Raw genomic sequence first — 72,089 nt, 5'->3', positions numbered from 1 at the left:
TATGTTAAAAACTTGATCTATCGGATGCTTATATTTTGTCGCTTTCTTATATTATATTTTGCAAACTTGAACCAAGCTTAATTAACGAAAGTGGTTTTGTTTTTTTTTTGGGTAACTTGGACTCATGAAATTTGTACCAGAATCGGACTTTAAGTTTATCTATAAAGCCCGATTCTTGAGGTAGTTTGTTGCAGCTTTTTCAGAATCGGTTTATATGGATGACAATGTAATCCTATTATTGAAGAAAAGGGTTCAGAGATTTTTAACTAAACAATCGGATTACATATGATCCAAAATAATCCGAACATGAATCCAGAATCGGTTGATGTGTATTAATTATGGTTGATGTTCATCACATCAACCCAGAATCGGAGTATGTAGGTTCACAGTAAAAGACGATTTTGATCACAATCGGGTTACTATGGTTTACATATAAACCGATTCTGGGTGGATTTTCAGATACCTTGATGAGTGAATTTCAAAGTTTTAAAGGTAAATCATTGTAGAGTATCTCTTAGAAGGAAGGGTTTAAAGGGATTTAACTCAATCACTTGAATTGTCTGTTGTTGGGTTTTTTTTTTATATAAACCAAAAGGAAATTAGATTATAATTGTTGTTTGTGATTGATTAGGATTTAGTTTTAATTTTGATGGAAATTGAAAAATAAATTGAGTTTGATTAACGATTTTTGTATTTGTTAATTAAGTTATGATTTTGTATTTGTATTTGTGTTAGAATGATTAAGATTTTTTTACGGTTAATTTAGTAATTTTACAATCTTTAGACACCCCTCATCATTCTCTATTGGGTGGATGAAGAAATCCATAGACCCCAATTAAGTGGCATAAGTCCCAATTTAACAAGGCTAAAGAGCTATTATGTTTTAATTGCTTTCATTATTATTATGTTTGTTCCCGACTTCCAGTTGTAAAACATCTTCGAAGTGATTACAAAAGTCTGACTAGCAAATTTCTTAAATAAAAAAGTCCCAACTCCCCAACCAATCGTTTTTAATTATTTTTGTTTATATACGTGGCTCAACACATGGATATTCAATGCAGCAAAAAAGTTAAGGTCCCTAGAGGATATGCCTCTCACCACATGATAATATGAGATTACGAAGCTGCCACGCTGATATGGCTTCTCTTAGATTCTTCCTTTAGACGGTGTGTGTGGACTGGGCGCACAATCTTTCTTGGCCAGTAATTTTTGTTTTTGTGATTTGAATTATGAACACAGATGGGCTCTCTGTTTAGTGACTTAATCACAATATGAACATAATCAAAGATCTCTAATTTTTTCCTTACACCTTGCAAACCTTAAATGACAAATACTCGAAATGACTAAACCAACAGTTCTGGATACATGGCAACCCCAACTACATCATGTTTCACGAGTTGCCAAAAACATTGCCACTAGTGGTATTTTCCTGGTTGACCGACGGTCACCGACCTATCATTTCCCAACGCGGTAAACAGCTAACAGTCATCATAAAGATTGCTTAGCTTGATGTTGATCTCAGCCAAGCGGCCCAAGCCGTTACATATAGGACAGTGTAACGTCTATAAAGAGAGCACATGCAGGAGCGTGAAAAAAAGGTTTCATTTGAGAAGCTAAGTCCCTATTTGTATTATCACAACCACAACCGAAAAAATATCATCAACACTAATTATTCCGAGATGATTGAGTATATTTTAGGAGGAGTCCTTGCATTTTTGGTGGGTTTCTTCGTATTTTACAGTTCTAGTTCTCAAAAGAATGATATCAAGAAGAACAAAGTAGTAACGGTGGAGGAAAATGAATCCGTTGATGATTCTGTTGGTGAGAACAATGGAGAATTCAAGTCTAAGAGCAAAGAAGAAACTGATGTTATAATTGTGGGTGCTGGTGTTGCTGGTGCTGCTCTTGCTTATACTCTTGGAAAGGTGAGGTTTTGATTTTTGATTTTCGTAAAAAATGGAATTTTGAGTTCTTGGGTTGTTGTTGTTTCCTATTCTGCAACAAGATTCCACTTTGCATGAATTTCCAATTGCTTGGAATTTGCTATTTTTTGCAGCAGATTCTTGTGGAAATGGTTTGAGGAAAGTATTTCATGGTGCTTGTTTGATTCAATCACTGATTTCCTCTTCTTTTTTTTTTTTATACTTTTGACGATGAAAATCACATTTGTTTACCTCATAATCCAGAGCATTTTCAGTTGCCAACTTGTGTGGTGTGTTTTGTTGCAGGATGGACGCCGGGTACATGTGATAGAGCGAGATCTAACGGAACCCGATAGGATTGTTGGGGAACTACTACAACCTGGAGGATTCTTGAAATTAGTTGAGCTGGGTCTTGGAGGTAATGCAACAAGATTGTTGTTTGTTAACCATTCTTTTGTTAATTTTGAGTTTATGATTAAATGGGCATGTATTGCAGATTGTGTGGAAGAGATTGATGCTCAAAGAGTCTTTGGATATGCTCTTTTTAAAGATGGAAAGAATACAAAAGTCTCGTATCCTTTAGAAGAGTTTCAAGCGGATGTGGCTGGAAGAAGCTTTCACAATGGACGTTTCATTCAACGGATGCGAGAAAAAGCTGCAACACTTCCAAAGTACTACACTCAAACTTTTCCATTTTTCTCTATGGCTGATTGAATTAGCTTTGAAGCGTCTGCGCGTGATTATTAGGCGAATTAATAGTATCTGCATCTTCTCTGGAATGGGCTAATCTTGAATGTGATACTTTTACTCAACTCCATCTAGGCACTGCAAGTTTACTAGTCCAATTTATTCTCACCTAACTTTTGATATTATAGTGGCATCAATTCCTGTCACATAGAAGATATCTTTTTGGTAACTTAAAATTTAGAACGTCCATTCATTGATATTTAGATGTATATCGCGGATGTAGTTCACCATTGTGCAAGGAATTTCCCCATTTATAACTAGGATTTTGCATATGATTTAAGTACCGTTCTCTAGTTAGACTTTGTTGTCATCCATTACTTATTCTTTCAAACTTTCAATTGTTCTATTCAGCGTTCGGTTGGAACAAGGAACTGTTACTTCCTTGCTTGAAGAAAATGGTACCGTTAAAGGAATAACATACAAGACCAAAAACGGGGAAGAGCTGAAAGCTTATGCTCCTCTTACGGTTGTCTGTGATGGGTGCTTTTCAAACTTGCGCCGTTCTCTCTGCACCCCAAAGGTTAAGATCATACTCAATCTGGGTGCCTCGTTCATTGGATTCTTACTTGCATAAGAATATTATACTTGATTTGAATTGTTATTGGAACATAAACTCTCATTTATTGTAACGTTCACTGTTCTATTGTATGATGCATCACATATGAGCACAAACTTAAATGTAACTTGATTAATTTTGTTCAGGTGGATGTGCCGTCTTGTTTCGTTGGATTGATCTTGGAGAACTGTGAGCTTCCATACCCAAACCATGGACATGTTGTTTTGGCTGATCCTTCACCAATCTTGTTTTATCAAATCAGTAGTTATGAAGTGCGTTGCTTGGTTGACGTACCCGGACAAAAAGTACCATCTCTTTCTAACGGTGATATGGCCAATTATTTGAAAACGGTGGTGGCACCCCAGGTATGTATTTTATCTTTTTTAGGTATCAATTTGCAAGACTTCAACATGCATATGATTTCTTTAGAGTACGTATCTTCTGAACTCATTATTGTGGAAACATGTTTTGTTTCAGATCCCATCACAACTGCATGTTTCGTTCATATCAGCAATAGATAAGGGGAACATAAGAACAATGCCTAACAGAAGCATGCCGGCTCTTCCCCATCCAACTCCTGGTGCTATATTAATGGGGGATGCATTCAATATGCGCCATCCTTTAACTGGAGGCGGGATGACCGTGGCTTTATCTGATATTGTTCTTCTGCGCAATCTACTCAAACCTCTACAGGACCTCAATGATGCCTCTTCTCTATGTAGATATCTTGAATCCTTTTACACTCTGCGCAAGGTAAGTTTGTTTGCATTTTTATTGCACATCCATTCTTGAATGCGTACTTAACTTTCAAAAGCATTGTCCATAAGCACAAAATAATTCTAAGTTTTCCTATGCAGCCTGTGGCATCAACTATAAATACGTTGGCAGGTGCATTATACAAGGTCTTTTGTATGTCACCCGATGAAGCAAGAACAGAAATGCGTGAAGCCTGTTTTGACTATTTAAGTCTCGGAGGAGTCTTCTCATCAGGACCAGTGGCATTACTCTCCGGACTCAATCCACGTCCATTGAGTTTGGTTTGTCATTTCTTTGCAGTAGCAATTTATGGTGTTGGCCGTCTGTTACTCCCATTCCCTTCTCCCAAACGTTTGTGGATTGGAGCTAGATTAATATCCGTGAGTATTTAGCTTTCAGCGTGATTTACTAGACTAGCTGATTCTTAGTATTCTTTGATTCTGATTTACAAATTGCACTATTCGTGTTTACAATTGGCAGAGTGCATCGGGTATTATTTTTCCAATAATAAAGGCAGAAGGAGTCAGACAAATGTTCTTTCCAGCAACTTTGTCAGCGTATTATAGAGCTCCCCCAGTTAACTGAAAGAGTGGAAAATATGGGGTAGTTCAAGTCCTTCAAAAGAAAAATTAGTCTAAAATTCAATTGTTCAGGTTCTCGTACCACTTTATTGAAATGAAAACCAAAAATAAACATGGTGTAAGTCTGCAATATTATCAAAATAGTATGTTAGGACATTATCATCGTTCAAATATCCTCTCCAGTGTAACTATTCTATAATATGTATAGAAAAGAAATTCAATAGATTAAAATCTATGTAACATGGTACAAATAGACAAAAGGAAATCACCATATTTATTCAAGAATATATAGCAATCAAAACTCAGTTGTCATATTCTCACAAATTTTTTAAATCCACACACAAAATGAAGTTTGCTAGTCAATATTCAATAGCACCAGAATACTGAATACAGCCAGGCACACAATGAAAATATAAGAAAAAACTCGTTCCGAGAATTGCATGCTGGTGAGTAACGAACCATTTAGCCACTCTAGTTGTAGGTACACATTTCATCTTCCGCCACGTGTCCACAAAGACACACGTGGAGGACATGCGGCTGAGAACATCAAGATATAATATCACACGTGGACAGCCAAGAGACGCGCCTTACCAAGATAGCGTCGCCACCCACCAGATTCAACGGTAGGGGATCGAGGAAGACGGAAACACTAGAACACTGCGAAGCACTGAAGGATAACCCGAGATTCACTTTATCCTATCCCCAGAAAGATCTAAGATCTACGGCTGGGGATAGTCAGACTGACGCAGACAAGACAGGGGCAGAGGACAACTGCCTACCGCGGACAGACATCTCAACTACCCGCATTAAATACCCTCAAACAGCATACGTGTCAGTCAGCCTGTGGAGGAAGCGCAGATAGCACTGAATATTCAAACGGAACACGCAGAGAAGACCAAGAACACGAAGACCTCTGCGTAAGCGGCACAAGACACAAGAGGATAAGGTTATAACGGGCTTCAGAAGTGAACCCCATGTAACCACCCTATAAATACCCCTCTCTCCCAAGTGAAAAGGGAGGGGGAAAACATTGAGAAGAGAAGAGGAGAGAGACAGAGAAATAGAGAAAGTGTAAGTGAGGTTCCTCCTGCTACGTAGGTTTATATTAGTCTCAAAGTCATTCGACTATTTCGGTAATCCCCACCATATAATGAAAAACCCAATCTCGGAGACAGGGATCTGAGTGAGAATCATATAAGTTAATCGTTTCGTCTATGTTCATACATCCATACTTTATATATTCAATTCGTTACTTATAGCATATCATGTTCGTACATTTTATACTTCGTCCATTATTTATCTTATTGTATGAGCTAAGGACAATGATTGTAATTGATGAGACGAGGAAGAGTATTAGAACTCTGAGTCAAGGATTCGACATAACCAATCCGTTCCCTTCAGACGTAGCCTATTTATTGTATTGTCATGAGTCTGCGCACATTGTTTGTGAATACTCAGATGACTTTGATCTGCGTGTTCACAGTCTGGCGCTAGAAACAGGGAGGGACGAGAAATCAGACAATCTGCGTGTTCACAATCTTTGCGCATTGTTCTTTGGAATCTGTTTCTATCGGAAGCTTTTCTCATAGGCTGAACCTTAGATGCATCATTCTTCGAAATCACTTCTTTCGAAGACCTCCCATTGGGTTGAGACACTGGAGGGGGAGGTAGAGGATGTTGGTGAGACGCGGAAGGAGGCGCCACTGACCGAAGAGGTAGGACATCCCGCGTTCTCTTAGGATCATCACGCGGATTAGCTGAGGGACAAGAAACAGCATACCGGGAGCCAGGAGTCTCTTTTGGCCAGTCCCCCTTCTGCGTATTCCCTCTATGCGACTCACTCCTCTTAGAAGTTAAGCGCCTCTGACCAGAAACAGACGAAACCCTATGAACGCGGGCATCACCTTGGGAAGATTTAGACGAACCTCCACCAGGCGGAGAAACATCAGGATCCCTACGCGGAGGAGATCTACGCGGACTAGGCGGTGGAGTTTGATAAGAAACCCGCGGATGATCAGCCATGTCTGCGTAGTACACAAACAAGTTTCTGATTTCGGCGGATACAAAACGAAAATAAAAAAACCCAATGTCACCCAGTTCTTCATAATCATAAACCAGATGGAAAATAAGAACAAAACCTAAATAAAAACAGGAAATAACAAATATGGGCAACCATACACGAAGGACGATATCATTACCGTTTATAATGACGAACAGGGGCAATCATACACACATCTATATATATGTTCTTCATCAGAACACGTATAGCAGCAACAGAAAATGAATATATTTTTCGAAAGATAATCATACACAGTAGAACCACTTACCTATAAAAGAAAAATCAAGGTCGTAAAGAAAGCTTCGAGGAACAACAACAACAACAGCAGAAAAGCTCCGAGGAACGAGAACAGCAGCAGCAACAAAGACAAAAACAACAGCAGCAGCAGCAACAATTAATAACAAGGAAACAAAAGCAGAGAACAAAAGTTCTGAGGAAAGAGAAGGAATGAAATTTATGACTAAAGATTTTTCATATTCCTTCTCATATATATATACAAAGAGAAATAAAACCGCCCCACTACCCAAGAAGAAGTTATTGCAAATAGTGGGGAACGTGCCCTAAAATCTAGGAAAATAATAAAGAGAAGATGAAGAGAGTAACACGTTTTTTCTTCCCACTTCGACTAACCTCCCAGTAGGATGAAAAGGGGCAAATTGTAGGTACACATTTCATCTTCCGCCACGTGTCCACAAAGACACACGTGGAGGACATGCGGCTGAGAACATCAAGATATGATATCACACGTTGACAGCCAAGAGACGCGCCTTATCAAGATAGCGTCGCCACCCACCAGATCCAACGGTAGGGGATCGAGGAAGACAGAAAAACTAGAACACTGCGAAGCACTGAAGGATAAACCGAGATTCACTTTATCCTATCCCCAGAAAGATCTAAGATCTACGGCTGGGGATAGTCAGACTGACGCAGACAAGACAGGGGAAGAGGACAACTGTCTACCGCGGACATACATCTCAACTACCCGCATTAAATACCCTCAAACAGCATACGTGTCATTCAGCCTGTGGAGGAAACGCAGATAGCACTGAATATTCAAACGGAACACGCAGAGAAGACCAAGAACACGAAGCCCTCTGCGTAAGCGGCACAAGACACAAGAGGATAAGGTTATAACGGGTTTCAGAAGTGAACCCCATGTAACCACCCTATAAATACCCTCTCTCCCAAGTGAAGAGGGGGGAAAAAGAGAGGGGGAAAAACATTGAGAAGAGAAGAGGAGAGAGACAGAGAAATAGAGAAAGTGTAAGTGAGGTTCCTCCTGCTACGCAGGCTTATATTAGTCTCAAAGTCTTCGACTATTTCGGTAATCCCCTCCATATAATGAAAAACCCAATATCGGAGACAGAGATCTGAGTGAGAATCATATAAGTTAATCGTTTCGTCTATGTTCATACATCCATACTTTATATATTCAGTTCGTTACTTATAGCATATCATGTTCGTACATTTTATACTTCATCAATTATTTATCTTATTGTATGAGCTAAGGACAATGATTGTAATTGATGAGAAGAGGAAGAGTATTAGAACTCTGAGTCAAGGATTCGACATAACCAATCTGTTCCCTTCAGGCGCAGCCTATTTATTGTATTGTCATGAGTCTGCGCGCATTGTTTGTGAATACTCAGATGACTTTGATCTGCATGTTCACAATATGAGTATTCACAAGGGGAGGTCTTCGAAACAAAAGCAGAGAACAAACACTTCACTTACACTTATGGAAGCGGGTCGACGGAACGAACGTACATTCCAAACAACTCATATCCTAGAACGCTTCCCCGACCCCCGCCGTCTGGGAATCCTCTGCCCAGGATTAGCCAGCGGGGTGACAGGTCTCAAGACGTTCACGAAGTGACACATATCTTCGGGTTCGCACTCACACACTTCACTTACACTTATGGCAGCGGGTCGACGGAATGAACGTACATTCCAAACAACTCATATCCTAGAATGTTGCCCCGACCCCCACCGTCTAGGAATCCTCTGCCCAAGATTAGCCAGCGGGGTGACAGGTCTCAAGACGTTCACGAAGATACACATATCTTCGGGTTCGCACTCAAACACTTCACTTACACTTATGGCAGCGGGTCGACGGAATGAACGTACATTCCAAACAACTCATATCCTAGAACGCTGCCCCGACCCCCACCGTCTGGGAATCCTCTGCCCATGATTAGCCAGCGGGGTGACAGGTCTCAAGACGTTCACGAAGAGACACACATTTTCGGGTTCGCACCCAAATACTTCACTATCCCTGGTTACAGTCGGTTATATTCCAAATTAACCATAACAATTATCAATTCATTAAAAGTTGATTACAGGCTTGGCAATGGTACGCGGAAACAAGAAAATACAAAAGGAATCTCACGAAGCTTCATAATCAACAAAGATCAACTCTCTACAAAAATCTACTCGGATGATTCAACCCCACCAGCAGGTTTAGCAATCTTCCCCTTCTGCTTTGAAGGTACGCTCCCACCCGAGAAAGGGCCTGAAGAACCAGATGTAGGGGGAGGGGGTTTCTCACGGCGCGGATAGCTCCTGATAAGGCCATGCTCGGTCTTCAGATCATACTCAATGCTATCCAGAATTTTGTTGGTCTCTTCCACTAGTTGACACCGAGCCTTGTACGCAATAACAGTATTCATCATCTCAGCCTTTGACAACAACGAGGAAAGGCGACTCACTTGCTTCGAAGCGGCTTGGGCAGCCTCGTCCCTTGCTGCAGCTAAACCTTTATGATAATTAATCTGACTTTCCTGATGTACTAATTGAGATTGAGCCTCCATAAGCTCTTCATTTGCAGTACGAAGCTGTCCCTAGAGCTCTGCAAGGAAAAGAAAAACGCAGATGGTTAGGTCCAGGAAATTGCAGAATCACACTCGATAATATAAGAATATACCTTCGACTCTCGTCGAATCTATTTCATATTCGTTAAACAGCAGCATCACGGGCTTCACCAAGAATATCATACTCATCTGACAACTTCTTATAATCCTCTTGAAGGGTTGAAATAGCGTACTGACTCGCATCTAATTCTACCTGTTTCATTGAATCCAAGTGACGAAGATGATTGACCTCATTGTTTAAACCATCCAGACCCTTGATGAGCCGGTACATATTTACTTCAAGATTCCTCTCAGCCTCAGCTTGGCGTACCACATCAGCCCTAGACGCAACTAAAGCTTTGCTGAGAGCACCAGCCTCAGCCCTAGCGTCATCTCTCTCCCTAGCAAGACGCTGAAGGTAATATTTAACATCAGAGGTCTGAGAAGAACGAGCTTGACGCAATTCTTCTTCCAAGAGATTGATTTTAGCTTCCAATGATGAGACCTGTTCTCGGGATTCACGAAGATTATCACACATCCACAACAACGTTCCATCAAATAAACGACGATCATTGTTATATTAGTTCTGCAAATCATCATTTGGACTCGCCTGACCCGCCACTTCTCTGCCAGAGCATTATGTTCATCGGCACGAGCATTCCACTTATCAGCCTCGCTCTTTATCTTCTCTACCAACTCTGCGATGCGAGATTTCTGACGCTGCCGCTCTTTCCGAATCCATACTAACTCAGGAACTCCACCCACTGAAGATAGGGTGGGGGAGGGAGACTCAGACAGAACACTAATTACGGTAAAGGACAACAGCAAGGAAGAGAACAGATAATCAAACCTGTAACAGCCGAAGAATTCTTCTTGGCCTCCTCCAATTCACTACGAACCATAACAAGATCCATACGAAGCTTCCCCTACTCCTTGCCTATTTTCTCCTTAGACTTGAGGAGACTCTTCAACTCACATATCTCCCTATCCCTATCAGCGATGACAGTCTCAGCCGCAGTAAGCTCCTCTTCCCGAAGACGAAGCTTAGCCTCCAACTTAAGGGATTTGGCCTTAAGAAACTGGTACAACATGTGATTGCAATGCTCACTCCTCATCATCTGCGAATCAGAAGATTAGAACACCCTGACTCTAAATATTGCTAAAAACTGATACCAGGCAAAATGATAAGAGAACTCACCTCTAACATCCGCTGTTGGGGAAATCCATACTGATACCCATCAGCCAATGCCATCATATCAGCAACAGTCGAGGGAGCATCGACTACTAGAGCAGCCTCCGAGGCCCGAAGATTCTTATCCCACGCTACTGCAACCTGGTCCTCGGGAGACAATTGCATCATCTTACGGGTATAGGCATCAGAGTTCTTCTCACCCTCCACCACAAGGGCTGGATTGGGTACGAACATCAAGTTCTTCTTCTTAAACCAAGCTAAGATGACATCATCACCCTCCAGGATCAGTGACTGAGGAAAATCATCTCCAGGAGACCCAACCGAGGCCTTACCCATGTCCGTGAATTTAGCACCCGAAGAGTTCGAGGCTACTCTTGCGTCCAAATCTGGAAGGTCTCTAGCACCGCTCCCCTCTGGAACATCACTAGCATCCACGACTCCCTTACCCTTCCCGTCCACCTTGTTAGAATTACCAAGCACATCTCAATCATCGTTGTGGGAAAGCAGGTTGAACTCAGAAGCCAGGCCCAGGGCAGCGTTTATGTCAAAACCATCCTCCGCAGAATAAATCCGACCAAAGGAAAACTCTTGAGACATAGCAGGAATTTCACCACCAACACCCTCATCACCAATACCGCTGCCAGTGCTATCATCACCAGCATCACTGCAACCCGCAGGATTAGCTTCGGCACCAGCATCATAACACCCTGCGGGATTAATCTCACCACCAATACCGCTGCCACCGACGGTAGTATTCCCTTCTACAAATTCATCAACATCATGACCGGGAGGGGATGTATCAGTACGCTCTTCTATGTCAGACACATATTCATCCTCGCCAAGCTCAGTCACAGGACTGTTAACTTCTTCATAAACCTCCGCCTCCTCGATTGTTGCGGTGGTGGACTGCTTGGGATTTATCCTCCTCTTCTTCATCGCCTAAAAAGACAAGGCACAAGAATAAAAATCCCTAACTTTGAAAAGAATTAAAACTGCCTCAACTAAAGTACAAGGAATATAAAAATCTTACCTTGACAACCACAGCATTCTTCGCCTGAAGATCAGCATCGGAACTCTCTTCGTCATCTCCATCAACAACATCGAGGGCATATTGGAAATTCATGCCCTCAAAATTCAAATGCCAAGGACGGAAATTCCCATAACGAGCAGGAGGAGCCGTACGTATCTGGCTGTCTGCGGTAGGACGCCATCCTTGCGGACCTGGAACCCACCCCCAAGCCCAGGGACCAACAACCTCAATAACAGTTGCGTGCCATTCATAGTCATGATCACGCTTGATCCGCTCACGAGTAGGAAACACCAGTTTGTTAGTAGAATTCTCTGTACCCGGGACGTACTTCACCTTAGCACCACTTACTTCACTCAGAAGGCGTATCTCACCACGAGGAGCGGCAATATTACGAAGATCACACTCCACGGTTTACGATTCCTACTGTTAACATAGTCACCGAAATACTTGTTAAAATTCTCAGGCGTATACCACTCCCTTTCCTCAGGGTTGGGAACATAAAGAGTCATCATTGTCTCTCCTTTGCTCCGAAGATAACACTCCCCCAGTGCACGAAGATAATTCCCATGAAGTTGGGAAATAGAGCGACAGTGTGTGTTCTTCGAAGAACCCTCTCGACCAGCCAGCACATCATAATAAAAAGAATCCCCAGACTTGCACAAAGGCAACATAAGACCCGCTTCAAAGGCCCCCATCGTGGTCAGCAGATGAAATTCATCAAACTTATACGTCGATATCATCTCATAAGTAATATCATCATCAGCAGCGTGAAAACGAACATCGAATAGTTGAAGACCATGTTTTTCCTTGAAAACCTCCAGATCAATATATTTGAAGGTCACTTTATTCTCCCCAACAACGACGCTGCGTAGCTCCTGAGAAATATCCTCCTCCTCCACGGGATCAGGCGCAGAATCCTTCGAAGGGTTTCCATCGGAAGCTTTTCTCTTAGGCTGAACCTTAGATGCATCAGTCTTCGAAATCACTTCTTTCGAAGACCTCCCCTTGGGTTGAGACACTGGAGGGGGAGGTAGAGGATGTTGGTGAGACGCGGAAGGAGGCGCCACTGACCGAAGAGGTAGGACATCCTGCGTTCTCTTAGGATCATCACGCGGATTAGCTGAGGGACGAGAAACAGCATACCGGGAGCCAGGAGTCTCTTTTGGCCGGTCCCCCTTCTGCGTATTCCCTCTATGCGACTCACTCCTCTTAGAAGTTAAGCGCCTCTGACCAGAAACAGACGAAACCCTATGAACGCGGGCATCACCTTGGGAAGATTTAGACGAACCTCCACCAGGCGGAGAAACATCAGGATCCCTACGCGGACTAGGCGGTGGAGTTTGATAAGAAACCCGCGGATGATCAGCCATGTCTGCGTAGTACACAAACAAGTTTCAGATTTCCGCGGATACAAAACGAAAATCAAAAAACCCAATGTCACCCAGTTCTTCATAATCATGAACCAGATGGAAAATAAGAACAAAACCTAAATAAAAAGAAGAAATATCAAATAGGGGCAACCATACACGAAGGACGATATCATTACTGTTTATAATGACGAACAGGGGCAATCATACACACATCTATATATATGTTCTTCATCAAAAACACATATAGCAGCAATAGAAAATGAATATATTTTTCAAAAGATAATCATACACAGTAGAACCACTTACCTATAAAGGAAAAATCAGGGTCGGAAAGAAAGCTTCGAGGAACAACTACAACAACAACAGCAGAAAAGCTCCGAGGGACGACAACAACAGCATCAACAAAGACAAAAACAACAACAGCAGCAGCAGCAACAATTAATAACAAGGAAACAAAAGCAGAGAACAAAAGTTCCGAGGAAAGAGAAGGAATGAAATTTATGACTAGAGAATTTTCATATTCCTTTTCATATATATATACAAAGAGAAATAAAACCGCCCCACTACCCAAGAAGAAGTTATTGCAAATAGTGGGGAACGTTCCCTAAAATCTAGGAAAATAATAAAGAGAAGATGAAGAGAGTAACACGTTTTCTCTTCCCACTTCGACTAACCGCCTAGTAGGATGAAAAAGGGAAAATTGTAGGTACACATTTCATTTTCCGCCACGTGTCCACAAAGACACACGTGGAGGACATGCGGCTGAGAACATCAAGATATGATATCACACGTGGACAACCAAGAGACGCGCCTTATCAAGATAGCGTCGCCACCCACCAGATCCAACGGTAGGGGATCGAGGAAGACGGAAACACTAGAAAACTGCGAAGCACTGAAGGATAACCCGAGATTCACTTTATCCTATCCCCAGAAAGATCTAAGATCTACGGCTGGGGATAGTCAGACTGACGCAGACAAGACAGGGGCAGAGGACAACTGCCTACCGCGGACAGACATCTCAACTACCCGCATTAAATACCCTCAAACATCATACGTGTCAGTCATCCTGTGGAGGAAGCGTATATAGCACTGAATATTCAAACGGAACACGCAGAGAAGACTAAGAACACGAAGACCTCTGCGTAAGCGACACAAGACACAAGAGGATAAGGTTATAACGGGCTTCAGAAGTGAATCCCATGTAACCACCCTATAAATACCCCTCTCTTCCAAGTGAAAAGGGAGGGGGAAAAACATTGAGAAGAGAAGAGGAGAGAGACAGAGAAATAGAGAAAGTGTAAGTGAGGTTCCTCCTGTTACGCAGGTTTATATTAGTCTCAAAGGCATTCGACTCTTTCGGTAATCCCCACCATATAATGAAAAACCCAATCTCGGAGACAGGGATCTGAGTGAGAATCATATAAGTTAATCGTTTCGTCTATGTTCATACATCCATACTTTATATATTCAATTCGTTACTTATAGCATATCATGTTCGTACATTTTATACTTCGTCCATTATTTATCTTATTGTATGAGCTAAGGACAATGATTGTAATTGATGAGACGAGGAAGAGTATTAGAACTCTGAGTCAAGGATTCGACATAACCAATCTGTTCCCTTCAGGCGCATCCTATTTATTGTATTGTCATGAGTCTGCGCGCATTGTTTGTGAATACTCAGATGACTTTGATCTGCGTGTTCACACTAGTCATAGCTTTTAATTTCCAACAATTCAACACTCTCAGATTCTTTTGCTGCAGTCGCAGATGATTGAACTTTGTACTCACCGGAATAGACGGGCTTGGGTAAAACACCCTTCTTACTGCGACCGCGAAATATACCACGACCATATGTAGATAATACAATGTCAAAGAATACCGAAAACTGTGACCAGCCGAACAAGAGAACCGGAATGGCAGCTAAGATAGAGACAGGAATGTACACCCAAGAAGCTTGTTTGCGAAGAATAATTACGAGGGTTGCTGCAAAAGTTTCCATCATGGTTGCTATAGAGATAAAGAGGGTGAAGAGACCAAGTATCAACTTCCTGGGTAAAGATATCAAGAAATCACGTTCCGCATAACGTGCTGTTAATAAGGAGAAGAACATCAAGATAGATATGCATGCAGCAAATAGCGAGATTGCGTCTGAAATTATGAAAACCTTGAAAGCCGTTGTGCTTGAAGATAATGGAACGCCTGTATTTTGGTCACTTCCCCCGGTAGTGTAAATGCTGCTGCGAACATCACTGTCGCGATAAGAGTCGTAACAAGCATACACGCTTGTGCTGTGTCTTTCATCCATTTTTCTCCTCTCTCGGCTAAATCCTTATGATGGAGCGAGAATAATGCTCCAGGTTTCAGTTTATCATTGTTTTTCATCTCTTTGAATCTTGGTGGAACGACTCTTTCAACCTCCTAAACATGAAGCATCGATAGAAATAAGATTAGCTTAATATGGGTTTTGCTTTTGTAATATCTTCCAATTTCATTACTTTCTTATTGATGTATTGGTTTTCTTAATAAAATTAGCCTTTTGAGTCAAAAATAAATAAATAATTATTTTTCTGATAGGTATATTCCTAGAAAATGAACTTTATTGTAATCGTTATATTTGGTTTACCTGCAGCATTGTAATTCCCTTTGCATTTGCAGAGCTGGACCATGGACTTTATCTAGCTGTAAGGTTGGACCCAAAAATCCAGCACAATGTAAAACGTTGTTTTGAAAGCTGTCTCTAACATCCATATTGTTTCTTTGACCCAGTTCACACAAGTATAGAAAGATGTTCTCTTGGCGAGACATTATAGCAATTTGAAATAAACCTCTTCCATTCTCATCTGTGTGACGTTCCAGATATGGGTTCTTATCAATTAGATTTTCAAATATCTCAATAATCCCATTAGTAGTCGATTGAAGAATTGCATTATATATGAGTTTTTCTTTGAGCAGAAGAGGGTTCAAGTTTAAAAGCCGGGAAGAAAGATTCTTGATAATTGCCATGCTTTGATGATGTTTCACCTTACTATCAAGCGGTTGTTTCACACCTGGCACACGACTTATATACATTAACATCCAATGCTTTGATATCTTTCCACATCGATTTAGTTGATAATAAAGATAGCAAAGCAGATGAAAGTTGATGGTAAGCTCCTGAAATACCTATTTCTTTGAGAGCTTTCAATTTTGTTCCATGAGGGTTAATTCCAGCTGTAATGAAAACCAAAAAATATAAATAAGATTTAGAGATGAGACACACCGCAAACCTGACAGGAGTGTTATTTTTGAGCGATTCTAGCTAGACTTGCCGCGATAATAACCAACTCATTAGGGAGACAGAGATCACTAACCCAATTGATACACGCATCTTCTGAAAACCCCGAAGTTGTTTCCACTTGGAAAGGCAGAAGGTTTTCCGGCCATTACAGTCAAAAGAGTCATTTCGTAAGCATCTTTATTAAGGGCACAGGATGACGGTTTATCGAGAAAATCCAAAACAATATCTGGAGATATAAAGATAAAATTGCCATTAAGTTAATCAATCTAATTTAGACAGTGAATAATTAATTGACCAAACTATGCAATGTAGATCTGAACTCTTACCAAATGCATCGATCCTTGCTGTAGATGTAATAAGAGTAGTAAAACATTTATCCCATTCAATACCTCCTTCCGGGTCGATTTCTCTATCCCATTCATAGCCTTTGTCTATTATGAGTGTCTTTGCGTACAGATAACGGAACGTCGTCTCGTTTCCGTTGATTGCAGCTATAGTAAGTGCATTGTAGCCTTCATCGTTGAGAGTTTCTAACAATTTTGGATTTATCTTTGCCATCATCTCGATGATTTCGATGTTATTACCTCCAACGGCAATTCCCATGGCAGTATTACCCTTATCCGTCCTTGCTGTTAACTGCTCGGGAGTCATTGATCCTAACAGCTCTTTAACAAAATCAACTTTACCTAACCGCACAGCGACATGAAGAGCTGTGAAACCATCATCTGTTATTGCCGCCGTCAGTGCTTCGGGAAAATGTCGAAAGAAGTTATGTGCCCCTGTCCACCATTCATTCGGGTCATGCACATGTTCCCTGAAATCATTGTTCTGGACGGCATGGAGTAGTCGCGAGTACATCATGTATCTATCTGTGGTCAGACAAATTTATACTAATTATTGTTGGAAAACGATTAATAAAAAAATAATTTTTTAAAGTTTTAATAAAAAATTATAATTTATTGTTTTATTTTGTGAATGAAACTTTTTAGTCCCACATCGTGGAGTTTCCAATTTTTAGTAGTTTTAATAAACTATATAAAGCTTTTAGTCCCACATCGGGGAGTTTTTCTTCTTAAGTTGTATTTGTCAATTATATAAAGAAATTCACTACTTTTGTAAAATCTATGGGAAAGGGGTTGCTCTATATTTTAGAGGGACCCCTAAGAGAAAATATTTTATAGCGGTTTTTAAGCATTCGCGATTTTCCTTAACGGTTTTTTCGGAGTTGCCAAGCTCAAGTTGAGCATCTACTACATATGCTAGTAGTAGGTGTATTAGGGTGTTTTATCCTGGAGATATCCGTCCTGTGAGGGCTATAGCATCACTCTTGAGTGTAGCCGGGCGCTAATGTCTTAAGGAAAGCGTGTTGAACACGTGACTCACTCTATTTTCCAAAGTTTTGCCTTGTTGCTGTTGCGGAGATACGGGGAGCTTGTTCGTTTCGTCAAAGCAATCACTTCCATTGTAAAGGAGCTAAGTATCAATAACTTTTGCTTATTTGATTTTTCTTTGTTTTTGATTATTGCACCCAACAATCTTAAGACATTAGTATTTGTAATAATCGAAAACGATTGATTGGTTTGTGAATCATGGATGTTAATTGTGGAGTGAAAAACAAAAACGAATTTCTGGTCAGCTGTAGAGTTTCAATTTTATCTTTTAATATAGAAGGAATTTAGATGAACCCTTTTGACACAACGTAGTAGACATCCTGATAGTTACCCGCGTAAAATTTCAGAATTTTTGGAGTTGTACAAGTATTTGTTTGATATTTTACAAAACAGAAAAACGTTTCTGAAAAATTCTGACGAGCAGAAAATTGTTGTTAACTAAATTAATTTTTGTGGGGGTAACCATGAGTTTTTTGAAACGCTGATTCAAACGAAGTTTGTATATATAGATGTTATCTTCAAAACTCATATTTTACTTTCTGATTTGGAAATGTGATTTGTTAATAAAGGTGTCATCTCCGAGGGACATGGCTAATAGCCGCATGTGGTTGGAAACAAATCTTCCAAAGATGGCAAAGGTGAGAACATCGAACGCAACTATAAGCATGGTCTTCATGATAAAGGTATATTTCGTAAACCTGAATCCAGAATTACTTTAGTTAAGGGTGAGTGTTATGTTTGTAAAATTCCTGGCCACGCGGCAGTAAATTGTAGACAACATAAAAACCTTAATAAGTAGAAAGTTAATGCTAATTTAGTTGAAATAAACTAGAACGAGTTTGGTGGCGTGATGTCGGAAGTTATTTTAATAACCAATGTGAGAGACCAGTAGGTGGACTCTGGAGCCACCAATAATGTTTGTTGAAACAGAGACCTGTTCACCTCCTATCATAGGATAGGGGATGTCGAGAAACTCTTATTGAGTAACTCATATGCAATAGAGGTTGCATAAAAGGAAAAGGTCGAGCAGAAGCTCATATCTGTAATATTCTCACATTGAATGAAGTTTTCATGTTCCGAGCATATGCGAAAATCTTGTATCTTGTTCTGTTGTAGATGGAAAAATATTTAAGATCTTAATTGAATCTGGAAAACTTGTTGTAACTAGGCAGTGATTTTTTAAGCAAGAGTTATAGGACTTTGGGTCTATATAAGCTTAACGGAAAAACTGATGATGTGAACGTAATTGATTCTTGTGATATATTTGTGTGATTGATTGTTTTACGTGGTAGACTTGGAACCGTAAACTTATAAGTCAATGCTTAACTGGCTAGCATAGGCTTCGTACCCAAATTTAGTTTGGATTTTGAACACAAAAGTGAAATCTGTGAAGAATCAAAATATGCTATAAAATCTTTTAGCACAAATGTTCAGAGTAATTATAAGCCTTTAAAATTAATTCAGTTAGGCCTAGTTGACATGAGTTCAACCCAAAATCACTGTGGTAAAAGATGGTTATAACTTCCGTAGATGATTGTACGAGGTACTATCTTGTATACTTGCTTAGGATAAGGATGACGCCTTAGAAGCCTTAAGATGTATAAACTTGAAGTTGGAAACCAATTAGAAGCCTTGAACATAACAACCGTATCCTTAAGGAGATGATAATTTCCATGTTGATTAGTTCAGGATTACCTGCGGCCTTGTGGGGGGAGGCAGTCCTCTTAACTAGTATATCCTGAATAAAGTACCCTTTTAAGAATCAGATGAAACTCCATATGGTTTATGGAACGGTAGATGACCTTCTTATGAATGTGTCAAAGTGTGGGGGCGTTTGACTAAGATTGTAATTCCTCTTCCTAAAAGAACTAGATTGAAACCAAAAATGTTGATTGTGTTTTCGTATAGGGTATATTGAGTATACTTTTACAAATAGATTTTTGGTTGTGTGTTCTGATTTTTTCTGACATTGGTGTGAATATTATTACGGAATCTAGGGATGCTGAGTTCTTTGAACATGTTTATTCTAAACCTGTACCTCATTAGAGATGTGTTGTTGATCCCCTAGATTTATTTTCAAATAGTCAGAACTTATTTTAAAGGAAGATGAAGTTGATGTTGAGCCTAAGAGAAGTAAAATAATTAGACTTGAGACTTCTTATGAAACCGACTTCATAACATGCCTAGCTTAGTCCGAGCCACAGACTTGTAAAGAAGCCTTGATATCTACTGAAACCCCATTCTCGTAAGAAGCTTCATTTAGTGAAATGGACTCAGTCCGTTGGAACCAGACTTGGGAGCTTGCTAGTTTACCTCCAGGTTGTAAGACCATGGGATGTAAATGAGTCTTTAAGAGGAAACGATAGGTAGATGAAACTGTGGAAAAATATTAAGCTAAGTTGGTAGCTAAAGGCTATAAACTAAAAGAAGGTGTAGATTTCCTTGATTCTAATTCAATTGTGACGGAAATTACTTCCGTTGAGATACTAATTGTTATTGCTGCCATAAAGAACGTAGAGATACATCAGATGGATGTTAAGACAGCTTTTTCTAAAACCGTGAATTAGGTAAAGAAATTTACATAGATCAACCTGAAGACTTTGTAGTGAAAGGTTGTGAATACAAAGTTTGTAATTTGAAAAATCTTTGTATGGTTTTCAAATAAGCACGTAAACAGTGACATGGAAAATTTAATCATGTGATAATGGATAGTGGATTTAAATTAATGAATCTGACAAGTATGTTACAAGTAACTTGTTAAGGATGTCTGTGTAATTGTATGCTTGTATGTTGATGATATGCTTGATACAAACATAGATGTGATCAATTCCACTAAAAACATGCACTGAATGAGAACATTGACTTGAAAGACTTGGGCCCTTTTGATGTAATCTTAGGGATGAGGATTAGAAGATAATCAAACATTTATAAGTCTTAGTCGTTCTCATTATGTTGAGTTGTGCTTAAGAGATACAATCAGTCTGATTGTAAACCTGCTTGTACTTCGTACGATTATTCTTGTAGTCTCAAGAAAAATAAGGGTAGTGGAGTATCTTACTTGAATACTCAAAAGTTATAGGATGTCTGATGAATTTAATGAACTGTAAGAGTCCAGACATTGCCTATATTGTGAGTAAGTTAAGTGGATATAATTGTAGTCCAGAGCAAGAGAATTCAGATGCACTGAGTAGAGTATTATGGTACCTAAAATACTCTTTTGATTTATGAAAGGTATCTTGTTGTCCTTGGGACTTTATGATGCAAACTGGATAGTTGACTCAGAGGAGTCTAAGTCTACGAGTGGATATGGTTTCACTCTAACATGTGGGTTTGTTGTTGGAAGATTTCCAAACAAACATATCGCTCAATTCATTATGGAATCTGAGAGTATTGCGTTAGATAAAGCATGAGAGGGGGCCGAGTGCCTAAGATGATTTTTAGAAGACATTCCTCTTTGGCATAGGCCTGTGCCAGCTATATCTATACATTGTGTTAGCCAAGCTATAATAGTTAAAGCTAAGAAATAACTAATCTCAATCGGCGTTATTTCCATTGATTGGATAAAGTCCAAGGAGAATATCGCGCAATCTTTGACGAAAGGTTTGTACAAAGAGATAGTTAAAAATGCATCGAGGGGGTTGGGGCTTAAGCTCATATATTAAACTTGCCATGAAGGATACTCAACCTTGCTGACTGGAGATCCCATGATCAAGGTTTCGAATGAGACAACTAATTTGTGGTGGGTAAAGGTAAACACTATCAGAGATTTTCATTCTCTGTCCCTTCCCTATGGTGTAGACGTGATAGTGTGACTGCATGTGGAGGATGACTTTTTTAAGTCTTAATGAGTTCTATAGTTTCAATTTAAGATTGAAGTGGGGTGTAGCAGTAACACTCTTTATGGAAACTCACCTATCTGAATGAGGAAGTGGGTCGCTTCCTGTGAGAATATGAGCTGATTCTCTAGAGCATTCTGAGAAACAGGATACGTCCAGGGCCAAAACGGACAAAACGGCACGAGCTTGGCAGCAATCTTGGAGATATCACCCGTGGTTGTTATCACGAATTACATCAAATGCTAGCAGTTCAAGACATAGTTCACTGTCTCTAGCAAGTAATTCTGGTAATATCTCACTAAGCAAAGGTTCAAGACCTCATGGACACCTCTGCCTAAAATGGTATTTCCTGCGTTTTTTATGTGATTTTCATTTTGATGGTTTTGGTATTACTGGAACTTAGGACCTAAAGGTCACTAAGGGTTCACTAGTTCATGCTTTTTCACTTTGGTGAAAGATACCTATAGTCTCACCATGTGAGAATTAAAGATGAAAGCTCTCAATACTATTATGATTTATGCAATCCATAGTATGACCCTGGGGTCAACACACTTTTGTGTGAGGGAGAGGACGTAGAAATGACTAGTATGATTTCAACACTTGCACGATCAGTCTGTTTGGATCGTGAGGTTGGGATGTTTATTTACCAAGATCTATCTGTGTTTTCATGTTTTATTGAGTTTTCATTCATGTGGGGGATTGTTGGAAAACGATTAATAAAAAAATAATTTTTTAAAGTTTTAATAAAAAATTATAATTTATTGTTTTATTTTGTGAATGAAACTTTTTAATCCCACATCGTGGAGTTTCCAATTTTTAGTAGTTTTAAGAAACTATATAAAGCTTTTAGTCCCACATCGGGGAGTTTTTCTTCTTAAGTTGTATTTGTCAATTATATAAAGAAATTCACTACTTTTGTAAAATTTATGGGAAAGGGTTCCTCTATATTTTAGAGGGACCCCTAAGGGAAAATATTTTATAACGGTTTTTAAGCATTCGCGATTTTCCTTAACGGTTTTTTCGGAGTTGCCAAGCTCAAGTTGAGCATCTACTACATATGCTAGTAGTAGGTGTATTAGGGTGTTTTATCCTGGAGATATCCGTCTTGTGAGGGCTATAGCATCACTCTTGAGTGTAGCCGGGCGCTAATGTCTTAAGGACAGCGTGTTGAACACGTGACTCACTCTATTTTCCAAAGTTTTGCCTTGTTGCTGTTGCTGAGATACGGGGAACTTATTCGTTTCGTCAAAGCAATCACTTCCATTATAAAGGAGCTAAGTATCAATAACTTTTGCTTATTTGATTTTTCTTTGTTTTTGATTATTGCACCCAACAATTATTACGGTAATAGTAAGGACATAATGCAACTATTTCTCTGCTAGATCATAACTTATGATCTTTAAACATAGATTTAGTCTGGCCTTTTGGTTCCATCCGATAGACCTCTCTCAAAGTCTTAACCACTTCTTCAGCGGTATTTTTGCGGAAAAGGAAAGGTAACATCTCTACTCCACATGCCTCTTTCAAGATTCTAGTTGCACAAGCGTTTGCGATTGCGACCACGTAATCAGGAGAATATTCGTCAAAATTATTGATCCCCATATAGTCGTCATAGGAATAAATAGGCATCCCAAGACAATGGCTTATAAATAATTCGCTGATATACTCTTCCCACTTGTCCAAATCAGTCCTTGTCAGATCCTTATCGGTTTCTGAAAATTTGCCTAACTTCGCTCTAGCTTCTGCTGCTTCTTTCACCCCACAACAATGCTTTTCATGCGGTCTGACTCCTAGTTAGTAAGTTCGCGAATGATTCGCGAATCATTCACGAATTTTTCCGTATCACGAATTTTACCGTCTTATTCGCGTGCGTTTGGAACTCCGAACCCAAGTCGCGTATTATGTGGCATTCCCGGATTATTCGCGAATCGTTCACGAATTTTACGTATCCCGAATGATACGTCCGCTTAATTCGCCATAAATTCTTTAGCTTTTACTTTTCAAAGACTCCACTTTTTGGGCTTTACTGCCTCCCGAACATACACGACCGAATATTAGACGTGTTGTAATTTTTATGAAACAAAAACGACTGAAGAGATTTGAAGGTGAAGGTGAGAGAGATCTCAAACTCACTAACCAAGCATCTAAACCACCATACGACGTCCTTTTGGATAACTAATGTTGTATATATTATTAATATCATCATATTGAGTTTATTTTTCCTTAAATAACTCACACATATGCATAAAAATTGGTCTATGACCTTATAAATACAAATTATTTGTTATATATAGATACCGAATTTTCAGAACCGAACTCACATTTATAAATCGAATTATACACGTACGTATACCGTTCCGAATTAATGACGAATCATGTCCCGTTGATCGAATTTTGGACCGAATCTGGATTTTACAAAACCGTATAATACTCGTACGTTTGCCGTTCCGTACGTGTTCCGAATCCCGAATTGCTAACTAGGGTCTGACTGATAGACAAACAGGTGAACAAAAAGTATCTCTCTGTGATTCAATCATTCAAAGGGAGGTTAACAGCAATTACATAGACATTTCATCCATAGCCAGGTCGATAGCATTATTATCCTTATACAGTGGTCTTTTTTTCCAAGTCTTTTTAAAGATTTTGTTCTCATTTGTGATTCACTAAATAAAAATCCAATGTTTGACCAGATAATTTTTAATGATCGATAACTGGTGGAAGAGGTCTGTGACTCCGAGGGTAAACTTATTCGCCAATGTAAAATTATAAAAAAATATCTACACCGTAAAAACTTCGATAAAATAATAGCATTAGAATTTAGGAATAAGACTATTATATTGAAGTACTAGTTCTTAATCCGTGCCATTTTCATCTGGATACTAAATCTAGTATTTTTATTAATTATTGAGTATTTGTCATTACAAAAGTGAAGGGAAAATCAATAGATATTTTCATGTACTCATGTTGAGATATATGTTTTAAAAACATTAATTAATCTTCAATTTTATTCTCACAATTAAATGGTTTTAATGTGACCGTTATTCTTTTTCTTAAGGAATGAATTTATTTTTTTTTAATGCCAAAAAACTGTTTTTTATTGAGTGGGTTAATGAAGATAATTAACATCTTAATAATGTCCTTCATTTACTCATATTTATTTCCTTGGATATTAAAAATAAAATCAGAATTTTTTTATGGAAAGAGTGTTAGGGGAGTTGTTGAACATTTTATTATGAGAGAGTTTTTCTTTTATGTTTTGGTGTTAAAAAGAACTTGGAGAGTCTTTGAAATTTTTTCTTTTATGACGTGAGTTTAGAAAAGAAAAGATTTTTAGTGAAAGAAAAATAAGTGTGTGAACATATCTTATTTTTCTAAATGAGTTTCTGAGAAAGAATGAAGTGTAGAAGTTTCACATCCTCTCACCGTGCAAGAGTGATTGTGAAAGAGATACTGATCTCGGATGTTTTATCCTGGGGACGAAGCGCCATTGAAGAACTTCTTGCACAATCTTGGGCAGAGCCGCGAAACGTCTTAAAGAAAGCGACCTAGTCCGTGACTCATCCATAACAATGTTTTGTTTGTTTTTTGTTTAATTATTTTGCAGGCATACTTCAGCAATTATTCCAACAATTTTAAGACGTTGATTCTGCTATACATTCGAAAGAAAAACGATTGCTGAAACGCGATAAGTATCATTGTTAATTTTGTTTATTGAATTATAATTTGTATAATTTTTCTTTGACAATTGAAAATGATGCTTGAAATTTTAGGTAACCTGATACCTAGAGTTAAATTTTATGTCTGATTTTGATGGATTAGGATTGTAACATGGATAATATTTTTATCATGAATATCTAACATAGAAAAATATTGTTGATGTGAAACGAATATTTTTAACATGTTATAGAGATGTATTTTTATCTCCTATATGGTAATTAATTGGGTCTAGAAATTTTAACCTGATATATTAGACATCATGAGGGTCATCCATGTCAAATTTCAGAATTTTTGTGTCCTAAAAATATTTTTAAAGTATTTTGGAAAACTGCACAACGTTGCTGAAAATTTCCGACGAGCAAAAATTTAGTCCTTGTTGAATTCGTTTCGATGATATTTTGGATTTGTGTATAATACGAAACTTGTAGATAAGGAACTTATCTTAAAAATCCACTTTGAAATTTTCCATTTGGATTTTTTATTTGAGAGATGTAGTGATTTTAAATTCGTTGTGTATGTTTTTCCAAAATATAAGACATATATGATACTTGAGATTAGAGATGTAAGAAATAACTTTAAAAATCATGTTTTGATTCTAGTATTTCGTACTCTTGTTTTGATAATGAAAAGGAAGATTATTGTTAGAAATCAAACTAGTGCACCACACATGTTTGATAAAATGCTTGATAGAGAGTTATAAATATATGATGTTATAACTATATAATTTCGAAACTTTATTTGACACTCAAGAGAAACTTGGAGTACTATAGTTTATTTGATTTTCAAGTAATTATGTAAATTCATACCTTACTTAATTTTAGTTACAAATACTCACATCTAAATGATTGTGACAGGTGAAAATTCACTTACTTGAGCAAATTTTTATTTTGCAATGAAATAAAAATTGCGGGAGATTAATAGATGTGTGGAGCAATGGGGTTAATGATTTCTATGTTGGTGTGCAAAGAATGGACAATGGTTTATAACCAATTGAGCTTTAACAACAATTGAGGTATGGTTTATGGACTATTTGTAGTTATTGTAGTGATCAAATAGTGGAATTGATTGTTCAATCTTAGAATAAATTTTAAGAAAACAATATATTGAGAATTATTGTATATGCCAATAAACATGTGACTCATATAAGTTTGGAACTTATGAGATAGAATTTGATATGAAACCAAAAACCGAAAGAATTAGAAACCTAGTCAAAACAAATGTGAATATCAACTCTCACTAAGAAATGAACATAATATTGATTATGAGATTATTTGCTATTCTTGCACGGCATTGCAAGAATATCAAATGTTATTAACAACGTTTTTCAAGCTTAGTTAATGTAATTGTGGATACGGTGAGAGGTTGGTATATATTGGTGTTTTACACCATGTTTGGTTTGATAGGTTATAGGTTCAAAAGTTGAATCGAATCGAATCGTTCGAAAAAAAGTGGTGTTGAGATACACTCACATCACTAGGATTTTCGGTATTGGTACGATCTCAAAGTTTACTTTGGGTAGAACAATCTTGTTAAAGATGTTGATACTTTTGAAATGAGCGCGAATCTAGTTTACGCATATGTTGTTATAAACAGAATGGAGATTAAAATTTTGTTGAATTTGATCATTGCACTACTACAAATAATATGTTATGGATACAATGTTTGAATATAATATCACAATTTTATCATAACATGAATTGAATTTTGAATATTTGAACATGCTTTTAAGAATTCAATGAGTTAGTGATGAATATGAGCATGTTATACTTTCTTATGAACTTGGTGAATTTTTTAGTAACATGTATGTAATAATCTTACCTAACTCATAAAAGCATGTACACTTTCAAATCTTACATAATTTGCAATGATACTGGATGAAATAAAATATTTGATAATTTTATAAAGATGCTTCAAGTAACTTGTCTTGATATCAATATGTTTTTTGAGTCGTGAATTAGGCGATATTGACTTTACAAAAATTGTTTGAATTTTTATCCTCTATATTGTGTAAAATGTTTTGGGTTTAAATCATTGGTTAATTAGTTTTCACAATTCTTGGAGTCTTTTGATATTGTTTAGAAATTATTGTTTGAGTCAAAAATTAGTGGGGGTTCCATAACCTTATGTTTTAACATATTTGACTTAAATTAGAGGAACTAGAAAAATGAAGGTGACAAGTAATTCACTAAGAATGAACCTAGAAAAACATATTTATAGTGAGACTAAAATTTAGTTATGAATATTTTGTTGCTTATAATTAGAAAGATAACTTCTAATAGAAATTAACTTCGTTCTTCATAAATTTATCCTTTGGATAAATAAATTCGTGAGTCTATTGTTTTTAGATAAGCATACAGAAATTGTTGACACTTGCATTGTTGTCACTAAATTAACTTACATACTTGTTTTGTTGATGTTGGTTCTGCGATGTATGATTTATTATAGTCATAATTAAAAATATATACTTTTGTGTAAGTTAAAAATGAGAATCTATGTAAACCAAGCTTGGAAAACTGTGTAGTTTCTACAATAAAAGAAATCACATAAGTTAGATAAGTTATCATTTATATTCTGAAAAAAACAACTTTAAAACAATTTATAAAATAAAAATTGTTTACTTGATTCATCCGAATGATTTCAGAATTAATGAAAGTGAAATGCACAATAATCTTTGTTTTGTATGCATAAGTGATTTGTTGAATTTGTGTTCTAACTTAAGGATGAAAATGAAATTGAGAACATTCTTAGTTTACTATTTCACATGAAAGACTTCAGTGAAGATGCGTATGTTTTTGAAATGAATTTTTCCTTTCTTTGAAAATATTTCATTTCAATGGAAATAGAAATTTAAAAGAGGTAGAAATATGTATAGTGTGACTGTAAACTAGTTTTCACTCATTTGGTTTAGTGTGAATGCTTTTGAGATTGTGTGTGCTTGCACTAGACATGAGTATGGTAGCTCAGTATATTATTTTGCTACGTGATTGACTATATATATATTTTTTGTAGTGAGGGTGTAATATATATTGCTTCCATAGTGGGGGTTTTATATTCTGATTTACCAATCCTAGAATGGAAAAAATTGGTAAAATATTGAGAAGGTTATGAGATATCTTACGCCTACAAATACACTATCTAAATGGTTACTGCAATCCTATAAGGATATTGCGAAGCTGATTGGACATCCTTTCAGTTGAATCCTTTAAGGGATGGAGCGATTCGATACTCTAATAGATAGAGGAACATATATATTAATCCAATGTGATAGTACCGCGACTATTACAAGAATTGAGAATGTAAAGACAACTAAAATAGTTGATATCATGAGAATGGATTATATAGTGTCTGAAAAGAGTTTTCATCAGTCCTTTGAAGAAAGGATTGATAAGAAGATGTGAATACATCTTAGGAATTAGGTTGATGCCCATTGAGATTGAGTTATCTATGATGGGTACCCAACCTAGAAATAGGTTCAAAGGGACTAGACGAAGTCATAGATAATATAAAAATGTGAGAATCGTGCTTTTGAAGAATTCATCCCACGACATGATATCCTGAAGCAAGTAGAGGTTGGGTTTAATTTTTAATTTTTAATTTCAAACTCTTAATGATGTTTATATCTATATGTAGAGTGGGGTACTTTCAAGAGTACTCTTGATAAACTCACCTATGTGAATGTGAAAGTGTGGCCGCTTTCTATGAGAATATGGGCAGTTCTCTAGATCATTCATTAAACTGGGATACAAGCACAAGGCCATAATGTGTTGGCTTTATACTTTACACTAGTATAGTCGTGTGTGTTAAGTAATCTTTTATCTCATAGAGTTCAAGACTTGTGTTCACTCTATGGTTAGATTTAAGAGAGCCTATTAACACTACATAAAGGTTCAAGTCGCGAGACACCTTTGCTTATGCACAATTCTATAATTTCTTGCTCAATATTTTGAAAAATATAAGTGGAGGATTGTTGAGATATATGTTTTAAAAACATTAATTAATTTCCAATTTTATATTCTCACAATTAAAGAGTTTTAATGTGACCATTATTATTTTTCTTAAGGAATGAATTTATTTTGTTTTAATGCCAAAAAACTGTTTTTTATTGAGTAGGTTAATGAAGATAATTAACATATTAATAATGTCCTTAATTTACTCATATTTATTTCCTTGGATATTAAAAATAAAATCATAATTTTTTTATGGAAAGAGTGTTAGAGGAGTTGTAGAACATTTTCTTATGAGAGAGTTTTTATTTTATGTTTTGGTGTTAAAAAGAACTTGGAGAGTCTTTGAAAATTTTTCTTTTATGATGTGAGTTTAGAAAAGAAAAGATTTTTAGTGAAAGAAAAATAAGTGTGTGAACATCTCTTATTTTTCTAAATGAGTTTCTGAGCAAGAATGAAGTGTAGAAGTTTCACATCCTCTCACCGTGCAAGAGTGATTGTGAAAGAGATACTGATTTCGGATGTTTTATCCTGGGACGACGCGCCATTGAAGAACTGCATGCACAATCTTGGGCAGAGCCGCGAAACGTCTTAAAGAAAGCGACCTAGTCCGCGACTCAGCCATAACAATGTTTTGTTTGTTTTTTGTTTAATTATTTTGCAGGCATACTTCTGCAATTGTTCCAACAACTCATATATGATTCCTTCCAGTATGTTTGTTAGTTTGACATTCTCACAAATAATGCCTCTTCCCGAGCCGTACCCTATCATAATTATTTTTCACATACCTTTCCACAAAAAACCAACGATATTTGATATGTTTTATATATTGTAAAGACAAAAAAAAATATTATCAATCAATTAAAACGGTATTTCCCTTCTGCATCTCCCTTATTTTAGTGACCGCGTAAAACAAAACGTCGAACTGTGTAGGTTAAAAAAATTTACATCACTCGAACTCATTCGTCCCATAAATAATTGTGTACGTATTAACAATGTCAAAATCCTTGTTGATTTTGTCCCCTTTAAAAATGCTCCAAAAATATTAAAACTCAGAATGGACTCTACAGTACATACTACATCGTATGTTTTTACAATCCAAATAACACAAATAAATACTAATTCTGAGCATATGTCCGTGTTAATTTTGGAAACTGGCCATCAGTTATTTTTGGGCAATTGGCCCGTGTTAATTTTGGAAACTGGCCGTATAAATTGTTGGAGTTGGCAACTGGACAAATCTGATTTTACGCAATCGGCCGTCCCTTATTTTGATATTGGAACCCTTGTCGAATTTTATGAGTATTATGGTGTGGGACATATGCTCATAGAATTCTGAGTTTGAGACTAATGAGATTTCTACAGTGTGCAGGATTTTTAGTGAACGAAAATTTTACTTGACTGGCGTATCCGAGAATCGGAGCATTCCAAGCGGGTCCTAACCCGACCCGCAGGAAGCAAAAATTCTATGGTCCGTCAAAGTTCCAAGTCATTATATTATAAAACGTTGAGCCATTTCAGATGGCAACACATTCGACTTAGAAAAGATATATCTTCAATTCTTTAAAACCCTCAGACAATCTACGACATTGATCTTCTAAATGTGAGGTTATTCGCTGCATAAAAATATATCCAATAGTCAAATGGTTAACCACTTGACCTAACGACAATAGACCATGCTATCCATCATTGTTGAACAAAAATAACGTTATGCTATTTAATAAGAAATACATGAGAGGATGCGAAATTATTCATTGGTACAATTGGGTCACCAATACTTAAGACTACAAAAACACCATCCACCATTTTTGTTGTTACTGAAATAGTTTCCATCACCATTCCAACCATACCACAACGTTTTTTCCTTTACGCCATCATGACCACCATTGTGATCCACTTAATAAATTTTGGCCATTTTAGATATTAGTTAATCGAATTATATTTAATATGATTATTTAATAAAAATATTTGTTAATAAAATAATTTATTTATTATCGTTTTTGATACAACGCCTGCTATGGAAAATTAATAGAATGGTTATTATGAAAGACAAATGAAAAATTAGTAATCTGTTAATTAAATTTTAGACGTTAGATAAATTTTTAATCATCAGTTATGAGAAGCACTTACAACCTTAGATTTATCTATTGAAAGAATAAAAATGACAATTGTCTATAATGAGTTAAAAAGATTATGTCAATTATAACCGGTTTTATTTTTTTATTGGCTTTATATAAAACTGATAATTGTTTTCATATTTTTTAATTATTATGTTTCTTAGGAAAATTACTAGGTTGACCGAAATATATGTCTCGAAAAAACCACCGAGTGAAACATGTAGTGGGACCTACTGAAAAAATCAACCACAACTTCCGTAATAATGTTATTTTTGTTCTAAAGACATACAATAAACATTTTCCCACTACAACGCTGAACCTACACTACCGCCACCAGAACGACTCATTACCACTACCTTTTCTACCACCATCACTATCGTCACTGGCTTCGTGCATCACCTCTCTCAAACACCACCCTGGTTATCCCTAATTTCTATTGATATAATTATTAATATATTTATTATTTATTTAATAAAAATATATTTAGAAAAATAGAATTGGTTAAAAAGAATTTTAAAAGTTATTATGTTTCTTAATTAACAAATTTATTAATTATTTAATGTAAATATATTTATTAAGATAATTATAAGACATTTATGATAAGAGATTAGTTAAGTATTTATTATAAGAAATTAATGATACAATAATAATGTAACCAACCACAACCACAGATTTAGCTTTCCCTAGGAGAAATCTGGACCACTCTTTAACTTGCCTAAGTTGTCCAAACTATGCTTTATAAGGGAGATATATATTAGTAAATTCTTGTAGAAAATAACTATATTCTCATCATAAAACCTTTTACCATGCTGACTAAAGATGAAAGCATATGTCCATATATACTTCAAGAAAACATACCAATCTCAGTTTATTGAAAATAAGAAATATTTTGTTAAAAACATAAAAAACCTATGGGATACTATGAATGATTTTTTTTTTTTTTTTGACACTTATGATAGCATTTTTTTCCAAATTTGAATTTTCAGTGCTTTAAAATCCACTTACTACTTACTACACTATTGAAGAGTCAATTTAAATGAAAATACCCAAATTTAAGTATTTAACTTTGTAAAAGAAAAAAAATCTCTAAAATTATGATATTTTCCTAAACAATTTATTTTTTAAATAAATTATTAAGTAAAATAAGACAAAGGAAATGGTACTTTAACAAGACTGAGTTCCACTAAACTAAGAGCTTCTCCAATGTTGTTGTATGTATTTCCTATGTGGCAACACAAACAAGACATTTTTATTCCAAATTTTCCTTAAGTTTAGGTGAAAAAAGTTGTTCATCTCCAATGGTATTGTTTGTGATCATTTTCTTATTAAATGTAAATTTTATGTTTAGTAATTTTAAGATTTTATTAGATCTAAAAAGGATTATTTGTTGTATTAGAATTAAGTTTAGTAAATAAAATATATTTTTAATTTAAAAAAGCTGACTAGGATGGAAGACAATGTCAAGGGGAATGTGGGAAACTAGACATTGCTCTTGACATTTTCTACCTGGAGTCATGCATACTTTGATTTATGACATCCGGATTGGAGAATGATTTTAGAGAAAATGGATGTGCATCCTAGGTGGATTTTGACATTTATCTCCACACACATGTCATTGGAGAAGCTCTAATGAAACAAAATCGATGATATTTTTTCACTTTTATATGTGAAGACTAATGTGACAGAAAAAAGGAACCAAACCTAAACAATTGCCTACGTAAACAGTTCTAGACATACGGAGATTTTTAGATATAAAACCTGACTATCACAAACTTTTGGTGTGTCCTACTCTCCACCTAAATAAATATTGTATTACACTATAATATTTTTCATAATTTTTATAAAAATACCATATAACTTGTAACTTTGTTCCCATTAAAAAGGTGGTATTTGTTTGATTTCTCAGTCAAGATGGTGTTCTACTTTCTCTCTCTTCTAAAGTATCCTGACTAAATTGGGGCATGTGCCCATTAATTTGGGCCTATGACTACATGATAAAAAAAATCAAAATTATTAGTTTATCCTCTATCAAATATTAATACTACTAATTTGTCCCCATCAAATTCTAATCATAAAATTAAAAACTAAAATCAAAATTTAAAACTAAAATCATAAAATTAAAAACTAAAACCAAAATCAAAATCATAAAACTAAACCATAAAATTATAAACTAAAAACTAAAATCAAAATCAAATTTATTTTCATCTCAACTTCAACTGATTCTTCTTCTTTTCTTCTCAAACCAATCCTATAAACTAGGTTTTAGTAACATAAAATCGCTCAAAAACTGAAAATTTGGAAATCAAATTTTTCCTGGTTTATCAGAATCGGTTAACGTTAATGTATATGTGATCCGATTGCAAATAGAAACGGTTTATGTTCATTCCCACAAAGACCGATTGTCCTTGATATGTTTTCTGGTTCGAGAAATTTGAACCAGAATCGGATTACATTAGCACTTATAAAAACCGATTGTTGATGTATAATGTTAGAATCAGATTTTATATGTGTGTCGAGTAAACCGGTTGTTGTTCTCAATTTTTCTGTATCTTTTTTTTGTTAGAATCGGATTACATGAGCACTTTTATAAACCGATTCCTGTTATGCAATGTCAATAATCGGTTTTTATATGTGCATTGTGTATACCGATTCTGGTTATACCCGAATTAAAAATGAGTAGTATGATTTTACACAATTTCAAAACGAGTATGATTTCATACTCAATCTCAAAATGAGTATATGAATTTAAATCAAACGAGTATGATTTAAATTATGTTTGATTTTTTTTTCTTTCCCATAATCGGTTTTTGTGTACATTTGTAAAAACCGATTCTGTTTTTTTTTTCATGATTTGAAAAATCAACCCAGAATCGGTTTAGAGCACGAACATATATCGATTCTGGTTTGATTTTTTCAAAAAAAAAATAAAAAAATCATGTTTTGATGAAGAATCAAGATTAGTTAATTTTTAGTTTAATTTGATTAAACATCAATTAATCACCCGATTAACGCTAATTAATCAAGGGGTAAATTAGCCATTTTTTAAAATAATTGGATAAGGGTGGTTTTTTTACTTTTCAGTGACCTTTTTTATCATGTAGTCGTAGGCCCAAATTAATGGGCATAGGCCCCAATTTAGTCGGGCTAAAATATGGGTATAAAGATGTAGTGGCCAGGAGGCCCAGGATGGGATAATATGGAAGATATCAAGTTTGTTTACTACTGTTGAAGGTATTGGTCTAACCTGCTGCAAATACTAAATTAGTAGCTGCTACTTGAGCTAACTTCTCCCACGCATTTTTGGCGCAATCCATGTATAAAATGTAACCTAACATATCTGGTCCGCATGCAAGCTTCATCGCATCAAGAGCTTCCTCGTCTTTCACATGGTCTGATATTACAGACTCCTCCGTAAAACCCCACAATCCTCGATTTTCCAAATAAGTTTGCATGTCTACTTTCCAATGTTGGTAATTGCCCTGTGCTATGTAATTGTAAATGAAGTCATTAGTTTCTGGATTTCGTCTGCGAACATTAGGGAAGCTTACTGTAAGAAGTCTATCGGCAGTTATGATTTCATTTGAATCCGGTATGAGCGGTAAATCTGTCATCTCACCATTATCTATCCCTGATCAAATCCATCCAAAATATAAAATGTCAGTGATCGATCATTGTTGAGATTATTAGTCCCACATTATCCAGGCATCTAAGATCTTGCGATTTATATAATCTCTTAGGGCCTCTCCACTCATTGCCAATTGGTTTTGAGTTGGATGCCCGTATTCTAACATGGTATTTTCGTGCTAGGTTTTATCTCCCACAAACTTTCCTTCACAACATTGTAACAGCCTCAGTTGCTTCAATCTACTGAGAAACTTTTCCTCACCTGTCGAAAACAGTTTTTCTTCACAGCATCGGCATCAGCAAAGCACCAGTTGTCGTGACAGCCAATACTCCTACGCCGGCAGCAATCGTTCTTTTTCTCTCTTCACAAGCTTCAATGGGAGACGTCACTGATCCATCACCAACCAACAGCACCACTGGTATTGTTGATTCTAATCCTCACCTTCATCCATCTAGTCCATATTATGTTCATCCAGCAGACAGTCCTACAACTATTCTCTATCAACCGGTTCTCACAAGTGAAAACTATGCCATTTGGGTTCGCGGTTTTCGTAAGGCTTTGAGTGCTAAAGCCAAACTTGGCTACATTGATGGCACCATTGTTAAGCCAGAAGTTCCAGCTGATATACCTTACTGGCAACGCTGTGATGATCTTGTTGGCAGTTGGATTTGCAACTCCTATGAACCAGAGATTGGTCGTAGTGTGATGTATTTCGACACTGCTCATGAGATGTGGATGTACTTGAAGAGTCGTTTTGCTCAGTCCAATGCCACAAAATTGTATGCCATCAAGCAATCGATTTCCACCTTGAAACAGGAGCATAACTCTGTTGCTCAATGCTACACCCAGCTCAAAACTCTTTGGGATCAATTGGATTCTTTTCGACCTCCAACACCTTGTATTTGTTATGCTGGTAAGTCTATTATTGAACAACATAATCAAGATCGTGCTATGGAGTTTTTACAGGGGCTTCAAGATCGTTTCTCTGCCTTGCCAAGCTAACTCCTAGTCACTGAACCGTTACCATCGGCTGCCAAACTGTACAATCTCGTACGCCGGGAAGAAGAGCAGCAAGGAATCAACTCCGCTGCTGTTCCAATAGTTGAATCTGCTGCTTTAGCTGCTTCTCACACAGACGCCAGATCACAGCGTCCTTCCTCGCAATTCCGTCCAGTTCCTGGAAACAGCTCCTATGGCAACAAACGACCCCGACCCTTTTGTAATCACTGTAACCGGCATGGTCACACACGACTGGTCTGTTGGAAGCTACACGGATATCCTAATGACTCTTCAAAGGCCGCTGCTCACAATGCTACTCACAATGATTTAGCCACAGTTGCTACACCTGCCCAGCTTTCCACGGCTCCGTCGATCACTGCTGAGCAATACGCTCAGCTCCTGAACCTGCTCAATCCGAACAGCAATAGTGCTGTGTCTCCTCTAGCGGCAAACTGCGCAGGTACGTTTTCTCCTTCCCTGTTGTCTTCTTTGCCACACGTATTTGCTTGTTCTTTGTCTACTTGGATTGTAGACAGTGGTGCTACGCACCATATATGCTATTCTATATCGTCGTTCACCACTTATGCGGTGGTTGATAAACCAATTGACGTACAATTACCAGATGGATCGTTTACATCTGTGAGCCATATTGGCAATATTGATTTATCACCTACAATCAAATTAATTGATGTTCTTCATGTTCCCAGTTTTAAATTCAATCTCATATCGGTTAGTCAACTAACCAAAACAACCAAGTGTTGTATTAAATTTTCTCATGATTCATGTGTCTTCCAGGACCTTCAAACGAACAAGGAGATTGGATGGAGTAGGCGCATTGCGGGCCTATATCATTTTAGCTTCCGTCCTTATGTTTTTTCTTTTATTGCCGTTTAGGCCAATGGATATGTGGCATTGCCGTTTAGGCCATCCCAGCGAGGATTGTTTTCGTTTATTATCTCGTACTTTTAATTGCATTGACTCCAAGAGTACTCACTCTTGTATTGTATGTCCCTTGGCTAAACAAACAAGGTTACCATTTAATAAAAGTACTTCTTCATCTTCTTATGCTTTCCAGCTAATTCATGCTGATATTTGGGGACCATTTTCCGTAGCATCCTGTACGGGTGCCAGATACTTTCTCACTTTAGTTGATGATTACACTCGATGCACTTGGGTTTATCTCATGGTTGTAAAATCAGAAATCCTAACGTGTTTACATTTTTTTTTCCAATATGGTATCACAGCAGGCTATTTGCGATGAGTCATTTGACCGCGCCTTTACTCCGCGTCACCCGATTTGATTGTCCACGTGTTAGACCCAACGAGGCTACACGTGAGGGGTCGTGTTGAGATTATTAGTCCCAAATTATCCAGGCATCTAAGATCTTGCGGTTTATATAATCTCTTAGGGCCTCTCCACTCATTGCCAATTGGTTTTGAGTTGGAAGCCCGTATTCTAACAATCATGTCATTTTAGGGTAGAACACAACATAGTACCAAAGGCACCAAGAGGGCATGCTAACTAAGCCAATAAATACATAAAATTCTCATCTTTAGGTATTCACGGTCAGCGATTCTACGTTGACAACAGATTCTACCGGGTTTAATCATGTGTGGGAATCAAAGGGCTGTCGAGAATGACTCTAGCAGTAGGATAGGGATGAGTCAAAATGATACCCACCATTCGTCTCACACGGTATTAAACCCGGGCCAGGAGAACCCCGGTGCATAAATCATTTCCTGATCTAACCTTTTTTTCTTTCTTTTGTAGAAGTGGTACCTCCTCCTAGCTCGTCTGCTAACTTGAACCAAGCTTCACGAGCATGATCTGCTTCGTAAATGTGCTCGAACATTTCTTTCCCACATGAGATTCGAATGGTTGCCAAGGCATTATGATTTTTTATCCTGTAAGTGCGTGATCCAATTGGTTCACTTCCATCCACAACGACCCAAAGATATTTACTCAACAGTACGTTTTTCATATAGTTTTTCCATTTTCCATAATTTCGCTTTGTCAAAACTTTATCAACTTCTGGAACTTCATCTGCTTTTGCTCTTGATGCTATTGCTATCTCCATCATATTGTAATACCTCTCTGGAAAAAAACCGATATGATTTAAACTCAGTCAAATTGTGATCGAGATTTGTGGACTTATAGTTTACTGAGAAAATTGAATGGTGAATTGGTAATAGCATCCTCAATGGTGTTCAAATATGTATCGTAAGTGGAGTAAAATAGAAAAACAAATTTTATTAGCAGGGTCATCAAATATTTTAGATGCTGTATCTTTTTTGTTTTGTTTTAACCATCTGGTCCATCTCCAACAGAATATTGATATCGATATAATTGATTTTCTTTTACAGGGATAAATTCACCCGAAAAATAAAGTTTGAAATTTAATGATACGACGAGGGTTTAGATGAGAGTCACTAAAATAGATACCCTCAATCGAACTCCACTTGCCAAATCAGCTTCGCCTTTAGCTATACAACTACAATAGGAGAGATTTTTCGAAGCATATTCCCAACAGATAGTTATATAGGCAGAATTTTTAAATATCTTAATTAAGAAAAACATCCAAGTTCCTTAACATATTCCTAATAACTAAGTAGACTCATCAAACTAAGTTTGATGATATTGATGCATCATAAAAATAAGGGTGTATGTACATGTGAGAAGTCATTTTGCCATTGTAGTTCTGCCTGTATATATATATATATATATATATATATATATATATATATATATGATATATCTAGTCAAATCAACCCGGCTTATATACCTTGGACGGAAAGAGTAGTAAAATAAATTATGATGGTGATTTATGTCAGTAAATAAAGAAACTATTAATGATTCAATCACGATTTACTAGTCTGGACTCTGGAGAAAAGAAAAGAAAAACCGGATACTAAGATCTCTTCCGATCTGACCTTTTTCTTCTGTTGCGGCATCTACTGCTTCTTTTAACCATTCCCAAGCTTCCGCAAAATACTCGGCATACAAAATATGTTGTAACATCTCTTCACTACACGACAGTTTTATCTCTTTAAGAACTTTCTTGTCTATCTCAAGATCAAGCGAATACCTTGGACCCGGATACAGATATCCCCATACTCGTTTGAATTTTGATCCACCATCTATCTGTTTAGTTTCTATATAAGATTTCCAACTGTTGTAATTGGTAGATGTAAGAAGTACAGGGTCTGCTACTGCCTCCTCCATCTCAAAAGACGATTCCTTCCAAATAAAATGAACAATATATAATCAGTAATTAAATATAGATATATATGCGGTGATGAATTATTAGTTAGAAACTGAAAACATTTCATCATATAATTACGTACCGAGCTATCAGACGTTACTGACATGAAGAATGAGACTAGCGAGTATCGATTCTCCTCCTGCTTCCCAAAATGTTTGACACAACTATAAACCGATGACTTTAGACTTATAGATTTTGAAGTCGGCCTCAAAATGATTTCAAGCTGATTTAAATGAAATCAAACATTAATGAACTATATAGAGAAACAAAATAGCATTGTTTTGTTAGAAGGTGGGGATCATGATATAAGCAACGCGATGCAATGAAGAGTCACGAATTTGGACTTTTTCATGGTTAGGTTTGAGTAATCGGTTTTTTTTTTGTTTGGAGATTATGGTATTAGCTAGGTTTGAGTAATTTTTTATTTTTTTTTATTTTGTTTTGTTTTGTTTCGGAGATTATGGTAATAGCAATGTGGTGGCAGTTGGATAGCAAATTGAATTTTCCCTCTCAAAACAACTACAAAATAATTGGTTAGGTTTGAGTAATGATTTTTAATTAATCATTTTATAATAAAACATATTACCAAGGTAGCTGGGTGCACTTGATTTAGAAGTAATACCTAACAGTCTGTTCATGAGCAAGACCCAGCTTTGCATTGCGCAGAATCAACGGAAAAGTCTAAACAAATACTATAGAGGAAGGAAGGGAAAAAAAGTAGATAATTAATAGGGGGAAGCTACTTTTATTAAAGGGAAAGCTGACTTCCATTTAGATTATTTGACTATGAATCAACCTTGAGTGGATTTAAAATATGCTTTCCCCCTAGTGCAAAAGATTGGGTATCATTAACAAGGGATTAACAAACCCTAGCTAACATCCAAATATTTAGATTAAAAAAGTGCAAATATATACACCCATGTTTGTTACCTGCAAAGATGTGTTACATTTTGAAGATCCTTCATGGTTATGATCTGTGGAGTGCCAGCAACCAAGGGATCATGGAGCAAATCCGAGGATTGCTCGTCAGTTTAAATGCATATAGTATGCAGACCAGAGGAAATCAAAAATATTAATTGGTTCCGACTTTTTTTTTCTTTCAATCGATTCTGAACTTCCATTACACCAAACGAGGATCAAATACTTTATTTAAAAATAGAGAGAGCCAAGTATGACTACTGTGTTGATTGGTTAAGCATTATTTAAAAATACAGTGGCCACTGTTGGTAGTTTTTTAGGAGATTAATTGCTTATATTCACCAATTGTACATAATGGCTACTGTTTTGCAATTCATTAACAACTAGATAGTCGATGAATACATTCAGAGGTCGCAACACTCTTTTAGTTTTGTTTCAAAAAAAAACAAACACTCCTTTAGTTTGTCCCATCACTGGAGTAGTTTTGATGTGAACAGAACCATACATATTCAGGAAGTTAAGCTCAAGAAGAAAAAGAAAATTGATACGGGAAAGCTTATTATCAGATCCACCCCATATTGACCGGAAGTCAAATATCATAAACTAAGTTAGCTTTTCCTCTAGTAAAAGTGGCTTTCCCCATATCAATTATCAAAAACTAAACCAAAAAACAATTTTTCAGAACAAGATCCAATTCTACGCCACCTTCGTTATCAACATCTGACTTTCTTATAGGATAAGTTCTAGTATAAACTGGCATATTAGGTAGTATGGTATCATCGTCAATACATTACTACTACTTGTTAGTGGGGTTATTTAACCGTTTGCATGGTTTTTAAAAGCGTACGCTTCGCTTCAAATTTCAGCATTTCGCTCCGAAGTGGTCATGTGAAGCGCATCTTTTATGAAGCGTACGCTTCACGCTTCAGAGCGTACGCTTCACTTCAAATTTCATCATTTCGCTTTGAAGCGGTCATGTGAAGCACATCTTTCATGAATCTTTAAAAATTTTGCCTAATTTTTAAAGCTTTTAAAAGAAAAATATGAATGTTTTAAAGGGGAATTGAATACCCCACATCCCACTCATCTGGAGTAGGTTGAACTGGTGTACACACACTTTGCTGTTGATAAAAATTAGACTTATATAAAACTTATATAGATATTATCTTCCTAATAAATTTATAATTATTAGTTACGACTAATTTATTTATAAGAAAACATTCGCTTCAAACATCAAACATGAAGCGACGCTTCACGCTTCTACATACACATCGCTTCCTAAAAATGAAAAACGCTTCACGCTTTCAATACCTTTACCGTTTGTATCCAGCAAATGTCCAACATCTAGAAAAAGTACCTAAGAATTATTATTATTTTATTTTTTTTGATACCTAAGAATCCAAATATTAAAAGACAATATCTGGACTTAACGTTGACCGTCTAAGTGAACTAATATTTGTTTTGTTGAATTTTTTTATTAATAAAATAATTAATTTATAAATTTACCCCTAAAATTTAACTTTCCTATTCGTTCCGTAGTGCCAGAACCATTCTTTCACCGTTTAACCGAATCCATACCCCAAACTCAATAATAAAATCTTGTAAGACGACTACAATTTGGGTTTCCTGAAATTACATCAACAAAAAACTCTAATTTTACTTTTTCATTTTGAGTATAATTCCATGGCAGCGTAATGGTGATGATTTTGATGGTGAAGAAGATGACTGATTATGAAGATAAAGATTTAAGAGGAAGTCGTAAGAAACATAAAAGAAATGATGAATATTAAGATTATGATTATGATGATAAAAGCCAGAAAAAATATTAATCTGGTTTTTAGTTTCTTTAAATCAATCCAAATCTCAAAACCTAGCCTAAAATATCCATCTTGAACCAAAATCAACATCAAAAAACAAAAGATAAGCTTATAACTTCTTTCCTATTAATCTCCATAAATTTTTATTGAATTCATATCTTGAATATCTTGATAATAAATTTAGTTTACCTACCGTTGAATCTTTTGAAGTTGAATTCATTTCCTGGAATGGAAACGATGGATTAACTTACGACTGTTATGGATACGCACAAATAAAATTCAGAGTGTTATAAAAAAAGACGGATGAAGACATCAAATATCTAAATCACATATAAAAGATTTCAAAAGAAAAAACTACTCTTAGGATCAACACAAAGATCTCAAAAAAGATGATAAATAAAAAGAAGAACTGAATCAACTAACACAGAGATTTAGAATCAACATATTTGAATCATATGATAGAAATAATTATTTGAATCAAGCTTCAAAACACCATAAACTGAAACGTATACAGTGTCCAAGAAAGTACGCATTCTATATAATCATAATATTAAAGAAATCAATTACTCTATCAATTTTTAACCATGAAAAACTTTCAGCGTGTATGAATAAATCAAAGATCGGCATTTTCATATCATGCATCTTAAAAAATAAAAATAATAAAAATAATCAAAAGAGTTGCATGAAAATTAAACCCTAATAAAAAACAAAATCAAAATCAAGATCAAAAATAGAAAATCAAAAGATCTAACAAAAATCAAAAACACAAAATCGAAAATAAAAACACAAAATCAAAATAAAAAAACAAACAAAGATAAACGATCAAAATCTGATGAAGAAAGAGTTAATCCTCCAAATTCGCCTTCAAAATCTCTCTTTCTCAATCTCTCGTGATTCAATGGAGATTACTAACTAGGATCCTGCCTAACACCTGATTGCTCATAGACGGTGATGGAAACTGGATGCATAGTCCATATTCCAACCTCCGAAGCTTTGACATATGGAACCATAAAGTTTGGTTGTTTGCTCTTGTAAGGCCTATACCTATGGGTATGGCAAAGACCAAAACTTTCATATTAGCACCCATTATGGGTATGCCAAAGTGCCAAACATATATGCCTATATGTTAAATATATATAACATATATCCATACACGACAGACTTTCCGGCGAGCGATAGAGTGTCCATCTAGCGATGAAGACTTCATCGAGCGATTATTTTCTTTTAATTTTTTTTTCTGATACTAAAAGGAAATTTATTGATAAAAAACTCAGGAGTTACAGAGTGTCATCCTTGACCAGAGTTGTTAAAAATTCTGGGAAGTTATCTAAAAATTGAAAATTTGTTGGTTCTACTCTAGCTTTTTTATCTAGCTCATGGGCTACATTGTTTCCTAGTCTGTTAACAGACTTACAAAACCAGAACTTGTTGTTTCTAAATTTATTCTTAATAACTTGGAGAAGATTTTGCTTGTACCAATGAACTTGTAGTTCTTCACCGGTTAATGATTTTACTTTTGCTTCACATTCCAGCTCAAAAATGATTCTTGTTATTTCCAGTTCCTCCATCCAATCCACTGCTAGTTCCATTGCTTTGCATTCAAAATACCCAGACCCGTATTCTTCTCTCACTACCTCATTAAAGCTTTTCCCTTTAGCTCCTAGGCAGTCCCGTGCACAATTACGAATAATTAGTCCACCACTTCCTTTTTTAGTTTGAAATGTATAGGAACCATCAATATTGATTTTCACAAACTCCTTTTCTGGAGGTCTCCAAATCCTGTTCTGAAGAACATTATTGACAGAAATACTTTTAACAGTAGATAGATTAGTACATTGAAGAAGCAAATGATTAATTCTAGCAATAGTAGTTTGCAAGTTAGGTTTTTTATTCTGAAATATGACCAAGAATCTATCCTTCCAGATATGCCAGGCAATACTCATAAACCTACAAACAAGAGTTTCCATACTTAAGCATAAAGCATAAATGTTAGCATCTAAAGAGTAGAAGCAACTTACAGCCTAGTGTTCAAAATTAACATACTACTCAATGATGGTCTCAATATTAATGTTCACAGAAAACCCGATTTCTCTAGAATAGCTGCACTCCATGAATAGGTGATTCATGCTTTCATCAGTTTCCCTACAGAAACAACAATGAGTTTCTATGCCAGATTTATATCTGGCAATCCTAGTTCTTACTGAAACTATTCTTTTGATACATTTCCACACAAAAAGCTGGACTCTATGTGGAATTTTTATTTTCCACAAATGCTTCCCTCACCAATTGGAATGGAACTACGGGCAACAATAGAATTCACTCCAGTAGAACAAATGGTATTATAAGCACTCTTGACTCAAAAATTTCATCTTATATTTGGTGACTAAATCAAAGTGTCCTCATTTATAGTAGGGATTCTCATACTTAAGATTAAGTTGCCACAATAATGAGAAAAGAGAGCATTTACAATATATGTATTCCATATTTGCATTGTCTAGAACCTGACAAGAACAAGTCACAAATAAGAGTAAAATTTTTATAACTAGAAGATCCAATAACATGTGGCCTATTAAGTCCTATAACCCAACAATCTAGCCAAATATTAATTTTGGTATCACTTTTGCCATCTAGAGTATTTTTGAACAACTTTAAGGCCAGAGTAAATGCTTCTCCATAACCATGAACAATCATCTTTAAGTTAATATAGGTGAAGTAAACTACCATTCCTAGAATATTTATCTTTGAGAACCTTATAACAAAGAAAGTCCTCATCATTGCAGGTTTTCCAGGCAACCTTATATAATAAAGAATTATTTAGATTTTCTAGATTTCTAAAACCTAAACCACCAAGAGCTTTAGGTATATATTTGAAGTTTATCCCATCCTATAAAGTAAATACCTCTACTGCTGCCATCCTTTCCTCACCATAATTGTCTCTAAATAGAGTCTAATTAGGTAATCATATTCTTAGGCATTTTAAAAACACTCATATGATGACTAGTAAGGGCATTAAGCACATGCTTAACCATGGTGGATCTAGCATCATGGTTCATGTTATTTCCTTTCCAAGGCATTAATATATAATTAAAGCTTTGGATAATATGTTTGAAAGCCTTGTTTTTATCTCTACCTAGCGATAATCTCTTTTTATCCAGTGATAAAAACTTTATCTCCAAGTAATTTTATCTATATTATAAGAAAACATTACCTCTGTCTCGGGATAGATCCACCGTCCAAAAGGGGTGGGACAAATACGGACGTCCATAAACATCTAATCGGCTAACCCGTATTTCCTAATATAATTAGGTTTACTAATATAACTTTATCGTTGGATGAATATCATCTTCCTAATATCATGACTAACAAAATATTATCCTAGCACTAACGAGAAGATGAAAACGTGAAGCATTATAAAAAGTTCAACAAAACATGGAGCTGAATCAATCCGTGGTAATCCAACTAAGTTGTTATCGTTGTTAACCGGACGTCCGTAGGAATCTATGTCGTAACCCGACCAAAATTAACCTTAAGTAACAACTAACCGCGGCTAACATGTGTTACTATCTGTTGAGAATGGTTTTGTTCGGAAAACCAAACACTTCTGGCTAAAACAACAAGCGTCATGACCTTTGTTCTGAGAAATTTCTGGTGCTAAGTAATATCGTTCCACACATCGTATGTCTATTCATACTTGATTCTATAGACCATCCAAAGTTCAAAAATATCAATCAACCGACCATGCAATAAAGGAAAGATACTGATATATGAGTCGCGCAATATATCAACTGACAACGTTAGAAAATGAATAATTTGTGGAACCAAAAGAAAGAAAAAGAGGACAAATTTAACGTAAGCCGTATCCTTGGTGGACGGCATAAATAGATTTTGATTTATACTTTCCCGGTTTTTCTTATAAATCATGAACCTAAATACTAACTCCGATGAAAAGTTTTAAAAATATATTAAAACATTATTGATTCGTAATAAAAAAAGATTTCTAAATTCCATTTATAGTAACTCTAAGAATTTTCTTAGCTATCATCATGGATTACTTTTGTTAATGTATTTTTTTTTTTTTGGAACGAATGACTATATATAAACATTCATATATATACTTTTTTAATGAGAAATACTTCTAAAATTTACAATAGTTACGGTTTCATGTAAACCATGATATGCCTTGATAATTCTTCACAAAAGCCTAACAAATAGCCACCAAGACAGCGTGGTTATCCACTTTATCAGATCATGCAGTGTTTGGTATACTTACCAAATCAATAAACTTCACATCCAATATTTATCCAGAAAGATACTCATAAATGGAGTAATCGTAGACGTAAAGTATATACTTCCGAAATTTCCATGAGTTAACCATCGCAACTAAAGGGTTCACCAACACCAACAGTAATAGAAATGGTTGTATCTCTAAGAGCTGAACTTCTCAAAAGAAACAGTGTCTCAAAGTGTGAGAACCAACTCATTTCTGTAATTAGGCTCATCGATTTACAACAACTTACAAAAATAATTCATACATAAGTTAAAAACGTATTGATATGGTTTTAAAGACTAAAATTGTAAAGACTCACAATGTTAATTGAATAAGAACTTAGTTAACGTTAAGTTTCCAGACATATATAGAAAAAGAATAAAAACAAGCTTCAAATTGAATTTTAAACGGCTATAATCAAACATATAAAAAGGAATAGAGTTATAGAGGAGTGTATTTCCTAATTAATCGTGTTAGGTGAACAGCTTGGTAACAACTGAATACCAGCTGATCCCACATGGCACCCGATGTGGAAGACTGGGGTGATAACTCCTCCGAACCACGTCATCAAAAATAAATTTGTATTGGAAGAGGTTTTTACTTTTTTTTCCCCTCGAATCAATTAACCATGGCTAAATCTTCACAGAGTATATTTTATTTCCCTAATTTTGTATCTTATTCTCGATCAAATTAAGAAGCCAGATCTTATATCGGAAGACATAACATAATTTGAAATTCCAGTTCAATCAAAGATACTCATTGATTCTTTTTCAAAGATTAGAAACTCCTTTATATTGTGCTTCCCATCACTAAAAATTTAGCCAAAGAGTAGCTTCTCACTGTTTATTTTTGATTCTCTAATTTCGAATGTTATTCATTGATTTGGAAGCCAGACCTATAATCAGATATTCATCTTCTTCAACGAGTAGTTTTCCCATTCCTTAAACATACATCCTAATTTATGTCATTAAGTTTTAATACTGCGATAAATACGATGGGAATCAAGTATAATTAAGTTTTTATCAACTGAAATTGAGAAATTAAGAACAAAATCCACGGATTAAAGGTTAAGAACAAAAATTTCTCCAATTTTTCATGTGAAACTTCATACTTAGGTAAAAAATCATCACCATAGAAGAAAGGGAGAGGCAATACCGTTAGAGCATTGCTCGGTCAACCTCGCATGCGTTGCTATCTCAAGCATGTTTGTCAATGTTAGTGATCAAAACTCTAAGTCTTGATTTCTAGTCTATTATAGCTAAGTCTCGGACTAAGATATAAAGTGTAGTTGAGCTCAAGGACTTCATGGCAATTCATCATACAAGCAGAAGAACTACTCAAGGAACCGGTGGAACTTCTCGACAAAAAGGTATGTGAAGACTTGAACTTATCTATCACTCAAAAGTCTATCTACTCTATCTCCTACTCTTTGAGACAATAAGTCGTATGCTATATATATAGACTTGGATTATACACATTTGGTATTTCGAGCCGAGTATACCTCGCCTATCTATATCTCAAAATATGTGTTGGTAAGATTTTCTCTTCCATCTAGTTTATCTTTACCTAGTGACGAAAGTCATGATATGTTTCAATCACTTTGAAAATTGCTTTGACGAGAAATGGTGTAACAACTACATAACGTCCTCTAAGAATGTTTCAATGATTGAAATGAGAGTTTAGATTACATAACCAATGATGGACATAAGCATTGTTGTGGAAACACATTTATGTATAAGTCATATTCCTTGAACCAAAGTTTGTGAACTTTGTTGATCAAGAGAAACTGAAAGAATGGCTTGTTGCCAAGTCCGCGAACTGCCGAACTTCTCATCCCGAGAAATTCTGCTGGAGTTGACAAACTAGTTGCATGAGTACCAGTCCGCGAACCGGCGGAAGGTCTTTTGCCGAGATTTCCTGCTGGAGTTTGTAAACTCTTCCCGGTTGCTTAAGTCCGCGAACCTAGTCTGCGAACTTAAGAAGGTTATATATCTGATGATGATTTCTGAACTTAAACTTAAAAAGACTAAGGAATGCAGTTTGCAAACCGTGGATATAAAAGTTCATGAACCGATTCAAGTGAATCAAATCATCTTTGCTTCAATTGTGTCTTGTGTAGTACATAATATTTCCTTGCACTTGAACAACTATCTAACTAGTTCATTTGAAGTCATTTGAACTAGTTATGGTAAAAAAGAACATGGTTGATATGAGATGCTCATATGGCTAACCTTTTGGTTAACTATTATTGAACCAACAAGTGCATATGTTTGGGTACGGTTAACAAACCTAGAAGCGTGCATTGTCAAGTGTGTGTAACAAGCTAAGTTTTCGATTTAACGGTTGATAAATATTAGCTTGAATGTAAATCAGGTTTTCATCTAATGGTGAATATTGAATTCTTTGTTACTAAGCTAACATTGATTGCAAACCCTGATTTGAAAGACTATATAAAGGAGACATCTAGTATTGTGCAAAACCAATCCCCACACCTTACGTGTGATACTAGTTTGCGTACTAGAGTCAATTTTCCTTTAACCTTTGGTTTTCTTCTTCTAAAACCAGGTTAACGACTTAAAGACTTCATTGAGATTGTGAAGCCAGACCGATACTACTTTTATCGTAGTTGTGTGATCTGATCTTGCACCTTCTATCGTACAAGTACAATCAGATTGATTGGCTTGAGATTGATATCTCCGATAGGCAAGATATAAAAAGTAATCACAAATATTTTCGTCTCATTGTTTGTGATTCCGCAACATCTTGTTTCGCTACCATACGATTAAGATTGTTGTGAGGTGATTGATAACTCTAGGTTGTTCTTCGGGAATATAAGATCGGATTATCAATTGGTTCATGTTCACCTTGATTATTATCAAAAGACGGAACAAAACCTTTAGGGTTTATCTGTGGGAGTTAGATTGATCCTTTTATAAACTTATCTGTTGGAGACAGATTTGTTTATTATCAAAGCCTGCGATTTTGGGTCGTAGCAACTCTTAGTTGTGGGTGAGATCAGCTAAGGGAATCAAGTGCGCAGTATCCTGCTGGGATCAGAGGCGTAGGAGCATAATTGTACCTTGGATCAGTGGGAGATTGATTGGGGTTCAACTACAGTCCAGTCCGAAGTTAGCTTGGAGTAAGTTAGTGTCTGTAGCGGCTTAATACATTGTGTGTTCAATCTGGACTAGGTCCCGAGGTTTTTCTGCATTTGCGGTTTCCTCTTTAACAAAATTTCTGGTGTCTGTGTTATTTCAATTTCCGCATTATAATGTTTTATCTTTATAATTTAAATAATACAGGTTGTGCGTCAGATCATCAATTAGAATAATCCAACCTTCGGTTGTTGATTGTCATTGATTGATCCTTGGATATTGGTCTTTGGTACCATCCAAGTTATTCCTTGTATTTGATAAAGACTCGTTGATTGTTATTATCTTGAGTAAATATCAAATCAAGAGAGAGATATTAACTCCTCGATATACTTTAATCTAGATTGAGTCTGACTGTCTAGTTGATTATCTAGCAAAGTATATGAGTTAGTCCATACAGATTGCTAAGCGAAATATTGGGTGGTGTTGTTAGACCCCCACTTTTTCAAATACAGATCAGTTTGATACAAGGTTGGCGATCTGAGCATGAGACTTTTGTGGACGAGAAATAAGTCGATGCAAGTCCCGAGAAAAAAAAATGATGAATGAAGACGAAGATCACAATGAAATTAGAAGACGGTTGATTTTTTTTTTTCTGTCTGATGACATATCCATAGAAAACCACCTGTTTGTGCCAAATCTGTTGCCACGTCAAAATCAACTGTTATTTAGTTGTTAACCCGCTGGTCAAATAGCATTTTCGTTTCCCAATTTATATTTAAGAACTTCTATATAAGACACTTTGACAATTACAAGTATTTAAGACACCTTGACAATAACAAGTAGTTCAAAGAAAATACGTGTAAGTTTATATTACTTGAGTGATTGGTTGTCAACCGTCAAATACAATTTCACTTTCTTACTTAACTACAATAATATAGTAAGTGGTAGGAAAGAGTCCGTATCCACAAAGAGACTTTTGTTGTTATGTAATTTTCAGTTTCTAAGATAACCGAGGGGGATTTTTTTTTTAGCAAAGCAAATAAAATAATTGAAAGAAATAAAGATAATTTGAATAATCAATAAGGAGAAGATATTGGTCACGGGATAGTATCATTCACAAACATGTATTTTCATCAATGACTAGAATTGATATTTTAATCTCTCATCTATTAAAAGCCCTAGGATACCTAGATCGCAAGAATATCCCGCTAATTCCCTAATTTCATCAAAACCACATTAAAAGATGCATATGTGAATTCTTCCTAGAAAGTAACCCAAAAGTGTAAAAGCACAATTAAGTTTAACTCCCTAAAATCTTTAAGATTTATGGAATAAGACTAATCAAAGCAATCAAACGTGTAAAAGCACTAATTCGATTTAACCAAGGTTATGATTCATACGTGACTAGTAGGATATATCGCTACAAGCACCAACCACAATTCTGTTACTTAAAATCAGGGACAAACAACTTTTTCGTATTGAAAACTCTAATATAGCTTTAGAGATGAATGCAAATCGGATTGATTCCGGACTCAACCAATCAAACAATCAAATCCTATAACAATATAGACCATGAATCATAAACAATAAAATATTGAGACAAAACTAATCCATAGATTCAAATAACATATTTGAGAAATCAACTTTTATCCCATAACCAATAGTAGTATTTAGTTACTCATAATAATGGAGTTCATCATAATCATAATCAATAAAATAAAGAAGATGAAGACAAACGAAAGCAAACCCTAGAAGAAATTCTCTCCGAAACTCCAAGTAGAAAATAATACGTGATATCCAAAAGTTTTATAAGACTTTTTCTTTTGTAGCTCCTCTTGTTCCAAAATTAGGTCTAGTCTTCAAAGGTCCAATAGATATAAGTCCACCAAGCCCATACAACCCACATGTGGAAACACCCCAGTAAAAATCTCTGCCAAAAAATAATCGCGGAAAACTGGTGAATTGGCCGAAAAAGTAGTCGGAACATATCTCTGGTGACCGACAAGGTCCATCTGGCCACCGGTCAAATGAAGTAAACGAGTCCACTCGGGAAGTCAACTAATTCACACCGAGTCAATGGGTCAGATGGCTAATCAGATGAGTCAGGTCTGTCTCAGTCTGATTCACTATGGTCTAGGCCAGAGTTGCTATCTTGCACGACTATACTCAATGTTGCACCATGTTGGTGCATCACAGACTGAACTTCAGCCGTAATGGCATTTCACCAGGAAGTATCCTGCAATTATAACCGCTGTCATTTCAATCTCAGCTTCACAATACCAACAAAGTATCTATCTCAGTCTTGTCCACCACCAAATAACTCCCTCTTGCAATTTCTCAACAGCAACAACTCCATCATTAACTACAACAGCTACTGCATCCATTTGGGTTCCATACAAATCTGTCAAACTGCCAGATTCATCTTCATTCACAGAATCACAAACTCTTGAAACACCAACAATATCATACAGCATCCTCAGTCATTCCTTAACGATTCCATTTGACACCACCAGAGTAATGGTTTGTTTCCATCTCTTCTCTACATTCTCAACCTGCACCTGCAACTGTTGTACCTGCCCTAGACATTCATCTAAAAAGTTCCATACACCCTGTAATAATATCGTTCAGTTGTACGAGCATCCATTCTGCACCAGCAACTTCACCAGAACCTTTGTCATTTCAGTCCATCTCGACTCCTAACCTGCATTGTCTTGTAACAATCTCCAGATCCATTACCACTTGCAATGCCATTACTTGTATGTGTTGATTGCTCTCAACTCCTGTGAAATACACTCACCAGTTTCATTGTAGCAGCAACATTTCCTGTGACTGGATGGCAAGCGAGAAACACATAAAAACCATCTTCAAATCGAACCCATATCTCCTCCATTCAAACCAACAAAACCCATATGAACTCAGCTATTAAATAACTCATTTTCAGCCCCAAATGCGAGCTCAAAACTACCAGAACTCGTTTAATTAATAGCTTATGACCGATCGTTGGCTGTGGTTGTCACCTATTTCTCACAGCGTCTAGTTGAGCTGATGACGGACTCGATCTGACCTCCATGAAACCCATCAAACCCATGGTTGGATCGACTGCAATCTCGACTGATTTATGCCAAAAATTTGACCCACACTCTGCCTGTAAACTTGAGCTATAATCTCCTCATAAAACTGAGCCACTGATTAATCCAGATACCCAACAAAATCCGTGACTTCAAAAGCTCAATTTCCTCTCTGTTTCTGGTCTCAAACACCACTAAATTCTCTCCATTCTCAGTTGAACACAAACTCAAAACCCCATCTGAATGCAACAGCATCTTCAATCTTTTATCTTTGTTGTTTAAGAATCAATTACAACACAAATTATTGAGATTAAGCATACACCCAAGCTTTATCAACCCTTGAATCAATCATCAACATCAAGAGATTCTTAAATTGATCGTCTTCAACAAAACCCTAACTTCCTCTTCATCTTGTTCTTGACTGCAACAGATTCAAAACCCCCATCAGTTTCTTCATCGATTATCTGATTTTTGCATCTTACACTCTCATCTTCCATCGAATCTGAACTCAGTAGTTCCTTCCGTCCTCTCTCAAGCCGCAGCCATTTTGGGTTTCAGGTGAAGAAATAAAAACCAATGATTTTGTTATCTCTGAAATTTAGGTTTCTGTAGTAAAATGAAAGTGCATATAGACACTTAGTTGAAGTAGATAAGGGGTATTCAGGATAGACAACACCCACTCATTAGATAAGGGCCAACAAAGATGCCCGCCCCTTTCTTCTCTAGACTAAGTTGCGGTAGTTGTCTCCTATCGCTGGTTTGGTTCGGCTCCACTCGGCTCCCAGTAGCAATTGCACATGAGAATTGACGCTTTTTCTCTTCTTCGAATCCTTCCACCAACATCAGCCGTCTCTTACATCTCGGACCCACTTCTTCTCTACAATTTCTCTTCATCACTAAAACAGTCGTGCTTTTCAGACATATATTTGCATCACTAAAGCCGACATGCTTTTCAGAAATAAATTAAGAGATAGAAGAAAATAATGAGAAATAGTTCGTCTCCAACATCATTTGCACCTTTTTGCCTTTTAAGCGACGTTTCTTCTTCTTTTATTCCAAATGACTCCAAAGTACCTAAACACTCAAAACCAAACATAAGATATATAATTTACAAGAAAAATAGCAAAGAAAGCATAAATACTAGATATAAAATTAGGTGTTTTAAACACCTATCAAATTCCCCCACACTTAGACTTTGCTAGTCCTCTAGGAAATCAAACAAAAGAATTCTAAAACATACATACAACTCCGTCTCATCGAGCCTACGGTCACTTTTAGCATAAATAACAAGCCGTTGAACCCCTAGGTGTCCCTAGTGGACGAGTTATAGTCTCGTGAAGGTTTACAAGAGGTTTGCCTACAAAACCTATTTTTCCAACTCCATCTACCTATAACAAATCCATGAATGAATCCAAAATGGTTGCAAGAGGAGGTACCTTGTTACGAATCCAAATTAATATATATAAATAAGCTCTGTTAAGAAAGTCGAACAAGCCACAATCTCGGAAACTAACAAACCACAATCACAAATGAAGAAATAAAGAAGATGGAAATAGATATAGATGGTTGTTGTGTTTACTAAAGTGATCGATGTTTCCCATATCTGTCTGAAGGTCTCTGCCAATGATGAACCTATGAATCCTATTGGATTGAGCTACTGGTCTGAATTCTAATGTCAACACACTGGCATATACAAGGGAACCAGCAGTCAATAAACTTAAATCTGGATCGACTCACTGGCATATACAAGGGAACAAGGAGTCGATTTTATTGCACCATAACAATTTTTTTTTTTTTGAGACATCATGATTGGATCTTGTGGATCCAAGCGCATGTTTCTTGTCAGCAGATTACATGATAGTTCCCTTGGATCCTGCACTGCACGCTTTCTTAGCCGACGGAGACAGGGAGAACACATACATATTGCTTTATCCAAGTGTCGAATTTATTCTGTTTGGTCAATTGGTCGGTCTTTTTTTTCTTTTCTTTTTTCTCTTTTTGTAGTAACTCAATCCCACTATTTCATCCTAACAGCAATAACAAGTCGATGTTAGTGACCCACCAAATCACATAGAGATAACATAAAGGTTGCAAAAGTAAAAACAGAAAGTGATATGGTGATATTTCGAGCTATGGTAACAACTTTCATATTATTTCTAACACTTGAATAATTTTGTCCCTTGTAGTTAATGAGTTCCTCAACTCCCGCAACCAAAACGGTTTCATCCACATAGATTGGTAGTGTCATCCTAAAGGCACATATTTCTATGTTTTGGAGTTTCATTTTTGATTTTTTTTTTTCATTTTTCAGTTTTCTATATATATATATATTTTAAACTAAAAAGCATCAAACTCTAAAAACATATAAATGCTCCCCCACACTTAAACTTTACATTGTCCTCAATGTAAATTAACTCATCCAAAGTGAAGTTCAAGGTGGGAAATTACGCAAAAAATATGCAAAAACAAAGACAAAAATACTTAAAAAAAGAAAAAAGAAGATAAAGGTAAAGATACAAAACCGGTGGGTTGCCTCCCACTTAGCGCTTGGTTTAAATTCGTCATCCCGACTATCTCCTTGCTTTCTATGACTCCTCCAGAGGGATTGCATCCACAAAATTAACTCCTTCCACCACTTCGGAAAAGAAGTTCTCATAGTATGGTTTCAACCGGTGCCCATTAACTTTAAATTCCTTGCTTGTAGCTATGCAACGAATTTCGACTGCACCATGAGAAAACACATTAGTAACAATGAAAGGTCCAATCCAACGTGACCTTAATTTACCCGAAAATAATTGCAAGCGAGAATTAAACAAAAGCACTTTCTGCCCCACACAAAATTGTTTTCTAGAAATCATAGTATCATGAAATGCCTTCGTTTTCTCCTTGTAAATGCGTGAGATTTCAAATGCATCATTGCGAAGCTCCTCTAGATCTTGGAGTTGTAACTTCCTTTGCTTTCCAGCACCATCCATCTCCATATTGCATTGCTTAATATCCAAAAACTCCTTATGCTCAATCTCCACGGGTAAGTGACAAGGTTTACCATACACAAGCCTAAAAGGAGACATCCTAATAGGTGTCTTGTATGCGGTTCTATAATCCCACAAAGCATTATTAAGTCGCATGCTCCAATCCTTCCTTGTTGGATTCACCGTCTTCTCAAGTATGGATTTCACCTCTCGGTTGGAAACCTCGGCTTGTCCATTTGTTTGGGGATGATAAGGTGTTGCAATCTTGAGCGACACATTGTACTTCTTCAACAAGTTTTGTAAGAACCTGTTTTTGAAGTGAGAACCCCCATCGCTAATTATGGCTCTTGGAATTCCAAACCTTGCAAAAATATTAGCTTGCACAAAATCTGAAACCACTTTAGAATCATTAGTTGGGGTGGCCTTAGCTTCCACCCATTTATAGACATAATCAACAACAAGTAAGATATAAAAATTCCCAAGGGAGTTGACAAAAGGACCCATAAAATCAATACCCCATACATTGAAAACTTCAATAAATTGAATAAAAGTTTGTGGCATTTGATTTCGAGCACCTAGATTGCCTATTCTTTGGCACCTATCACAAGTTGTACAAAATATATATGCATCCTTAAACAAGGTTGGCCAATAGAAACCTCTTTCAAACACCTTGTGAGCGGTTCTCTTACTCCAAAAATGTCCTCCGCAAGCATAAGAGTACAAAAATACAATATAGAATTAAATTTACATCGGGAACGCACCTTCTTATTACTTGGTCGCTGCAATGTTTCCACAAGTATGGATCATCCCATATGTATTGGTTTCCCAACTTCTTAAGTTTGTCCCTCTCAGCACGAGACAAGTTCTTTGGTATTTGTTTAGACACCAAGTAATTAACAATATCAGCATACCATGGTTCTCCAAAGGCAATTGAAAATAGTTGCTCATCCGAGAAGCTTTCACGCAATGGGATAACTTCCTTGTCCACAGCAAGACGGCTCAAGTGATCCACAACGGTGTTCTCAATTCCTTTCTTGTCTTTGATTTCAAGATCAAACTCTTGCAAGAGTAAAATCCATCGTATGAGCCTCGATTTCGCTTCTTTCTTCATTAGCAAGTACCTAAGTGATGCATGATCAGAAAAGACAACAACTTTTGTACCAATTAGATAATAGAGAAACTTTTCCAAAGAAAAAACAATGGCTAACAACTCTTTTTCAGTGGTTGTGTAGTTTTGTTGGGCCTCATTTAACGTTCTAGAAGCATAATAAATAGCATGAGGTATCTTCCCCACACGCTGACCAAGCACCGCACCAACCGCATAATCGCTAGCATCACACATAAGCTCAAAAGGCTTGCTCCAATCTGGTGGTTTAATGATAGGGGATGAAATCAAAAGATCTTTCAAGAGATTGAATGCCTCCACACACTTTTCATCAAAGTTAAAAACCACATCTTTTTGCAATAAATTACAAAGTGGTGACGCTATCTTAGAAAAGTCCTTGATAAACCTACGATAAAAACATGCGTGTCCAAGAAAAGAACGTATCTCCCTCACCGTAGTGAGAGGGGTTAGAGAAAGAATGAGGTCAATCTTAGATTTATCAACTTCCAAGCCTTTAGAAGATATTATATGGCCTAAAACTATGCCATGAGTTACCATAAAATGGCACTTCTCCCAATTCAGCACAAGATTTGTTTCAACATATCGTTCAAGGATTAGTGACAAATTGTTCAAGCAAAGGTCAAATGAATCACCAAAGACACTAAAGTCGTCCATGAATACTTCGATTATGTTTTCAACATATTCTGAAAAGATATTTATCATACACCTTTAAAAGGTAGCTGGAGCATTGCACAAGCCAAACAGCATCCTTCTGTAAGCAAAAGTACCAAAAGGACAAGTGAAAGTGGTTTTCTCTTGGTCCTCCGGTGCTATCACAATCTGATTATAACCTGAATAGCCATCAAGGAAGCAATAGTAAGAGTGTCCAGCTAAACGTTCAAGCATTTGACCAATAAAAGGTAATAGAAAATGATCTTTCCTAGTGGTGGCATTCAATTTTCTATAATCAATACAAACTCTCCAACCGGTTTTCACACGAGTTGGGACAAGTTCATTCTTATCATTCTCCACCACCGTCACACCTGATTTCTTTGGTACCACTTGCACCGGGCTTACCCACTTGCTATCGGATATGGGGTATATAACACCCACTTCCAAAATCTTGAGTATCTCCTTTTTCACAATTTCCATCATGGGAGGATTCAAACGACGTTGCGCTTCCCTTGTAGGCTTTGCATCGTCCTCCAAACGAATCTTATGCATACAAACGGCAGGGCTTATACCCTTGATATCAGCAATCGTCCATCCAATAGCCGTCTTGTACTTCCTTAGCACCCTTAGAAGGTTTTGCTCCTGTAATTCACTAAGCTCGTTAGAAACAATCACAGGTAACTCTTCCTTGTCACCCAAGTACAAGTACTTTAAGTGACTTGGGAGAGGTTTCAATTCTAGTTTTGGAGATTTAACAATAGATGGTAAAAGTTTTTCATCGCTGCATGGTAAAGAAATAAAAGAGATATTATGAGTTTCCGAGCATCCTTGTAGTGAATTAAGATCACCAAGGGATTCCTTGAATTCATTACCACACTCTACACCATTATCCATGGATGTAGTTAAAACGGTTTCCAAAGCATCGCCACCATTCAATTCAAACACTTGTTGTGCTAATGTATCCATAAAATCAATGGAGAAACAAGATTTGACATCACTAGGATATCTCATCGTTTCAAAAATTTTGAAACGTATTATTTCTCCATCAAACTCCATAGTTAGCGTTCCCTTATCCACATCAATAATAGTTTTCGCCGTTTTCATGAAGGGACGCCTGATGATGTTTTTCAAAGTTGTTGTAGTAGTATGATTCGTTCAAGACTTGTAAAAGCGGATTTTTAGATTTTTTTTAATAAATAAAAATAGCGAACTAATTTAAAAAGATGTTGTGAAAATTATGGAGAGAATAGGGCTAGGATTCCACCATTGGTTGATATTAGTGATTTAATAAAACAATAATTATGCAACTCAACATTCAAATTGATTCTAATAGTATTGCCTAGACATGTAGATTTCCAAAGAATAGATGTTAATCCAAGCAAATATCAAAACCCTAAAGTAAGCATATTCTATCAAGAGAAAATACACCTAACTAATCAAAATCATATAAACAATTTTCAGTTCAATGCAAAAATCATAATAGAGTTGTTGTAATTAATTAATAGAAATATATCACTTTTACCGAAACAATGGCTTCCTCCATAGCCCCAAGGATTGGGTTTAGCTCATCATGATGTTGGAAACACGCTCAAAAGTTGATTTCATTGCTCAAAGTAGGTGTACAAATGATGAAATGGAGAAAATGATGAAAATTGGGTGTTTGCAACGTTTATAATTGTTGCAAAACACTGTTAGAAAGAACGATAGAAAAGAACTGTTGTTGTTGTAACTCTGCGACCCTCACGTGGCTGGCGTTGTCACTGTTCATAAACGACTGCCTCTGGTGGTCTTTTGTTCTTCGTGTTCTTGGTGCAGCAGCAGAAACAGAGTTCTGAAAACTCTTGATTCTGGTCTTCTGAGCTCTCCTCTTGACCCCAAACTCTCCGTCCCCCTTCTCTATGATCCCAGCAATCTATTATACTCCCCAGCCTCATTTAATCACGCCATAATTCTCAATATTCTTCATTGAACTCGGGGCAGTAAAGAAAATATTCTGGGAATATTTTCTTCCCTGATTTAGCTTCTCACGCGTTTCTACATCTGCAAAATCTCCTTATTTATCTTTGTCAAGGTACAAAGTGTTGCTCGAGTCATCAAACATGAGCAGAACACGTTTAAATTCTCCAAAAACTCATGCAATCCCGTGAACTGCTCCTCTCATGAACATGTTGTCCTGTTTTCTTTTCACGGATTTTTAAGCCAAATTTGATCGAAACAAACACCCATACCAGCTCTGTTAGGACATATCACAACTACCCATTAAGTTTCAGCGATTGAACCGCACAAAAACTCCTCCAAAATCCGATCGAAAAATCTGCCAGAGAATGGAAATATTTTCCCGCCAAAATATTTTTTTGAAATGTTGAAGATGAAGTGCCCCTATCCTTTTCTGGGGTGCGAATAGCAGATGGGTGCTGAGGACAAATTTGGGTGCTGAGGATGAATTTGGGCTACGCATAACCTTGGGTGTCCCTTATCCAAATATGGGGTCCGTGTCGTCCAGGGGTCCAAATATCACTTTTTGAGAAACTTTTTCCGCACAAGTTTATTTCTCCAAAAACACCTACACAAACATAAAAACACCATAATAAGTACAAAATCAAGCACTAGCAATAGAGACACTGAGGACAATTCAGACACAAAAATGTGTCTATTAACATCCAAGTAGCAATGGAAGAGACGAGTCCGGTGAACCTTTATTCATCTCTAACACGCAAAAGTCAGCTGGAAATACAAGTTGATTAACCTGCACAAGAACATTCTCAACAATACCCATTGGGTAAACATTAGAGCGATCGGCTAATTGCAACACAATTCCAGACTTTTTAAGAGGACCTAACTCAAGTGAATTATACATGGACGCATGCATAACATTAACGGATGCACCTAAATCCAACATAGCTTTGTTAAATGTAGTGTTACCAATTGTGACTGGAATGTCAAAGCTACCCGGATCCTTGCATTTCAGTGGGAGTTTGTGTTGTAAGATTGCCGAAGCATTCTCCCCCACACTTAGCACTTCATTGTCTTTGATCATTTTCTTGTTGGTACACAAGTCCTTCAACACCTTTGCATACTTGGGCATTTGCTTTATAGCATTTACGAGCGGTATGTTCACATGAATCTTTCTTAGAACGTCTAAAATCTCCATTTTTAGTTCCTCCATCTTGGACTTTGCGAATCTGCGAGGGAAAGGTAAAGGAGGAACATAAGTAGAAACCGGAGTTTTAGTGTTAGGAATAGGTACTTCAGAAGTTTGGGGAGAATCCTCATTCTCCTCCTCCAAAATAGGTTCCTTTGGTGTTTCCACCTTTCCCGAATCAGTAAATTCGGGTAGCACAAGTTGTGAACCACTTCTCAACGTAATAGCATTCACATCCCCTTTTGGATTAATAGGTTGAGAAGGGAGTTTCCCACTATTTTGTGCCTTTAATTGATTCAACTCAATAACCATAGAACTAACTTGAGTTTGCAACTCCTTAACCGTGCTCTCCATCCTTTGCATAAAAGATTTCAGCAACTCTTCCATACTTGATCCCTGATTTTGAGGTTGTTATGTTGTTGTTGTGGTTGGTGAAATTGCTGACGCGGCTGGAATTGTTGTTGTTGAGGTTGAAATCCACTCGGATGGTTGAAATTAGGTTGTTGAACCGCTCCTTGATTGTTCGCATAGCTAAAATTAAGGTGATCTCTCCATCCCGAATTGTAAGTGTTGGAGTAGGGATCCTACCGTCTTTGCTGATTTGGGAAGATCACATTAGCTTGTTCATTGGAGTCTTCATACCCTTGAGAAGAACTTGGTATCACTGCGGATGCAACTCGTTGCATCATAGCTGTCATGTTACCCATTTGTTGACGAAGTTCCTCCACCTCGCTCACTTCATTTACTCTCCTAAGAAGCACATCCGAACCACGACTCAAGAATTGTTGGGAGTTCGCTGCCATGTTTTCAATCAATTCTCTAGCTTGTGCCACCGTTTTGCTCACTAGTGCACCACCACCCGCAGCGTCAAAAATATTCCTATCGCTTGATTGGAGTCCTTGATAGAAGTATTGGATAATCATCGCGTCGCTGAATTGATGATGAGGGAAGCTTTCCACCAATCTCTTGTATCGTTCCCAACATTCATATAAAGATTCTCCCATATTTTGCTTCATCCCGCAAATCTCTTTGGAAATTTTAGTAGCCTTTGATGCAGGAAAATACCACTCTAAAAAGAGTTTCTTTAACCCATTCCATGTTTTGATACTTCCGGGAGGTAAATAACACAACCAATCCTTAGCACTATCCATCAACGATAATCGAAAAACTTTCAACATTGCACCATCCACTTCAATATCCGCTGGAAGCATGGCCATGACAATGGTGTGGAAGTCCATAAGATGCTTGTTTGGGTCTTCATTCACCATGCCATGTAACTTTGGTAATTCTCTAAGCAACCCCGTCTTGATCTCAAACGTAGAGTTTGTTTGAATACACCCTTGTTGTGTATCCAACTTGTGAGATGCCAAGTCCTTGAGTGTACGATTTGCATCACCCATTGCTTCTTCTTCTTCTTCTTCAAAAGGTGGTTCTTGTTCAAACGGTTCCTCTTGTTCTAGAACTTCTTGTTGTAACTCTTCTTCCACTTCTAACTGTTGTTCTTCTGCTATACCTTGACTTGGTTGGAGTATTGTGCCTCTCCGAGTGGCTATTCCGCACCTTGGATAGTTCCAATATTTAGAAGCCAGGGATTAGGTACCTGAAAACAATTTTCGCAAACAAGTGAGAAACAAGACAAGAAACAAAAAGCAAATATGGAAACGGAAGTAATGATAAGAAACTAAAAACTTAATAACAAGTCGTATGCCTCCCCGGCAGCGGCGCAAAAATTTGATCGGTTGACAACCGATCTCAATTTCCTCCCTGTTTCTGGTCTCAAACACCACTAAATTCTCTCCATTCTCAGTTGAACACAAACTCAAAACCCCATCTGAGTGCAACATCATCTTCAACCTTTTAACTGTGTTGTTTAAGAATCAATTACAACACAAATCCTTGAGATTAAGCACACACCCAAGCTTTATCAACTCTTGAATCAATCATCAACATTACCAGATTCTTAAATCGATCGTCCTCAACAAAACCCTATCTTCCTCTTCATCTTGTTCTTGACTGCAATAGATTCAAAACCCCCATCAGTTTATTCATCGATTCTTTGATTTCTGCATCTCACACTCTCATCTTCCATCGAATCTGAACTCAGTAGTTCCTTCCGTCCTCTCTCAAGCCGCAGCCATTTTGGGTTTCAGGTGAAGAAATAAAAACCAATGATTTTGTTATCTCTGAAATTTAGGTTTCTATAGTAAAATGAAAGTGTATATAGCCACTTATGTGAAGTAGATAAGGGGTACTCAGGATAGACAGCACCCACTCATTAGATAAGGGACAACAAAGATGTCAGCCCCTTGGTTCTCTAGACTAAGCTGCGGTAGTTGTCTCCTATCGCTGGTTTGGCTCGGCTCCGCATGCTCCCAGTAGAAATTGCACATGAGAGTTGACGCTTTTGCTCTTCTTCGAATCCTTCCACCAACATCAACCGTCTCTTACATCTCGGACCCACTTCTTCTCTACAATTTCTCTTCACCACTAAAACAATCGTGCTTTTCAGACATATATTTGCATCACTAAAGCCGACATGTTTTTCAGAAAGAAATTAAGAGATAGAAGCAAATAATGAGAAATAGTTCGTCTCCAACATCATTTGCACCTTTTTGCCTTTTAAGCGACGTTTCTTCTTCTTTTGTTCCAAATGACTCCAAAGTACCTAAACACTCAAAACCAAACATAAGATATATAATTTACAAGAAAAATAGCAAAGAAAGCATAAATACTAGATATAAAATTAAGTGTTTTAGACACCTATCACTTGACAATAACACCTTGAAAATATGAGTTGTTTAATACTCACATGGAGACAGATAGAGAGAGCCTTCTTATACATGGAGAATGTGCAAAGAAAAGATGAAAGAAGCAAGTGCTGATGGAGAACTAAAGCTAGCTTCATCTTTACATCCCAACAAAGTTAAACAACTTTTGTTTTCTATCCATAATGCTTGCAACAACAAGAAAAATACTAGGCAATATCAACTGTAAAGTTCTTACTATGGTAGATAACCATCATTTGGAATGTACAGAATATGAAAACCTGGTGTCATTAGGGGCGATCCTGAAAAAATTAGGGGCGACATAATAAGACAAAATAGGTTGAAAATACTTATATGTCCCTTCATAATCGGTAGTTTAGTTTTGGTTTTTATCTACCGGTTGTGATTATGTTCTCCTCTTCTTTGAGAAATCTAAAATTACATTGGTTTTGAAAATTTTGAACTTGGGGCTACTACCACAATCAGTAGATATATAACATCACGATAGATAATAAACATCACGAAACTACCGATTGTGCAAATAGAGAAATTCAAAATTCCATTGGTTTCTGAAAATTTCGAATTTGGGGCAACTGACACAATCGGTAGATAAATGAACATCACCAGACTACCGATTGTACAATGGGTAGATAATAAACATCACGAAACTACCGGTTGTGCTAATAGAGAAATTCAAAACTGCATTGGTTTTTGAAAATTTCGAATTTGGGGCAACTACCACAATCGGTAGATAAGTGAACATCACCAGACTACCGATTGTACAATCGGTAGATAATAAACATGACGAAACTACCGATTGAGCAAATAGAGCAATTCAAAATTCCATTGGTTTTTGAATAATTTGAATTTGGGGCTACTACCATAATCGATAGAAAATTAACATCACGAAATTACCATTTTAACTACCGATTATAATTTTCATAACACAAACCAACATACATCAATATAAACTACCGATTGTAGTATTGTCTACCGATTATGGAGGACATTTTAGAAATTTCAAAAAAATTGAGATAAGGGGTGACTTTATTTTAGTTTTGGATGATCCTATTTTATCTTATTAGTCGCCCCTAATTCTTTCCGGATCGTCCCCTAATGACGCCAGGTATAAAAAAATCGAACACTCTTTCTATATAACTAAATTATAGCCCAACTAACCAAGCACCAGGGATTCAATTCCGGATAATTTACATACTAAAAGGTTGTGGGTGGATATGGAACCACCGACCAAGTAACAAACAAAAACCAAAGGTGGTATCACCTCGACCTATATAATCTTTCCTTTCCTTTCCTTTTCTCTTATTTTTTTTTTTATTTTTCTAATTAGATGAGCTAGTTATAGTTGCACAATTCTTAAGGCAATGAGGAAAAGGGAGTATGTTTAAGTATTTTTTATAATTAAAATCTTATGAATAATAATTAGTAAAACTTAGAAATGATTTATCAACCTATACCACGGTTTTACGTAAACTTTATATCGTTAAAAAACATTTTAAAACACTTACGTAATCAATATAAACATGATTATCAAATTATATGTATTTCTTAAAAGGGTAATTTAGAAATATCCCCTTGATTAGTAAGATATCTCATTTATTTATGGGATAAAATTTAAACCAACTAGCTCATCTAATACGGGACGGAAAGGGTACATTTTTATATCTAAAGATTCCACTGAGTATGTTATAATACTATATATGTAACCTACCGCATAAATATAAATGTATTTTTTATTTATTAGGGTCCCATCTAACCCAATTAAATATGTATTTTTAATCCAATTAGACATATTTACCAATAATGGGAAACTTATTTGCCAAATTTATGACGTGAACACATAGGAATCCTAGCGTTTTTAGGGGCCACCCCAAAGGATTTAGGGGCCATCAATTTATACCCAGCCAAAGACTCTAGTTAAGGGGTACCCTATATGATATTGAAGTTACATAAATGCCCTTATGGTAAAATTGTATAAAAACCAAATCAAAAACAATTCTACTCATTTCAACTCTTCTTCTTCCAGTTTCCTATTATCTTCCGATTGTGGAAGAAAAAAAAAATTCCACTCCAAAGTCAAATGGCCCCAATTAGGTAAGAATCTATCATTTTTGGGGTTTATTTCGCTTTGATTCGACGAATCGAGAAAAAATAATTCTAGGGTTTTCGGTTATTTATTCAGATTCGGGCGATATTCATGCTCCTTTACTTCCGAATGTAGTCGTGTTCTTCATTTCTCAAGAACATCGACAGTATTCGGGAGAAATATTTGATGGTTATCGGCCGAATATTGTTGGTCATATCTTCCTGGATACAAACTTGTAATAATCGGTAGTTTAATGAATTTTTTGGCTCCCGAATATATTTAAGTAGACACACAGTATTCGGAAGTACACTCACTACCGAATATATATATATATATATATTGAAAAAATCTCAAAATTTCTGATATAGGAAAAATCCCATTTTGGGGCCAGTATTTATTCGGAAGACAATATAATGTTATATACTTCCGATTATTTCAATTTCAAAATTTGAAAAGTATAAGTTTTTCCCAAATTCTGATTTTTGGGCCATCGTACATTCGGGACTTTACAAAACAATTATCCTCCGAATATAGCAAGTTCAAAACAAACCACGCCTTGGCTCTAGGTGGTTCCAAGGGCCAATATAGAATGTTAGACAGCCCATATTCGGAAGTTTGGGTAACCATTGTGTTTACCATTGTGTTTTACAATACTCAACCGGTTTTGGGTAGTCCGTGCCGTATTCATCCTCAAATTTCTTCAAGTTACATTTGTAAATTTCCTCGGTCATCGACCAAACGATTTTGTCCCATGCTTTCATGAACATTTTCCAAATTATTCCATCCTCCTTCCACTTTTCTTCAAATAGCCTATCCTCTTCCTTACGTTCTTCCAAGGTTAATTTACTAATGCGCTCATCTTCTTCCTTTGACCTCTTGGTACCCTTCCTTGGTCTTTTAGCTTGGAAATGATGATGGCAATTGGTTTTGAGATTGCATTGAATGTGCCACGTACATTGAAAGTTTTGGGCTTCCGGAAACACTACCGCTATTGCATGCATTAAGGCTTGATCGTTATCCGTTACAATAACCCTTGGAAAATTATCACCGTTATAAATGGACCTCAACGTCTCCAACATCCAAATGAAACTCACATTGTTCTCATGATCCATTAAACCCCATGCAATCGTAAACGTGTTTTTGTCCGAAGTATGGCAAGCAATGTTCAACAACGGCATGTTATACTTGTTTGTATTATAATTAGCATCTATCAACAAAATTTGATGAAATCATTGAGCCAATTGGATCATTTCGGGATGTGCCAAGAAAATACGAACCACTATACCATCCTTTTCTTCCCTTCTCAAGGTGTAGCCGTGTAACTCCGCTAACCACTCCGATTGTTGCATGACCGTTCTACCATCCCAATCAATCCTTTTGATCGTATCTAGGGCCGACTTAATTGTAGACAAAGAAGACAAGTTGTCGGGATCGTCCGCCTTTATTTTACTTAAGATCGCACTCGCTTTTTGGATCCGCATAGACCTCACCGTATGCATTTGATGTGGTTTTAACTTGGCAACCATTACATGTCCAATTAAATCCAACGGATCATCATGGTTGTGACAACCGTTATCAACTTTATACATTTTATACTCTTTACCTTTAATACCATCGGGCTTATAGAAGACAATCTTAAATGGGCATCCTATCTTCTTGGTATTGCTTCGGTATTTCCTATTCGTCTTCCGTATGTACTTAATATTATTTCCCTCGTGACTCTTTCGCGTCCCACCTCGCTCACAAATCATTTCAAATCGAGTGTCACTAACATGATTATTTTGAACTACCACGCACATGTTATCTTTTTCCTTGTTCATAAGCCATTCCTTTGCCTCCTTCTTACTTCCAAATGTCTAAACGTGCATAAAACAAAACAAATCTAATAAGCATAACCATTTAACATATAAATTTTGAAAAAAAGAAAAAAGTAGTAATGAGTATACCAAATCGTTTGCATAGTATAGGGAAGTGTCGGGCCTCAAATAGAAGTCATCAACAAACTCTTCAACGGCCTGCATATGAAAGCAACAAATTATTATACAATAATCAGAGGTTATTAAATAAGTCAAACTTCCGAATATTCTATATTCGGAATCCTATCGGTTACCCAAAACACCCGATCTATGCAAATGAATGTACACAGTTTACTGAGTGCAAAAAATGATATAATCGGAAGCTAAAATATATAGTAAACCAGCCGAATATAAATAACCGGGAGATAACTTTAATCGATAAACATCCGATTTTCAAGTTTTCGGAAATTTTATTTTGAGGCCACTGTTATATTCGGCAGTCAAATAATGTTAAACTATTACCGATTGTAAAGGATAAGAATACTGAGTTTTGAAATTTTCTGAGGAATTCGTTTTTGGGGCCATTCGGAGATAAATAACTCTACATAACTACCGAATATAGATATTTTTGGAAAACCAGTTTGGGGTTTTTCTCATATTCGGCAGTAAACTAGTATCTTGGAACTACCGAATATACATATTTGGTACTCAGTGTGTTATATTCGTAAGTTTAATGTAGAAATTATCTACCGAATCTGGGTAGTTCATGGCATTCAATGCATGCAATAATCGGTTTTTCTTGTTTACAAAAGCACACAAACCATGCAAATCGAGTATTTTAGTTTCTTAACACAATACCTGTGTTTTACATGCATCGTTAGCTTCAATATCATGCGATTCTCCATTTTCTTCCATGAAAGGGTCGTCTAGGTTTTCCTCTCCACAAAAGTTTGGATCATTCAACATATACCCCAAATCGTCTTCTCTAAACGGTCGTGAACCCTCAACATTTTGTTCTTCGTCATGATTCTCACCTTCTTCTTCATATCCATCCATTTTTGTAGTGAAAAAAATGGTTTTTCCCTTTTTTCCTTCAACCTCTTCTCTATAACTCTAATAACTCACAAATGCAAAAGAAATGAAAAAATGAAACAAAAATCATTCTAATACTGCACCGACCACAATCGGAAGTCTGGGAAATATTTTGGCTTCCGATTAAAATCGGAGGATAACAATGTTATCATATCCTCCGAATATATAAGGGTAATTTCGCCATTACGAATTACGCGAGATAAGGGCTGGCTACATTTTCCCTTTGGGTGACCTTTTTTGTTTTATTGTTGGCACCTAAATCCTTTCGAGTGGCCCCTAAAAACGCGAGGATAGGAATAGGCCTACCGAGGCATGGATACGGGAACCCAAAATAGCACCAAAGTGCTTCCTCAGGGAACTCGAGTATGACCTCAGATAATACCTTCATTACCCTTTAAACTTTCCCTAAATTACCCGTAACACCCTTAGATGACCTAATCAACCCTAATCTTTCCTCAAAATCCCCAAAAGGATTCAATTATTCACCGAACTTGTTTTTCCTCTCTTTCGAAGATCTTCTTCTTCCCTCTCTCGACCAGGTAAAAATCTCAGGTGTTCTAATCCCCAATATTCCTGGTGGTCTTCCCTGAGATCTGAAATTCTTCTTCTTCTTTTCTTCAAGTGTCTCTGTATCTTATCAATTCCGCCGGAAACCCTTCTCTGCGATATTTCCAAGCTCCTTTAATTTTGCAAAGTCAGAGAGATATAGAAGTTTGGGAAGAGCTGATCTGGGAATTCAACTATCTTCTTCCGGTAAGTGATTATTATACTACTTTTTTTTTGTAAATTTCTATCTTTTGTACTGAATTTCGGCATAAAAATCATTGGTTTATTAGTAAAGTTTGTACAGTAGGAGTCTGAATTTGAATTTTTGCTGAGCCACACAAAAATGGTATTCTCTTTTGCTGATTATGGAGGAAAACCGTGCACATTCTATGAAAAATGATTATTATGAGTTATCAGTGATACAAACAGTGGAAGGGGTTGGTTATTGCAAATGTTACATTTGCTTGAAAATGTTCTTAATGGTCTATTGACTGGGAGAAGCATGTCATAGATAAACTGATATAAACATGAGGACTAGGCGATCTGTCTGACGGAATTCTTGATGCTAAGCTCGATTAACTCCTGGGTTGCACAGATACTGGTACGGTATCCGATTCCGGTACGTATCGAAGAATCCGATTCGGCATCTCCGAAAATTGAGGATACGGATACGTATGGATACCGCATACATAAATATTTGCATATGCAATCTTATAGGACTTAAGAATGTATTAGAGCACACAAATTCAATCTAATCCCAGAAACACTCATTGTAAACCTATATATGACAACATTTCAGTCTCACATTCCTAGCAAACTTGAAATTTCCTCTCTCAACCCTCATTATGAGGGAAGTAAACTCCTTCATTTTGTTTTTAAGCGTTTCTCCTCTTTACATGTACAAAGCACGTGAAAGCAAGAGAGACCTTAAAAAAATTCTGAAGAAACAACCTTTAGAAAAACTAATAAATTTTTGATAAGCTTTTGGGAAGTATCCAAGGGTATCGGAGAATCCGATACGGGTATCGGAGAATCCGATTCGTGTACATACATAATTCTCAAGAATCGGCGCAACCCAGATTAACTCTAATTTTGTTACTTGCAGGGTTTCTTGGACCAATTGGTTTTACTTGTAAGGAGTTGGTTCCACCTAGTTCTACTTATAGGTGGCAAGGGACTGAAGTCTCTAATAAAGAAGTTGGAGCATTAGAGCTTTTCCTAGCATATGGAGGAGGATCACACCTTCGTTGTTGGCCAACAGTTTCCTGATGTGAAAACTTTCCGCAAGAAAATAAAAGAGGCTGCAATTGCACAACACTTTGAGCTTCGGATAATGAAAAGTGATCTGATTCGTTACTTTGCAAAGTGTGCTACAGAGGGTTGTCCTTGGCGTATTCGTGCAGTTAAGCTTCCCAATGTACCCACGTTCACAATAAGGAGCCTTGAAGGCACACATACATGTGGTAAAAATGCTCAAATTGGCCACCAACAGGCTTCCGTTGATTGGATTGTGAATCTCATAGAAGAGCGTCTACGGGAAAACATGAATTACAAACCAAAGGATATATTACAAGACATACATAAGAAGTACGGGATCACCATACCATATAAGCAGGCTTGGCGAGCAAAGGAACGGGGATTAGCTGCAATTTATGGTTCTTCTGAGGAAGGATATTGCCTCCTTCCTGCATATTGTGAGCAAATAAAGAGAACGAATCCTGGAAGCATCGCACAAGTGTTCACTGCTGGGGGAGATAATAGGTTTCAACGGCTATTCATTGCGTTCTACGCGTCGATCCATGGGTTTTTGAATGGATGCCTGCCACTTATTTCTATTGGTGGAATTCCTCTGAAAAGCAAGTACCTTGGTACGCTACTTTCAGCTACATGCTTTGATGCAGATGGCGGCTTGTTTCCACTTGCTTTTGCTATTGTTGATGTTGACAATGATGAGAGCTGGATGTGGTTTTTGTCAGAGTTACATAAATTGCTAGAGATGAATACCCAAAATATACCTCAGCTTACATTTCTATCAGATGAGCAAAAAGGTATTGTTGACGCAGTGAAAAGGAAATTTCCTAGTGCAGCTCATGCATACTGCATGCGCCATCTGACCGACAGTGTGAACAAAGAATTCAAGAACTCGAGGCTTGTGCATCTTCTCTGGAAGGCAGCTTATTCCATTACCACTATTGGCTTTAAAGAGAAAATGGCGGAAATCGAGGAGGTTTCACCAGAAGCAGCTAAATGGATCAATGAAATTTCACCCTCTCGGTGGGCATTTCCGTATTTTGCAGGAGCTAGATTTGGGCATCTCTCCTCAAACATCGAAGAATTCAATAAGTGGATCTTTGAGGCACGAGAACTACCGATAATCCAGGTCATGGAACAAATTCATAGTAAGTTGATAGAAGAGTTTGATGAACGACGATCAAAGAGTCTGGCGTGGATGACCGTGCTTTCCCCCTCTGCTGAGAAGCATATTGCAGAAGCGGTTAATCGTGCATCTCCCTATCAAGTACTTAGATCAGATGAAGTGGAGTTTGAGGTTCTATCTAGTGACCGATCCGACATTGTTAATATTGGGACCCGTTGTTGTTCATGTCGCGATTGGCAATTTTATGGCTTACCCTGCTCACACGCCGTCGCAGCTCTTATTTCGTGTAGGAAGGATATCTATGAGTTTTGTGAGCCATATTTCACTGTTGCCAATTACCGATCGACGTATTCAGAAGTGATACATCCCATCCCAGCTAAAATCGAATGGAGCAAGGACAGCGAAGTGCCAATGGAGGAAGAAAGTAGACTTGTACGACCACCGAAGTTTCGTCGTCCACCAGGACGGCCTGAAAAGAAGCGTCTTTGTGTAGAGGACCTTAACCGAGAGAAGCATACAGTACATTGTAGCAAGTGCAACCAAACAGGGCACTATAAGACGACCTGCAAAACAGATGCTATGAATAGTATAGAACAGTTTTAGAATTGTGTAATGTAGTTTTGTACTGTGGCTTTTTAGGTAGGTATCTAATCTAGTTAGAATCAGAGTAGTCATTTTGCAGTTTTTCTTAGTAATTTTAGTTATATTCCCCACGTCTGATAATATTGTGTATTTGGCTACTCATTTATGTACTGTAAATGGGAGCCTCTCCATTGTATTCTAATGTTAGCTATTTGCTTGCAGTAACTTTAAGACTTGAAGCTTTCTGATTGAAGATGAGTGGATAATCAAATGGTCATCAACATTAGTTTGTTTCTATCTTGTGTGTTTAGCATAGAGGTTAGTTTACAGCTACAAGTCTGTCTGCTGCAGAACTAGTTTCACTGGGTACATTCAAGAACTGCGCCAACTGACTGGCACCTTATTTGATCTCTGATAACAAACTCCCACTGCGAGGACAAAATATGAATAACAAGAAGTCAAATCTAGAAGGGAGAATAAATAACGGGTATAAGCTAGTTAGCAAGTGGGGGAAGCTAGTTCACCTAACTGATCAAA

The 72,089-nt window shown here is 36.6% G+C and overlaps 3 protein-coding genes across 3 annotated transcripts; 2 read left to right on the top strand and 1 right to left on the bottom strand.

The window, feature by feature from the left end:
* The first annotated feature begins 1,354 nt into the window (after positions 1-1,354).
* Positions 1,355-4,863, top strand: LOC113288492 (squalene monooxygenase-like). The gene is made up of 8 exons (XM_026537540.1): positions 1,355-1,925; positions 2,229-2,340; positions 2,419-2,593; positions 3,021-3,189; positions 3,372-3,590; positions 3,703-3,978; positions 4,083-4,361; positions 4,462-4,863. The coding sequence occupies exons 1-8, from the start codon at positions 1,578-1,580 to the stop codon at positions 4,564-4,566; spliced, it is 1,683 nt and encodes a 560-aa protein (XP_026393325.1). The 5' UTR covers positions 1,355-1,577; the 3' UTR covers positions 4,567-4,863.
* Positions 4,864-37,465: 32,602 nt separating this feature from the next.
* LOC113285930 lies at positions 37,466-39,543 on the bottom strand. Its single transcript, XM_026534666.1, has 3 exons — positions 39,317-39,543; positions 38,903-39,209; positions 37,466-38,066 (listed from the first exon to the last, which is right to left on the bottom strand). Exons 1-3 carry the CDS (start codon positions 39,338-39,340, stop codon positions 37,717-37,719), a joined length of 681 nt encoding a protein of 226 aa, XP_026390451.1. The 5' UTR covers positions 39,341-39,543; the 3' UTR covers positions 37,466-37,716.
* Positions 39,544-68,501: 28,958 nt separating this feature from the next.
* Positions 68,502-71,777, top strand: LOC113288491. Its single transcript, XM_026537539.1, has 2 exons — positions 68,502-68,800; positions 69,699-71,777. Exon 2 carries the CDS (start codon positions 69,819-69,821, stop codon positions 71,571-71,573), a length of 1,755 nt encoding a protein of 584 aa, XP_026393324.1. The 5' UTR covers positions 68,502-68,800; positions 69,699-69,818; the 3' UTR covers positions 71,574-71,777.
* Positions 71,778-72,089: the final 312 nt, after the last annotated feature.

The sequence above is a fragment of the Papaver somniferum genome, chromosome 6 (genome assembly GCF_003573695.1).
Source record: "Papaver somniferum cultivar HN1 chromosome 6, ASM357369v1, whole genome shotgun sequence".
In the NCBI taxonomy this organism is placed as follows: domain Eukaryota; kingdom Viridiplantae; phylum Streptophyta; class Magnoliopsida; order Ranunculales; family Papaveraceae; genus Papaver; species Papaver somniferum.
This window is presented reverse-complemented; position numbering and strand designations above follow the sequence as displayed.

What these genes read in the sequence shown, in the direction of transcription:
- LOC113288492 (XM_026537540.1), top strand. Translation starts at nt 1,578, where the DNA reads ATGCAGGAGCGTGAAAAAAAGGTTTCATTTGAGAAGCTAAGTCCCTAT. An exon ending in AAACGGTGGTGGCACCCCAG is followed by an intron (nt 3,591 to 3,702) that starts GTATGTATTTTA and finishes GTTTTGTTTCAG; the next exon opens with ATCCCATCACAACTGCATGT. An exon ending in TTGGAGCTAGATTAATATCC is followed by an intron (nt 4,362 to 4,461) that starts GTGAGTATTTAG and finishes TACAATTGGCAG; the next exon opens with AGTGCATCGGGTATTATTTT.
- LOC113288491 (XM_026537539.1), top strand. Translation starts at nt 69,819, where the DNA reads ATGGAGGAGGATCACACCTTCGTTGTTGGCCAACAGTTTCCTGATGTG.
- LOC113285930 (XM_026534666.1), bottom strand. Translation starts at nt 39,340, where the DNA reads ATGTCAGTAACGTCTGATAGCTCG. An exon ending in CAGTAACGTCTGATAGCTCG is followed by an intron (nt 39,210 to 39,316) that starts GTACGTAATTAT and finishes TTTATTTGGAAG; the next exon opens with GAATCGTCTTTTGAGATGGA. An exon ending in TGCCGCAACAGAAGAAAAAG is followed by an intron (nt 38,067 to 38,902) that starts GTCAGATCGGAA and finishes GTTTTTTTCCAG; the next exon opens with AGAGGTATTACAATATGATG.